Source organism: Silene latifolia, chromosome 11 (genome assembly GCF_048544455.1).
Source record: "Silene latifolia isolate original U9 population chromosome 11, ASM4854445v1, whole genome shotgun sequence".
Lineage (NCBI taxonomy): Eukaryota > Viridiplantae > Streptophyta > Magnoliopsida > Caryophyllales > Caryophyllaceae > Silene > Silene latifolia.
In genome coordinates, this window is record NC_133536.1 from 67,124,912 (window position 1) to 67,193,290 (window position 68,379).

A 68,379-nucleotide genomic window follows, 5' to 3' on the forward strand; every position below is an offset into this window, starting at 1 on the left:
GCATCCGACACCACATAACCATTACTCATAAGCGATAAATATGTACGTATACAAAAATGAACTTTAAACAGCATTACTTGCATGTCACGTTCCCATAACGATACATGTCATCGTCCCGTCACACCTATATCTCACAAAACCTCATTTATAACGCAAGCACGAGTCAAAACATAACTAATAATGCGACCAAAACATGTTACTAACCTTCAATAGCCATGATAAATATCGAAACATCCAATAATAAAAGCATTCAAACAATTTAATTTTCGAAAAGTGCCTGTAACAGTGTCACTCGATCGAGTGGGTTAGGCACTCGATCGAGCGGGCCCTACTCGATCGAGAATCTTAGCTACTCGATCGAGTAGCCCGAAATCAGAATACTCCTTGAGTAGACACACCTGCAGCTACTCGATCGAGTGAAGGGCACTCGGTCGAGTGGCTTCAAGTCAAAATGCTCTAAAATTTCAAACACAAGCTGTATAATCGCATAACTACGAGTCGGGATGATAACCCGACCACCAATCATGTAAAACAAGTTCAAAATAAGCAAGTACGGCCTTATGGCCACCGTTACAATCAAGTTCCAAAAGAAAGTACCAACCGAAACAACTAACATCCATCAGAAACTACAAACATAAAAGAAAGGAACGGAGTATCACTCCTGCTGCTGCTGCTCGTCCACCATATCATCCTCATCTTCGCCACCACCCGAAGTGCCTGCTCCTAACACACCAAGACCCGCATCACCACCGGCTCCAGCATCTGGCCTCACGTACCAAGGGGTCAAACCGCCGTAAGGGTATAACTGAGGTGCTCCCCATGTGGACATATCCACCCCGTAGGCGTGGAAAACCCCGCTGTAGTCCCCGACTCCCTCCACCAAACCGGATGCGGTCCCGAGGTCCCAATGCCCTGAGTATACGCCATCTCATACATGTTCTGGAGCGTCAAGGTAAATGACACTCTCTCGGCCAGGTAGCTCTCACGCGTCTCCGGGGTATCAAGAAAAGGGTAACTAGGAAACGGGTACTGTGGTGGTGCTGCCGGTTGTGGCTGAGTCTCAGCCTCTCTCTCTCTCTCGCACTCGGCGTGGCCCTTTCCCCATTCTAGGTCGATCCTCCTCAGCCCTCATGTTCTCCCCCTTCATCAGCTCAGGCATGACTCGGAGGATCTCCAGGTCGATGAAGTACGTCTGCCTCGCAGGACGTGCACCCTCATCCTCCTCCTCGTCAGAATCGGCAGGTATAACTGCCGCAGGTAAAGACTCTGTCGGTGGGAGGTGCTCAGGATCTGGTATCCTCATCCAACTCATGCCCCCACACCCTCCACGCTAAACTGCCATCCTCCAAGGTTCTCAACCATTTCAGGTCGAGGAAGTAGGCTCTGTCCAAGGTAGGTACCGGGGTGGCTAAAGGGGTGTAGGCCGAAGAAGCCTCAAAGGAAGTTAGCTTCTCAGCTAAACGTGTGGCAATGGCACCACAACTTAGGATCCTAGTGCCAGACAAGGCCATCAAAGCTAGACTGGCACACACTGTGGCGGGAGCACTAAAAGTCACCCTCTCAGTCCGCTCGGGGTTAAGGTAAGCCATCAGAAGCATCAACTCATGTGAGTTCAACTTACTCACATCCAATCTCTCGTAAAGGAGACACAACAAAGCACGAAGAAAGATCTTCAAGGTGACATGTTGCACATCATTGATCAACATATTACTAGCAGTGGGAGCTGATTTCCCGGTGATACAAGGCATAAGACTGCAAACCCTACATTCAGACGGTATGTCACGAAGGGCTCCCTCGACAGGCTTAGCCAAGCCAAGGTGAGAAGCAAACAAGTCCATGGTCAAGGCAAAGCTGGTATTCATGAGGCGGAACTCCACAGTTTGTTCCACCGGCTCGTATTTAAACGAGCTCATGAACTCGAGGGTCATAAAGGCATACGAATGCTTTCGTAGGCGATATAGTCCGGTCAACCCCAAGGTCTCAAAAATGTGTCTGACATCAGTTTCAATACCCAGATCATCCAAAAGGGTCGTGTCAATGCAGCGGGTCGGTCTCATCTTACGAGTCTGTAAGGCCACAAACTTTTTTCTTTGGGTGAAATCCACGAATACCACAGACGGATATTCGGGTACAGCTGGGACAACCGGTCCACTTCCCTCCCCAATTTCGGGCTCAGAGGCCCTACCCCTCTTACTCTGTCTGGTCCCTACTGTTGGTCTCGGCATCTGTTTCAACATACAATTTAAATGTACCACCACATATACACTAAAACATACTAAGCATACATGTTCGATCATAAAAGAATCATCTAAGTACACACTATCACCAACAATCCCAAAATTATAAGCAAAGTTCTCAATTCTTAGAAATCAGACGGTCTCTACAGCTGTAAAATTTGTAACAAATTTGGCATCCTTTTACATTACCAATACTAATTTTGAAGACTTGACATTCAAAATAGCTTTCCCAACAAACAAATTTCACCATAAAATAAAACGAATTTCAGTTTGGGGCACTTTTAAAGCGGAGTTTTAAGACAAATTTTGGGGTGGAAATCACAAAAATTAACTCCATACATGATATATACAACATACATTACTCAATTTTCATCCTTTTACATGCTATAGACAACCAAAAATCAATTCAATTTCTCAAACCCTAAAATTTTCGGTCCATATTACATTCAATTTTAATTCGATTTTTGCATACTTAACAACATTAATCATCAAAGGAAAGCATCTAGATCATATTGCAACAATTAGAAGCAAGTTCTAACACATGTAAATTGATTTCTCAACGTTTTCTATCATCCTATATGATTCTAACTAGTTGAAAACGTCAAAATAGAGTAAGCATTCATACCTTAATCAATTAGGAAGTAAAAAGAACAAATTGAAGCAAGAAAATCACTAGATTGAAGCACCACAAGTAGCAAGGAACAAAGGATTTGAGAGGAAAAAGGAATTAGGGTTTGCGGAAATAAGAGAGGAAATAAGAAAATTGAACAAAGAAAAGGGTTTATGAACCCGTGTATTCCCGGTACTGTAGCACTTACTCGATCGAGTAAGTAAGGTACTCGATCGAGTGGCCTCTACTCGATCGAGTATGAGCTACTCGGTCGATTTTCCGTAGGGAATTCCTACTTCCTCGACGTTATAGCTTCCTAACTAGATCGAATGAGGTCTACTCGGTCTAGTAGGCCCTCGTACTCGGTCAAGCAAGGCTAGGTACACGGCGGGAATACGAGGTTAACTAAGGATCCCTGCAAAACAACAACACGTGTCGATTCCAAACCAAATTCGGAAATCGTCACAGGTTACCATACTCATTCACAACGCACTATTACTACTCAAATATAACGCAACGGTTTCACCCAACCACGATACATATCACTCCATTCTATAGCGAACATCACACAAAACGATTTATCACACTATTAACTCATTCACGCATACATTCAATGCATTATTTCATGTCTAATCCTTCATCTACAACTTCAATAATAAAACTTATACTCATATTACTCTAAGCACTCATCCAACATTAAACTTTCATGTATCATCCGAGTCTACTAGAAATCTAACTATGCCTCAACATAAACAAATTAGTTTACTCAAATTAATCATGTCACAAGCGGAAGCTTTCAACCAATCATATATCACATTCATCCATTATTATTTTGGTACTCATCATCACAAATCCACAACTTATTAACAATTATTATTATTACTACTTATAAGACTTATAAACTCTTATACGAACCACTATTACATACTATTTGAAGCAAACACGACCATCACCACATTCTATACATTATCCCGCACTTCTACTCTTTTCACACACACTTCTATTCATGTACAAACTTTCACGTTTCTCATTATCATCACACATATTAACTTCAACAGAAACTTCATCATAAACAATTCTAGCATAACCATTACGCACATTAGACACATAATTGCCGACTCAACATCCCCATACCCAGTGACTGGCTTAAGCATAATGAGGCCATGATTTTGAAATGAGGGCGCCTACTCACCCAAAATCTAGCATCAGTTGGGGCTCCCAATATATATACACCAGGTTCATTTTATTAAACTCACTACGTTCATTAGGCTCATTTGTTACAGGTTCCAAAATCGTCGCTCTGATACCACTTTGTAACACCCCAATATACCAAGGAGCCTTAACAAGACCTTCCTTAGCATATAGAGGCGTTACCATCTCGGTTGCCCGAGGAAAGCAATCATCAAAAGTCGATAATTTATAGTTACTTTACAAGTGATTAGAGAAAAAGAGAGAAAAATGCACGACTAAGAAATCTGTGCCGCCATTGATTTGAATTAATGGCTAGGAAATCTAGCCAACAAAGACAGCGTGAATTGAATCTAAGAGGGCGTAGTATACCTGCTGCGTCTAAGGAGATGAATGTTACAGTTGAGAATGAAGAAAGTTTAGAAAATAGAAACCCTAATGAGATGTGTTCTGGACCAGATGTTGAAGAAGAAGAAGGAAAAACGAAAAACATTCATGACATTGTAGGCATTCCAGAAATGGTAGTGGAAACTGAAGATGAAGATGAAACAGATGAGGAAATAGAGGCAAGTGAGGATGAGGACGAGATTGTATCTGAAAGCCTTGAACAGGGGAATGAAATACCAGAACATGATACAAAAACAGAGTCAGATGATTTGCTGCAGATACAGATTGAGGACGTTGAGGAGGAAGTTGAATACTGGAAACAGGCTGTTGTTTGCTTTATCCTAGGTGCTAACCCACCATGGGAGATTGTAGAGGGTTTTATAAGAAGGATATGGACAAAGTTCAATATTGACAAAATTTCATTTTTGCCAAATGGAATTTTCTTGGTTAGATTCAAAACCATGGACATGAAGGAGAAGGTGTTAGCATCTGGACATTACTTATTTGACAACAAGCCGATGATTGTAAAATCATGGGAAAAGGATTTGGAAATGAAGAAAGACGATGTGAAGTCAGTCCCAGCATGGATTAGGATCCATAAACTGCCACTTAAATTTTGGGGCAAAAGTTTGCCTAAGATTACCAGTATTGTAGGGAAATATGTTAAGAGTGATGTGGCAACAGAGGAAAGAACTAGACTAGGGTATGCTCGGGTTATGGTGGAATTATTGGTGGATCAAAAACTACCAGCTCAGGTTTCATTCAAGGATGAAACTGGTAGTGTTATTCAGGTGGAAGTAGAGTATGAATGGAGGCCTGTCACGTGCAAAGCATGTAAAGGAATGGGCCACGACATGGAGCAGTCCAGGAAAGGAGAACAAAAGAAGCCTAGCAAGGTACCTGTTAAGCAGGTCTGGAGGCCTGTTACTAAGAAGACTGAGAATGCTATTGTACCTGTTCAGGTGAGACAGGTCTCTCAGGAACCAGTCAGGCATGTGAGAATAGATGGGAAGCTTTTTCCAGGACAACACACTCCTATTAAAAGACTGGTAAGGATGCATTCTAGAGAAGGGATCAATGATGGATACAGTACTGAAAATTTTGGAGCATTCTCATACAAAGAGGTAGTTGCTTCACCAGCTAAGAAGAGTAGTGAGAAAAATGGTAATGCTGTGACTCCTTCTTTGTCTAATGGATAGAATTGGTTTTTCGAACGTAAGGGGAATGAATAGAGTAGGAAAACAAAGAGATATTAATTATTTTTTACAAGCTAATAATATAGGTCTTTTTGGTCTTTTAGAAACTAAGATAAAGAATAAAGCCTTCAATAAGGCAGCTGGTAGTTTTAATAATTGGTGCATTACAACCAATAATGGATATCACTCTGGTGGACGTATTTGGGTGCTCTGGAACCCAACAATTTTTAGAGTACAAATTGTGGAGTATAATGCTCAGTATATACACTTGAAAGTTGATTCTCTGGTGGAGAGGAGGGTTTTCTGGCTAACTATGACTTATGCATTCAATGGTACCTCTGAAAGAACTCCTATGTGGAACAATTTGAACAGACTGGCTAGTCAGATTGCTGGACCTTGGGCAGTTGCAGGTGATTTTAATTGTGTTCTATCTCCTTCTAAGAGAGTAGGTGGGAATACTCCCTCTGGTGAGATAGAGCCGTTCAGAAGATGTGTTGCTGATTGTGGTTTGGTGGACATTGCTGCAATAGGAGCTATATATACGTGGAATAATAAACAGAAACCTGATGAAAGAATTTATAGCAGAATTGACAGGTTTATGGTAAATAAGGCATGGTGTGATAACTTCACTGATCTGTATGCACATTTTATGCCTGAGGGACTTTATGATCATACTCCATGTATTGTAAAGAGCTCTAATCAAGGCCAAAGTAAGAGATCATTCAAGTATTTCAATATGTGGGGAGGGTCAAAAAAGTTTCTACCTTTTGTGAGAGGCATTGGGATACTGATGTGACCGGTACACCAATGTTCAGATTAGTTAAAAATTTGAAGAGGGTGAAACCTGTTTTGAAGAAGCTGAATTTGAAGGGGTTTAGTGACATTGAGGGTGCAACCAATATCCTGCAGAAACAGGTGGAGGAAATGCAAGAGGAGATATCTAGGGACCCTACTAATAAGCAGCTAATTTCAGATGAGTATGAGGCCACACTGAAGTTGCAGGAGTTAACTAAGGCAAATAAGAGCTTCCTGACTCAGAAAGCCAAGCATCAGTGGATTAAAGAGGGGGATACCAATAGTGCCTTCTTTCATGGTATTCTGAAAAAAAGAAGAAATATGAATAAGGTTGTTTTAGTAGAGGATATGCATGGCAGAGAGTGTGATAGTCCAGATCAAATTCAGGAAGCTTTTCTTGAATATTATAAAACTCTTCTAGGCTCCAGTCAGGAAACAAAGAAGGTGCATAAGAGCATTATAGATCAGGGACCTATTTGCAATGCTGAGCACTGGACTATGCTACTGAGACCTGTTACAGGAAGGGAGATAAATGAGGCACTTTTTAGTATCCCTGATATCAAGTCCCCTGGGCCTGATGGGTACACAAGTAAATTCTTCAAAGATGCTTGGGGTGAGGTAGGAGGGGATGTTATCACTGCAGTCCAAGACTTCTTTCAGCATAGGCAACTACTTAAACAGATCAATGCTACTAATTTGACCCTCATTCCTAAATGTGAAAGGCCAAAGAGTGTGTTACAGTTTAGGCCTATAGCCTGCTGTAATGTTGTCTACAAGATCATTTCAAAGCTTTTGTGTGCTAGATTAACTGATGTCTTGCCACAAATTGTTGGGCAGAACCAAGGTGCTTTCATACAAAATAGAAGCATTTAGGAGAACATCCTTATATGCCAGGATTTGATTAGATTGTATGAAAGGCCACATGCTTCCCCAAGGTGTATGTTCAAGATTGATTTACAGAAGGCCTATGATACAGTGGAGTGGACTTTTGTGAGACAACTCCTTGATGCTCTTAACTTCCCTTCTGAGTTCAAGGCCATGATTATTCAGTGCATTACTTCTGCAACCTATTCCTTGTCTGTCAATGGGGAGATGTTTGGCTATTTTCATGGCAAGAGGGGGCTTAGGAAAGGGGATCCTTTGTCCCCCCTGGTATTTACACTATGCATGGAGTATTTGACACGTACATTGCAGTATGCAGCTTCAAAATATGAGTTTAAGTACCATCCACTTTGTAAAAAACAAAAATTGAACTGCTTGATGTTTGCTGATGATGTCCTCCTTTTCAGCAAAGGGGATGATAAATCAATGATGTTGTTATTGCAAGCTTTCTCAACATTCTCTAAGGCATCTGGATTGAAGGTGAGTGCTTCAAAGTCAAGTGCTTTCTTCAGAAATGTTCCAGAGCAGCTTAAGCATGAGATTCTGCAGGTTTCAGGGTTTATTGAAGGGCAAATTCCTTTCAAATATCTTGGCATGCCTATTCAAACCACAAGACTTAAAAAACAGGATTGTGAATGTTTAGTGGACAAAATTTGCACTCGTATTCATGGGTATGGAGCAAGAAAGTTTTCTTATGCTGGCAGGTTGGTAATAGTGAGCAGTGTCCTCAACTCTTTGCACTCTTACTGGGCGTCAATGTTTGTTCTGCCTAAGGGAGTGATTAAGAGGATTGAGGCAGTGTGCAGGAACTTCTTATGGGACAATAGTGCTGATTACAGGAGGATTCCCTTGGTTGGGTGGGATACCATATGCAGATCAAAGGAAGAGGGAGGACTGGGCATTAAAGATCAGGAGAGCTGGAACAAGGCAATGGTTGGGAGACTAGTTGACTGGATATCTGTAAACAGGGATTCCATTTGGGTGCACTGGGTGCACAACAACTACCTTAAAGGGCAGGACTGGATGGTCTATAAACCTAGCATGAATTCAAGTTGGGTGTGGAGAAGAATTTGCAAGATCAAAGAGGAGATGGTGGCAGGTTATAACAATGGCAAATGGAGTGTGCAAACTGATGGGTATACACCTGCTGGAAGCTATGAGTGGTTCAAGGGGAATATGCCTAAGGTTAATTGGTACAAGGTAGTCTGGAATGGGTGGGTAATCCCAAAGCATCAGTTTCTGGGTTAGCTTATAGCACATGATGCACTAAACACAACATCAAAGCTAGTTGGGTTTGGAGTGGACATTGAGAATACTTGCTGTATATGTGCCCTAGCTGAAGAAACCACTGAACACCTCTTCTGTGAGTGTGTTTACAGCAAAAGGGTGGTTAGGGAGGTGAACAAACAGACTAGATGGGACTACCCTGAGAGTGGGGTGCTGAACTGGTGTACGCAGAGAACTGGTTCAGTGCTGCAAAAGGGAATTCAGATTGCTATGATGTTGAGTTTGCTTTATCAGATATGGCACCAAAGAAACAAATGTAGGAATGAGAAAATCCTGTTGTGCCCTGAACGTGTGGCCAAGAATGTTATAGAGGAGATGAGAGCTCGGGTTCGAGGCAGGGAAAGGTTGCAAATGACTTTAGATGATTTGGAATGGCTTAAAAGAATGAGTCTAGCTGAGTGATAGATTGTTTGGTTGTTTTAGCCTAAAAACTACCTATGTATATTTGATATTTTGATATATATTATACTCACATTTCACCAAAAAAAAAAAAAAATACTTTACAAGTGATTAAACCAAAACTACTGATACAAACGATACAACTCATCAACACTATGTAAACTACTCCTGTCATGACTCGTGAAAACTCATCCCGCCAAGACTCCAGCTACCATCCAAGACATCACCTGCTAAGACTGACTGCTCACCATAAGGGATCACGACAGACACAACAGAAACAAACAAGAAACAACCACACAAGGTCAGTAACTGAGGCAAGACACAACATCCACTACCAGCACACTACAAACACAACCAAGCACACACACAAGTCATAACCACTTCATCCAATCACCGTCACCGACTGTCCACTGGACCAGCCCTGCCAGTGGGGGACCGCAGCCGTTCCCACCTAAGCCCCGCTCATCATACTGAGCGATAACCCTGTCCCATTAATGTGCACATCCCCTCCCGTGGCGGGTTCTACGGAGGGTGAAACTAGGGCGTGAAGCCACTCCCGCAAGTGACTCCACTCAGCCGAGGACGCACCTCGAGAACCATAGACAAATAATCACAATCAGCTGCACTACAACATCAACCAACGAAACAGCACAACACCAACCGATTACCATAATCAATCTACCACACTGACATTACAATCAATACAACAACCGTCACACTAAACAACCAACAGAAACTGAGTAGGCGAACCTACTTTTAGCCAACCGCAGCGATTCCTTGTTCAATCACATGACATCAACCAAGCAAGCAAAACCCATATTCAAACAGCATAAAAGCCTATTACTACCACCACAAACCTACAAGGAACAACAATGACAAAGATGATGATGATGATGACATACCTACGCATCGTATATCGGCGTCAAGACCGCTATCCGACTCAAGCAAACTATCCCCAAGACACCAGCATCCTCAAAGGCTCCCATGGAAGGAATTAAGGTGAAGGGAAAGAGGTGAGGCGACATCTAGGTCTGAAGGAAAGAGGCGGAAATGATTTGCGATTCTATCAAAACACGATTATAAACCCTCGATGTAAAGACGTTACTCGATCGAGTAACCAACTTACTCGATCGAGTGACCCCTACTCGATCGAGTACCCAAGCTACTCGATCGAGTAGCCTCTACTAGATCGAGTACCACTCATCCCCAAAGTCTATCATAACCCAAGGCATCTCTTGCACGCATTCCTAAAGGCTATCACATGCCCCAGGGTCGGTCAACGTTGGTCAACGGGTCCCTAAAAGGACGGGTATTACAAGTAGGATCATATCTTCATCTTGACCATAAGCTCTTCATCTTGAGCTTGTTATAGACTTGATCAAGCCTTTTGCTTGAGTGATCATCATACTTGAAACTTGTTACAGTTATTATGACGCTTTAAGAATCTTCAATGTTATAGCTCAAGCTGTTATAACATTACTTGAACGATGCTTCACAAATCTTCAATGTTATAGCTAAGGTTGCTATAACATTACTTGCTTAAATTGTAAACTTTAATCAATCTATTAAAGACTAATCAAACGATTACGAGCAAGAGTATATATATAACTAAGCACACTTGTCATTATCAAAACACAATCATATAACTATATGGTCCAACAAGACTTTTTTTTGCCAGTCGTTTCTGCAGACCTATCTAGACGTAGTTCCTGCATTAAAATACTAATATATACTTCTTAACCTACTTACTAGACCTAGTTCCCGATTTTCTTATTTTATCAAGCCCTAGTTAGACCTAGTTCCTCTTTTTTTAACATCATATATTTTTATTATATCCTTACATCATAATTTTATTTTGATAATAGTTATAAATGTGTGTACGGTTAAAAGTTTTTGAGATAAAAAACACAAAAACGAAATACGATTTTATTAAATAAGATATATTAAAACAACCATTACATCGTAATTTATAAAAACTAATTACGTATTTATAAAAACTAATTACTTATTTTTTTCGGCCCAAACCCGGCCCATGCGAGCTTAAAGCGGGCTTTCAGGCCAATTCGGGCTAAATATTTTTCCTCTTGAAATAAGTTTTGAAATCCCCATTATGAAGTTAGATACTTAGTGTATTTGTTATCAAAAATTTTGTATAGAACTATGTGATTTTTTCGAGTATTGTTAATTAAGAAGTAGTAGCCTAATGTAGTTTTTATGAACCTACTGCTTGAGGTGACTCATACAAACTAAATGCACAATTTTTAGTAGTGTAATAATATATTTTAGTGTGGTGCTCACTATATGTTGTTGTAGTGTTATAATTGATTTGATATTTGTTACTTTTTAGGCTAAAAAACACTGACTTAGCACGCAATGGTAAACAATTTATCGGCACTAGTGTTTTTTTTAGTAAAGAGAAGCGGTATGAGAACCCAAAATAAACTACAAAGCATACCGAAACAAGAATAGACAAAACAACGGAAAACAAACTAACTAAGCGGAAACTAAACTAAATGAGCCGGAACTAGACGAGGCTAGGAGATCCCACCCACATCTTGCTGTAATAAACGGAACAACGCCTCCGGGATGTTGCTATGATCATACACAACCAACTGATGGTCCTGCGCCACACCCAAGTTAGCTAGTCAATCCGCATATGAATTAGCTTCCCGATAAGTATGATGCATTTCAACTTTCCACGGTGTGTCCCGAATAAAAGATTTGCAAATATTCACCAAATGCGAGTGTGCCGATGTAACATTACTTTCAGCCTCCATGAAATCCACAACAGTCGTCGAGTCCGTCTGAACAATGAGTCGCGTCACATTATGTTCCATAGCCATCGACACTAGTGTGATACAAAATCATTAGCTCATTTTTTATCATATAAATACTGGTAAAGGAAAATACTAAGCCTTATCAAACTAATACATGTAAACAAGTTATTGTGGCTTATTTACAATATAACAATTGATTGGTTAATTATTTTAGTAAATGCTTATCAACATTCTTAAATTGTACATATTCGTAAATTTTGCATATGTTCGGGCCGGACCGAGCCAAAATTCGGGCCGTAAAGGTGGCCCAAACCCGACCCTATTATATTGAATCGGGCCATGAACTTTTCGGGCCTAAAATCGAGGCTCAAGCTCGGGGAAAAATCGGGCTGGGCCGGGTCGGGCTAGCGGGCCTGGGCCTTTTTTTTATATAAGGTAATAAAACTAGATTGATCCTTTAAGGTAGGACCAACCTATCTCATCCTTTCGAATGATAGAGCTAAGTTGAAGCCATCGGCTTTTAAACCACCTCGAAAGAGTTGGACATGAGTGTCCAATAGAAGCCATAAAGTTGGCAGCTTTATTGGTTTCACGAGAGCAATGTTTAATTATCACTTCATCAAAGAACTGAAGATCTAATTTTACATCCTTGATAATACTAGAAATTTACCAAGGAATTTGCCAAGTAGTAGGGATTGAGTTGATAACACATAAATTATCACCTTCTACAATTAACTTCGAGATTCCTAAGTATTTAGCTGCTAAAATGCATTCTTTTAACGCGAGAGCTTCAGCAACAAGAATACTAGATTCGCACTTTTTTGCTCCTAGCAAAACGACTTTGCCATTATGATCTCCTATAGCATATCCTAGAACAACTTTATTACCATCTATAGAAAACCATTTTTAGGTTTCTCCCACCAAATTTCTTCTTTACTAATAGTAGTATTTCCAACTGACACGTCTTTATCAGGATTGTTAAGATCTTTATCTCTAATCTTATTCCAAATCTTGATGCTATTATTACATAAAAGGATAAGTTTGCTGATATTAAAATGAACATTATTAAAAATAATGTCATTTCTATGAAACCATGCATTCCACCAAATAAATACAATCTTAATGAAATCGGCTTTTAGAATTAAAATTTTAAGATGATTAAGTTTCCCTATAAAGCCCTGACTTGCAATATTATCGTATATTGCCTAAAAATTGTTAAAGCTAATGATATTCATGTCTTGGATGACTGATGCAATCAAGGAACACTTGAAAAAGAAATGATTTTTATCTTCAATTTGATGATTGCACAAAACACACTGAGGTGGGACAATTATATGATTTCTTAGAAGCCTACTTTTCGTAGGAAGACCATCTACACAAGTTTTCCAAAGAAAAAAAATTTAATTTTGGAGGAACATTTAGTTTCCAAATCCAGTAAAATTCACATTTGTTAATATTTCTATCGAACAAGCCTTATGCTAACCATGTTGCTGTTTTGGTCGAGAAATTTCCATCCACAGAGAACCCCCAAAGAAGGGTATCTGGAATATCATTTTGCGGCAATGGAATATTAACTATCTGGTTAACAATATCATTATTTACTATATCTGATAACTTACTGACATCTCATTGTTTATCAGGGGTTATGAAATCTCTAACCAAAAGATTTAAATCAAGGTTACTATGACCATCTATATTTCTAGTAAGAGGATAAGAAAAAACCCAATTGTCAGTCCAAAATTTGATTTTACTACCATTGCCTACATGTCCCGGATACTCCTGAGTTTACGTCATTGCCAGGAGCAAACTGAATTTGGCTTATGTTAAAAAAGTGAATAATTTTTCAAATAAATATTTCTTAGTTATCACATTGACCCATATATTAATTATATTTTTCATAAGAATTTATGATCAGCTCTATTCAAGACCTACATTACCCAAACCGACCGATAAACTTAGTCTTATGGGCCCTTTGGTTCAAGAAGGTGGAATGGAATGGATTAGAATCTCATACCATAAAGGTATGGATTGAGATCCCCATACCACTCTAAACTTGTTTGATATGTTTATTTTTTACACTATGGGAGAATGAAGTTGAAAACTTGGGTAAAAACTTAGGTATGATATTCTAGGGGATTGGAATGGAGTTAGAATCCATCAGGTATCTAACTCCATTCCAAAACAAGCCAACCAAACACTAGATTTACCCAAATCCATTCCTATCCATTCCAAACCCTCATCAATTAGTGTTATTTGGAATATAATCGGGTGGTGCAACTATTTTTGTGAGCAAATAGAAAATTGGGTGGCAGACAAAAATGAGAATGGGAAAACCCTAAGTTTAATGCTCTCTATTGCCGCACACTATCTCTCTCATTACACACTCATCAACAACCTCACCTCTCACTCGCTCTCACTCATCCGCCGTCGCCGGCGACATTTGACCGCGCCTTCGTATCGCCGTCTCCGCCACCATCAGCTCATGTAACTACTCTCTTTTGATTTCTTCACTACTTTTTGAATTTCCGTTGATTTTAATTTATTCTCGCATCTTCAAATTATTTTCTGTTGTTTTGACTGATTTTGCATCGCCGATTCGATACCAAAATTGTTATGTTAGGTTTTCGCATTCATGATTTCTGTTTATATTGAATGAGGTGATTTGTACTACACGTGATTATATAGTTTAATTCTGTATTTTTGCATCTTGTAGTTATTTTGATGTCCTTGAGGTAATGAAGGAATTACCTATCTTACGTATCCGGTGTTTGCTTGATTCTCGTAATTGCTATTTTGTGTAATTCTGTTTGGTTGTCGATATTTCAGTTATGCTGTTCAGTGGTTAGTTTGCATCCTTTATTATATGTCATGTTGGAGGTATTCGACTTTCAAGCAGTTAGTGTCTCCTTGTGGTTTGGTGATTCGTGTTCTCCATGCATGGAGTTAGTGTTTGTGTTATGACACTCGCTTTAGTGTAGAATTGTGTTTGGCGGACAGTGGACTCCGTTTGTTTATTGTTAAATTTCTCCTTAGGATCCCATTGTTTTTTTCCCAGATAGGTAGGAATGTAGGATCCTGTAGTTGTTAGAATCACATGTAAGATGTATCAATTGTCGGGTGTGGTCAGCGAATCAGTGATAATGCTACTGGATTTCAGGGAATTGTTTTTTTCCCAAGTGGGAATATGAATTGCTGTGCTATTACAGTATATTTAGGTTTTGAAGATGTGATGGTGTTCGTGTTGGAGTGAAGTTTCTTTGAATGAACGATAAGCGAAGCACTAATAATCATGAGGGGGGTTTTCACGAACTTGGTACCTGATGGAGGGTAACATCAAGTAAAATATGTGTCCGGGAATCTTAGCAAGGGGATGGATGGGTTGTCCGAGTGTTGCATTGTCACTGATACCCAAAATATGAGTGATACAACTTTGTTGGTATGTTAAAGCACAACTATGGTTTTGGGATTGTATGATTATACTCCGTACTAGTTAAGAGTAATTCACTCATTGAGGCCGTTTTAATAAATTTGTTTGCAGCGGAGTGGTGAACCTAATAAAGTGTGTGAATACTTGTTAAGAGGCTGCTTTACTAGCTTGGTAGTTTGGAGTAAGTATATTCTGAGAATAGTTGCTTGAAGCAGTGTGAGATAGTTTGAACTTGGAAGGACCTTATCCTGGTTGTATAGGAAATCACAGGACGTTTGCCTTTTTCGGGACACTGGATGTTATTTCTTTGTTATTGTAAATTTTATGAGGCATGCTTTCTGCTGCGTTTTTATTTTTCCTGCTTTCTTCTTAGTAACAGATTGCAAGGAATTTGGCTTGAAATTCTTGGATTGAAAAGAAAATGACCAAGAAGAAAAATTCACTGGTTTTCTTGGACGTTTGTATTGATGGAGATCCTCTTGAAAAGATGGTATTCGAGGTATTTCCACACTCTGAACTGATTCTGGATTCTGTTATCTGTGTAATGCACTAAGACACTAATACTTCCCAACCTCCCGTTTTTTCTTGTTTACAACAACAACATTACCCCAGTGCCTCAATGGCTCCCGCAAATTGCGGGGTAAGAGAGGGGGGGGGGGGTCGGATGTACGCAGCCTTACCCACAAGGAGGCTGTTTCCGAATGACCGAAGATGAAAATTTGCTTGTTTAACTTGTAGAAATCTTCCAAGCATCAATAATTGGTCTCCTGTTTTGCAGCTCTTTTCTGATGTTGTTCCAAGGACCGCGGAGAACTTTCGCGCGTTATGCACTGGTAAATTAGTCCGAGCTGCTCGTTAACCTACTTATGTGTTATCGGTTCTTCCTTCTTGTTTTATTCGTTTTCTTGGGTGTGTGTGTGGGGCAACAGCTTGCTGTCGTCTCAATTTTACTTTGTTAACAAAATGCCAGCCAAACATTTTAAAAAAATGTTGGGAGATGAGAGCCTTATTGTACATGCGTCTTTATTTCTGAACTATCTTTCATCAGTATTAATGAGTTTTTTCTGAGTCATATATGAGATGTAAGCTTTCATTTCCATTTGGATTCAATATTTTATGTACTCTCTTTATTGGTCTACAGTTTTGTTTGCTTCTTTCTGAAGTTGTTTTGCTGGTAGTCCACCAGTCTTACGCTTTATGTTATGCTATTGCAGGCGAAAAGGGTGTTGGCCCAACACTAGGGAAGCCTCTGCACTACAAAGGAACTTTTTTCCATCATATAATGAAGGGTTCCATGGCTCAGGTATGCTCCTATTCTCTAGTTTGTATTTGATGAAGTTTAAATTCTTACCCTAAACTAGTTTTCTGTCTGCATGACTTGGAAATTGTCTTTGCTCCTTCATTTGTCGGTTATCCTTGCTTATGCTGTAGGATACAGGGCTGATGGTCCCACCTGCTTTTCTAAAGATATAGTTCTAAGGTTGTACTTGCTATAGATCATGATTTAGTAAAGATATTCGCTACGTGTATGGCTGTGTTTAGATGTATGGAAATTTGAGTCTTCTGCTAAATACTGATCAATGTTTTCTTTTCTTTTTCTGCAGGGTGGTGATCTACTTAGACAAGAAGGTATACGATATGTCCATCCTCGATATTTCATCATCGAGAGAATGATTGCTGAATTTCTTTTAGGATTGATCTAATAAAATTGTTGTTACGATATTGTAACTTGTTACCAGTAGCAATATTATGATGTGCGAGACTTGAGATTCACCACTTTATTTTTTGGTGCTTCCTTTGTTAGGAATTCGATGATTGTTAATATTGGTTCATTGTCTGTGTATGTTGTGACCTACCTTGGTAACCTGGGATCCATTAGTCTTGTTTGAGACCGTTGTATGCATACAACTAAGTCATTAACTGATTTGTCTTATGCGGAGTGTAATATGCAATTTGTCCATGAGATGCATTTACGGTCTTATAGACTCCCTTATTTTCATTGATTCGTCCACTTTTTCTTTCTGGTCCATTTCTATGATTCTTCCACGTTCTCTTTTGGTCAAAAACTTCTCTCTCATACAAGTGTCCCCCTTTTCTCCTTGCTACTTTTTCTTATTGTTTATTATTTTCCTTAGTCCTTACGTAATGTGCCATTTTGGAAGTGGAAGAAATAACAAAAGGAGTAAGTTTTTGTCGTATAACAGTCAGGATCTATAGATTTGGTTCTCTTTGTTGGCTGGTTAGGCCTACTTGTGATTCATTTTTAATATCTTCTTGCATGTCTTCTTTGTCCTCTCTCATGTTTAGGTAATGAAATTCATTGGCATGCATTTTAGTGGGGAAAATAGGATTATGGTTTGAAAAACTTATTAATTGCTATTTTATTTGTTTCTTGTGGTTACTGAAGGCACATCTCTGGTTTGGTTATCTACCTTGCCATAGATCTCCATATTACTGTGTGTAATAGTGTTCCTTTTTTAAATGTTCTGCAGGCACAGCTGGCGAAAGTATATATGCCGATAAATTTCCTGGTAAGATTGTATGCCCTTCTTATGAATCTTTGATTAATAGCATTTGAAGAAAGAATCTTGTTGGCGTTTGTGGTGGTTATTAATTTTTTATCTGTTCTTCTTGTGACCTGATTGAATCTGATTGGTAAATACTTTGAATCTGATTGGTGAAAACAGTGACTTTGTGTCTGCATTAGGGTGGCCAGTTTGTTACTTTTTGTTGAACTTGGTAAGCGAATTACTATAACCATTGATTCAACGGTCTATATTATGCATATGGGGAGGGGGGTCTTTTTTGTTTCAACTTACTCCATTATTGTATTGTTTGTTCTTTTGGCGTTCTCTGTAAAAGATACTGAATGAATGTGTTGGACATGTTAGATTTTTGCCTGGTGTGATGCTGCATTGCAAGGCCTGAGGATAGAGGTGGGTATGGGAGAACCTCTTTCCTTTTACAATTTCATATCGTTGATTTCAGTATTCAATGTTGGCCTTTCAATCAAATAAATCAAACGAGTCAATGATTCATTTTTAACCCTAGAGGGCTTTTTCGTTACCAGAGAAGATCCCCTCTATCCCGGATTTCCATTAGATTTCAACCGCAGATGAAGCATGTTGGGTTATTAGCAAAGTTACCCTATCTGTTAATCAAAGAGATTAGATTTAGGATTAGCTATTCATCTTGATTGCTGACCATACACAAGAATTTGCTTGTTGGTTACATGTGCATTTACCATGGTAGCATGCTTGTACATAGGTAAGATTGTTGCTGAAGATAATCCTTCCTGTCATGGATATTTGCTTGTGTAGCTGATTGTATATGTTAATGTTGGGAGTTGTAGATGTTGTGGTGCTTTCTTGTTGTTTCATGTTTGCATTTTTCATCATTTGCCTTGTTCTTCTTCCAGATGAGTCGCCAAAGCTTAAGCATGATGAACCTGGTCTTTTATCTATGTCGATTGCTGATCGTGATACTCGTGGATCTATTTTCAGTCTTTTGTTCAAGGCTAATCACAATCTTGACAGGTACTTTCCACCTCTTTTCTCTCTGATTTAGTTTACTCTGAATATAGCATGGTTATTGCTTCTTTCAGCAGAATGCTAGAGGATGTAGTATTACGGTTTGAGACTCCTGTGATTTGATGGTAGTTTGGTCTACTGTGTTCGATGAGGGATGGTTAAACTGGGTAGATGTATTGTGAAACTTATCCAGAATGTTGTGCCTCATTTTTTTTTGTGCTGACAGGAAAAATGTAGTCTTCGGGAAGCTTGTGTATGGATTCGAGGTACTGAAGAAAATAGAAAATGTGGGTGATGAAGATGGCAAACCAGCTGTCACAGTTAAAATTGTTAACTGCGGTGAATTTAGTGAGAGCGGTAATGAATATGCTTAATAACCTTTGTTTGTTGGTATTGATATTTATGAAAAGAAGTTACCTTATTGCCAAGGGTGCTTGTTTCGTTATCCATCTACTTCTTGGAAAGTTAAAATTCTACTTGTGAATAGAAGTTGCCTAATGCCTTGTTTGGATATCAAAAATGGAGGGATAGGGAGGGGAGGGGGAAAGGGGGGAGGGAAGGGAAGGGGAGGTGGAATGGTGGATGGGAGTTTTCCCTCCAAATCTTTCCTATGTTTGAGGGAAAACATTTTCCATTTTGTCTCCCCTCCAAATTCCTCTATCCCCATTTTGCTATCCAAACAATGGAAATTGCCCCCTTCAAATCCCTCCCCTCCCTTTCTTTCCAAATCCTTCTATCCTCCAAACAAGGCCTTATGTTAATGATTCATTTTATACATAGGAAGTATGATGTCTTACGGATATCCTTGTTAGAAGAAGTCACTTGCCGAGCCCATACGTAATTGAAAATTCCTTGCGAATTTAAACTTATGTTTGTCAACCAAATTTACTTCGGGCAATTCTTATCAATTTTCAATTATTGGGAATGATACTTTAACAAGAATTTCAACTTCCTTTTCAACCTAAGTCACTTTGTGCAATTCCCATGACTTTCCAATTCTTGGGAATGAATGAATGATACGTTCACAAGACTTTCAATTTCCTTTAGTTATTAAATAGATGACACTATTACTTTATCATCATTCTTTTCTGATGTTAGGTTATGTACTAACAATTTAGTTTTAAAAGGGCGAGTGGCACAAAAACAATGAGGACGCTACAATACACACGAGTACACTCTATTTGCAGTCAATTTTGTATTTTCAAAATAATTATTTTCAGCCTCATCCCTTTCTTGGATTTTAGAGAAGTCAAACTTCTAGATAACTAAAAGCTTAGAAATATGAGGCAAAGGGAAAGGCAGAAGAAAAGAACTAGAATTTTTTTTGCAAATTGCTTATTCCTATACCTTGGCGGTGGCACCTTAATGCACAACTATTAATTTCTGGCTTGTGACTTGGTGAGCTGTGCCATGCTTTCGTAAACTAAGACAGACAAATTAGTTTGAGTGTTGATTTCTTTCTTTGGTTATCCTGAATTCTGCTCGTTATGCAGATAAGAAGAAACTCAGAAAAAAGTTGGGAAAGCAAGCAAGCTCGGGTGCTTATGGCCAGGAAGCTAGACGCAAAGGGAAACATAAGAAATCATCTAGGGACAAGAGAAAGAAAAGAAGAAAATATTCTTCATCTGAGTCTGAGAGTTCCTCTGATAGTGAACTGGATAGTACAGAGTCTGATTCGGATTCTGATTCTGATAGTGATGCATCCTCATCAGACCTCAGTTCATCTAGTGACGATAGGCGTAAGAAGAGAAAGAGATCGCGGAGGGACAAACACGGACGTAGGAAGCGCAAAGATAAACGTGACAAAAAACGCAAAAGGCATGACAAGCGGTCAAGGCGCAAGTCAAAAAGGTGAGTATATACTAGTAGTTGGATTTATTATTTATAGTGTCATGATAGAACTTCAGTTGAACATTGTTTTTTGCGTTGCATCACTATTTTTGCATCTAGTTTTAGAGTTTATGGGTCTTTAGCTGCATACTTGGTATATTTCCCATTGCGCGAAAGTTTTTCCTCACTACCCGTTCTCTCTCCTTTCTTTCAGTTCTTTTGCGATGCTTGCTAAACTATTTATGTCACTTACATGTTGATATTTTGAGAAAGAAAAAATGGTTCAATGTCGTAACATAACTTCAAAGTTCAAATCATAGACTGAAAATATGACATTTTATTGCGGTCTAAGAATGTCCTCTTTTGAATAGCATAAAATTTTTTCCATTATATTACATACAGTATATTATAGAAACCTGAACTACTGAAAGTATCTTATACTTTATATTTTCTACATCCTTTTCGTGTTACCTTCATATATACTTTATAATGTGCTTAAATGTTGTTAGTTCTCACTCAACTTGATTTCACGTAATTCTATGCTTTACTGTTTTTCTGAATATTGCTGGCATAGATCAATAATGTAAATAAATATTGATGGATATTTTGCGTCCTTTTTATGAAGGGCTTTGGGCAGTCTTAGTGATACTGATAGTGAGAGCGAGACTGAGAGCAGCTCTGACGATGAAATCAAAGCTAGAGAGCCCAATCAGAAACAAGATCTGCAGAAACCAGGTATGGTCGATTCTGTTGCATGTTTTTAAGTTGTCTTACACTGAGGTATGCTGTTTCTGGTTGAACATAATATCTAGTAGTGCGTCAAATGATTGTACTGAGAAAAAAAGGAACATATATACTGACCTCATATTTGCCGCTGTGTGCTTGGTTTGCTTAGATGGCTATTATTTTCCGGGTTACTGTAAATAAGTTTAAATTTGTAACTCTATTTGAATTTGGTACTAGACTACTGTCCTTAACGCTAATTTCTATTTTCAATCATTATTGAATTAGATCCTTTAGGAATCTAGGAGACAATTCATATGTTCTCCACAATCGATTTGGCACACTTGTTGCTATATGATGAACTGGTTGACTCTCATTTAGCATTTTGGCGATAAAAGACTGGGTTACTGTGCATATCTTGAGCTTCTCATTTAGCCGTGAAATAATACGCAAATCTGTGGTATTACTTGGTTTGTTGAATCTGTTGTTAGTTGTTTCAAGATTCTTTAGAGATCTGGGAGATGATTTGTTTTATGTAGTATTGATATGGGACATTAATGCTAGTTGCTAGAGGAAGTTGATTCTCACCGAGCAATTAGACCTTTAGGTTTAGAGAACTTGGGGCTGTGTGTGCATTACTGTATGCCTATGTTACGTCAAACAGTTGACTGTTGTTGTGTTGTATGTCAACATGTCGCTCCTTAAGACACAACCCTCTGGCATTTCATGTTTGGCTAAAATGTGAGAATTTTCACAATATTAGCCTTATTTAACTTTTAGATACTCACCTGCACGACACTTGCAACTGAGTTTAGTTAACGTAGCTATGGCTTCTATCTTTAAATGCGGGTTCAGGTCAATATTGAGGCATTGTTTTTTGTTTCTTTTTGTTTATTGCGTGCGTACCTCGCATCCTGTCGATAGTTGGATATAAGATCATGGTTTTTATGATACTTCTCTTAATCGCAGACTTGCCGCTTTTAATTACGTTTGCCCGAGTTTTGTAGTTGGATATAAAATCCTACCCTGGAAATTTAGCTTGAAGAGCTTGTCCTGTAGTTTCATTTAAAGGCTAATGTAGAAATCTAGCTGTTTCTGCATTATAGTACACACTTTTTCTCATGTATTTCAGTTACTGGTTTGGTATTAGGTTTGACAATTGTATCTTCATAGTTTAAGCCTTTAAGACTCACCTTTGTTGCTGATGTTCTTGAGACTCGCGTCAAATTTGTCCACTTGGCACTCATGTGCATATTATGAAACTTGACATTATGTAGGTCTGTAAAGTATTCTAATCACAGTGGTGTCAACAAGCTATCAATGCATTTTAAGCACCTTTCTGATCAAACTGTTCATTTTTTAAAATATGAAACTTAAATGTATGTCTCTGCTTTAATATTGCTAAGGCTGGTCCTTATCCAGGAGAGTTTACTTGGGTGCTGGCCCCTGTTGGGGCGTCAGCTTAGTGTATGATTACTTTCTTTTGCTCTGGTGTAAAAGCATGTTGGCCTTTTCTGTTCGTCAATTTGGATTAATTATTGCACTCTATTGTGTATTTGTGGACAAGATATAAGTCAGTATTTATTTGGCACCAAACTCAGTATTAGATTCTTCTATCAATAAAGCTATAACTCTTGATATCTCATAATTTTTGCAAAGCTCTTGTTTTGTGAGGGTGATGTTATTTCTGCATGGTTGTACTTTCTGAATATTTATTCCCTGATAATTTGAGCTTCTGCAGCTGGAAACCACTCTCTGTTGCTAGAGAATGTGGCCGCAGTCGACAATCTTGAAAGAATTGAAGGTTCTGAGAAATTTGACGAGTATATATTTCCCAAGGAAAATGGAGAACAGCGAGTTAATGGCCGCGACAGAGATACAAGATCTGGCAGAAGTGAAGACAGACAACCTGATGTGCTAGAGGACCACCCTGACAAATCTAGGTCTACATTCATTCTTCTCAAATATTTAAGATTATGTTCAACACCTTTTTTTTGTATTGAGAATTTATTGATGGTCAGGAGCAGAAGTGCAAGTCCTAAAAGGGCCATGAGTAAGAGTATGAGTATTAGTCCGAGGAATAGGAGCAGGAGCAGGAGTGCAACTCCACACAGGGATTCCAGCAGAAGCCCCAGTGCCAGTATGAGTCCCCCTCAAGCTCTACCAAGAGGTCGTCCTATAAGCAGAAGTCCAGTGAGTGGCAGCAGAAGCCCAGTTAGGAGCCTGAGCAGGAGCCCAGTTAAGAGCGCTGCTAGGAGTCCGAGCAGGAGTCCAAGCAGGAGCCCTGCTAAGAGTCCAAGCGCGAGCCCACCAAGGAGCCGTTCTCGAAGGAAGGCTAGTGTAAGCCCAATTCAGTCCCCACCTCGAAGAAGTCCCAGAAAAAGCAGTCCAAGCCCAGTCCGATCTTCTCGTAGAAGTATGAGTCCCGTAAGATCTTCACATAGAAGCATAAGCCGAAGCTCGGGACGGGCACCTTCTAGAAGAGCTGCTAGCCGTAGTCCTATTAGGTCACCCAGAAGGAGTTACAGGCGTCGTAGCTATTCTAGAAGTCCTCCTCGTCGGAGGAGTGTGTCCAGAAGTGCTTCCCCGGATGGGTCTCCAAAGCGTATCCGAAGGGGCAGAGGATTTAGTGACAGATACTCTTTTGCTCGTAAATACCGGACCCCCACACCTGATCGTTATCGTTATGCTGGTCGTGACAGGTACTCCTGCTTGTCATTTTTTGGACTTGGCAGTATATATTGTTGTCAAGTATCAAATACAGTTGCGTATTTTTTTTTGCACTTACAGAGATTCATGTTAAATTTTAAGTCAAGTTTGCTCTCATTTACAGATTCTCAAGTCACAGGCGTTACTCTGATCGTTCCCCACCACGACGCTACAGGAGTCCTAGAAAATCTCCACCAAGGTATAAAGAGAGACAAGTTTTTACATGCCTAACAAATACTAATTCAGATTCACAACTTTCAATTTCTGGTTTCTTACCCGCGACTAAGTGCGCTTAGGGGTGTAATTGAGCCGAGCTCGAGCTTACCTATGATAGAGCATGGCTCATATTGTAAAAATCGAGTTCGAGCCCGAACCCGTGCTCTTGAAATCAAGGCTCGGGATCGGCTCATATAATATTTTACGAGCCCGAACCCGAGCCCGAGCTTTGTTTGCGTACCATTTTTTCGAGCATTATTTTAATTATAACGTAATTTTTGATTTAAAAATTCAAATTCAAACGAGAATATTATCTTTTTGTTGGCTTATAATAACAATTATTATGTAATTTTATCTTATAAACTAATATTTCAAACGAGCTCCCGAGCCGAGCCTTAGTGTGCTCGAGCTCGGCTCGGTTTGAGCTCAGCTTAGTTCGAGCCCGAGCTCGAGCTCAGTTTGACAGATCTCGAGCCGAGCTTTGACCGAGCCGATCCCGAGAGCTTGTCGAGCAGGCTCAGTTCATTTACAGCCGTAAGTGCGCTAATTTGAACCAAAAAAAAAACTTCCAGTTTCTGGTGGATTTCATGCGATGGCCAATAAATGTATGGTTCTGTTCGAGGGTTCTTGTTAGCCGACCCCAAATCTTTCAATTGGTCTTCAGAGAGACGGTTGAATGTTAATGCCAATTACACTACTAAAAATTAAAGCATCGCCCCATTTATTATTCTACATGGGCCAGTGTCATGGTAACATTATCTTGAGGGTGCGCCTTCTGAGAATTTGGGGAATCATTTTAGGAATAAATTTCATTTTTATTGTTGATGTGATGATAATTCTCTGGCTTGTTGCAGATACAGGAGCAGGAGAAGCAGAACAAGGAGTCCGAGTGTGTCACGAAGTCCGCCCTACCGCCGCCGCCGTTATAGCCGCAGCCCTGTCCGTAGTCGTTCTCCAGTGGACCCGCCTAGATACCGTGCATCTCCTCGGGCTGATAAGCGTGTTTCATCTTCTAGTCAGAGCCGAAGCAGGAGTCCGAGTCCAGCAGCATCTGGATCATCTAAGGGTTCACCACCTCCAAAAAAAGCAACCATGTCTCGGTCAAGGTCATCATCGGTCAGCTCACCTGGTAAAAAAGGTCTCGTCTCATATGGAGATGGTTCTCCTGAGGCCAGTCCTAGCTAGACCTTTTAGTCATGCCACCCCACATGTGTTGGTTTCGTGATAATATTATCATGATACGGTCTCAACGAGAATTTGTGTTTATGCGTTTTGCTGTCATAAAAAATGATGGTATGCACTTTTCAGGAGGGATACCTTTGTTATCTGAGAGACTACATTTGGGGCAAACCGATTCGTGGAAGGTGGTTTGTGAGTGTTATCTGGAATCGTAGATTATCAACTCTTATTTTTCTTGTTGGTTTGGACTTCCGTTGACATGTTATTTATTATAGCTATTTTCCAAACAATGCAGGTCATTGTCGTATGTTTAAATAATCTTGTGTTTCATGCTGTAATACTGTAGGCTTTCTTTTGGTTTGATTCCTCTTTGGAACGTCCTAGCACCGGCATGTCCTGAAATCATTCATTGGGAGAGTTAATTTCGAACTGAATTTTTCCGCAAGATTTTTAGTGGAACAAAATTTTTAATGCATTTTTAACAACACTATGAAAATCCGGACATTAGGGATTGTGATTCTCTTGCAAGTATATGGAGAATATATACCTCATACATTATAACTCACCAAACTTCTGTTTGCCTTTTAACTCGATTTGCTAATATCATGTAGCCCTTTCAACTCATCCACGTCTTTCTTTAAACCATGCTAGTTTAGTCGCTCAATTCACTTGATGATATTAGAAACCGAATGTCTAAGCATAGTTGTTAGATAGTATGGGTTCTAGTTAGAGCTGGCAAGTCTGACCCGACCCGAACAAACCCGACCCGGACCCGAAAATATTGTGACCCGAAACCGACCCGACCTGACCCGATGACGACTTGTAACCCGACACGACCCGATTATCAGTGACCCGAACCCGATCCGACATTGACCCGACCCGATACTGACCCGATTAAATTGATGACCCGACAATTATTAAGCTTAATTTTGATCAAAATGAAAGTGATTTTGTGTTTATATTGATATGTTTGACTTAGTAATGGATTAATTAAACCAAATAATAGGTTAAAAACTAAATTTAATGGTAAAAAATTATAGTAATGCGATTAAGTTACCGGACCCGATAATGACCCGACCCAAACCCGACCCGACCCGATACATCATTTGACCCGAAATAACCCGACCCGATAACGACCCGAACCCGACCCGACTCGACCCGAAATGATATGCTGACCCGATATGACCCGAACCCGATATAACCCGACCCGAAGTGACCCGACCCAAACCCGACCTGTCTGACCCGATTGCCACCTCTAGTTCTAGTAGGTCGTCTGAGAAACGGTCTCAATAAACTTATTGAGAGACCAATTATAAATTGACAGAAAAATGACACAAAAAGTAATAGAACGGCTACATATGTTATAAAATGAGGTTCTAATAAAAATGATTATAATATATGATAAAATAGTTACAATTATTATGAAAACATGTAAGAATTAGAATATACATTTTGAGTCACAATCAATAGTAAAAGGGTTTGAAAGATACATAAAAAGTACACGATAAACCGGTCTCTCAATAACTTAATGAGAGACTGTCTCTCCAAAGTTTTGTGCATCTATTATTGTACACGCCAAAAAAAATGTGTTGGACCATGTTTGACAATTAGCTTACGTAGTTTTAATTGTAGATAATATTAGCAAGTGCGACGGCAGATTTTAATAACATGTTTGAGTAACAAATCTCAGTAACATAATTATCATTAATTGTTCGGTAAATAGCAAATTATGCATGAGATTTATTTTTTAGATTAGTAAAGGCATTAGTGAATTTACACTACGGAGCAACATATTAACTCCATATTTGCCAAAGACATAAAATGAGAACTAATTGACCAATTTACCATTTAACTCTAAATATGCTGATATTTGCATAATAAGTTGTTTATCAAATACTCGATCCATTTCACTTAAGTTCAAACTCGAGATCTCTGACTAAACTAAAAAGTCATATTCCATCTCTATCAAGTGTACATAGTCAATTTATACTTTCATTTTTTTCCATCCGGGTTCTTCATACTTTGTTTTGTTAAGCAAGGAACCTATTCATGGTGTCCAAGAGTTGGTTAAGACACGTGGTAATGAGGTTAATATAGTTTAAACCTAGTTTAACCGTACCAGCGGTCCATATGATTCAAGCTACATTACATGATATGTTTAGTTTCTAGTTAATTAATTTAGAGATTCTCTACTTTTTAAGCACTTTAAGGTAGTGCTATACTTTATGATCACCTGATTAGGGAAAATTAAATCGGGACTTTTCTGTTTGACTTTTGGTTCTTGCTTCTAATTAGAAGGACGGGTACTAAAAGAGTTGACTTGTTTAAAGTATATTACTCTAAACTAATCCCAGTTTAGAATTTAGATACTACAACTTCCATCAACTTGTTTTGAATTTGTGAGCATCTCTTTGACTACTCATCCCTATTACTTTCACAATATTGCATGACGGATAAAGAGTGCTGCCTACACTTGTCTTATTATTAGTAATCGAGTTTATCTTTTCCCAGGGATTTACGCAGTACACGTACAAAAATAGCAGTTCCGAGTTCCCTCTTCATTCAAAGATTTAGAATAGACCGTGCAAATTAAAATGATCTTGGAGACAAATTTGTTTGATTCAAACGGCATAAAATGACTCTGTACCAAAATGCCAAAATCCAAATTTGTTCTACATACGTAGATTAAATGCAAATTGTACTCGCCTTAAACAACAGCCAAGTAATGTCGGAAACCTAAGGTGAGGTCAACACCATGACCATGACAATTAACGGCTGAACCGAAAGCTCCAGTTTATAGACCATATAGTACATTAATTGAGTTTTGCTTTAAATATTATGAGTCTTAGTGTAATGTTTTTGAGCACTCACTTTAAACATCAAACTAAAATTATACAATATTACTCAAAAATTATACATATAAATTCAAGTATGCTCAGAAAAAAATCCATATATGCTCAAAAACTAAAAGAATATGAGGTAATACATCAGACGCGTAATCTTTTTTCTCCTGAAAACTCTACAACAGTCTCAACAAATATGAAGCGCAAATAAACAATATTAGTTGAAGTGCACAAAAAGGTTGATTTTCTTTTGTATTCATATTATCATATTCACTAAGTAATTTTGGAACCCCGGCCATGTTTCCGAGATTTGGAGGAACGAAAATTCTTTTGTTTGGTTAGCAAAATGGAGAGTAAAGTAAACTATAAGGACCTCAATTTTGGATAAAACTAGTTATGAGGATCCAAAATATTAATACAAAGGCTTAAGGACCTCATATTCATAATTCTGTCAAATATAACTGGTAAGCAATAATACTAGGTGTCGTAATACTAGAATTAACTATCAAATTAACAATTTATAACCTAAACTTTGACTCTACTAACTTTAACTTAAAACAATAGCAAAGTGGAAGTAAAGGGTCGTACCCAAGAGAAGGGGATAAGACTAAAGCTTGAATTGTAAACTAATGGCTACTAAGCGGGTCTCTACTACTAATTAAGATGCTAATGACACTTTAAACTAAATCAAAAGGGCACTAATCACAAACAATGGGTATTAACAAAGGTCAACAAGTAGAAAACATGGATGGAAAAAGATTGGTTTTGAGAAACAAACATGGAAATAAGAGTAGAACTTGAATATCTTCCTATTGAGACAATTCTACAAACAACTAGTATGCAAGATTCAATGTAAGGGGGAGTACTTGATGTAATTCTCTCTTAGTAACCCAACAATGGTAAAGCTTGACTCTTTTTACTCTCTCACAATTATCTACCCACTACTATCACCTCAAGATGTTGATACATGTAAATTAAACCATCTACACATACCCTTCAAGCTTAAGCAACAAATCATTAAACCATGAAAAGAGACTAAGCATGAGCATTAAGAATTTACCAAAAGATGAAGCTAGGATCAATTCCTCATGAGATTAAACCATACAAATGAGCAAAAGACAAGAACTTTCCTATTTGTTGTAAGAATCCTTTAAACCAAATCAACTAACAACAAATTTGCTTCAACAATCCCAACTAAATTAAACCATTTCATTAGGATTTGCACTAGTCAAGTAAATAACATGCAAGGATGGTCAACCCAAACATTCAATTACTCAACAAAAGAAATTAAGCACAAGGAAAGAACTTTAGATAAATAAAGAGAGGTTTAAGAGTCTTACAATTACCAAAGTTGGATACTTTGATCAAATTACATCAAGTAAGGGAAGAACTAGCCTTCCATAGTTTGCTTACAACCCAAAAACAAAGAAAGATTACAACTTGAATGCCAAATAAATTGTTCTTGCTTACTACAATTTTCTAGAGATTATTCAATGCTTAGGTGATAAATAGGTCTTCAAACATGAGGGGTATATATATGGGTGCACTCCTTTCTAGGTTAAAAACCTCAAAGCAAGCCCAAAAACACGGAATGTTTCCTTAAGCCCGTGTTTAAAACCAAAAATGCGCAGCACCTCGACGTAGGCGCAGTCGCGCAACTCGCGCAGTCGCGCACTTTCACTGCGCAGGCTGCGCACCATCTCGGGAGTTCAGCTTCAAAAACTTCAACTTTGCTTCCTTCTTTACTTTCCAAGTTTCACTCCTACTTCTTCAAGCTGGCTTCTAGGCTACATGGGAGCTCCTTGTGCTTGTCTTAACCTTTGAAGGGTGCCCTATGCCTCTCGGGTTCCGTTCATGAGGATCAATCGTCCAACCGAGGTGAATTACATAAGTTCAACCACATCAACCCCTATGCCAAGTGTTAGGAAAATCATACTAAAAGACCCATATTAAAAGACACGAGGGTGATAAAATCACCCTCTTAGACCGACACAAAACAATGCTATCAAACTCCCCCACACTTAGACTTTTGCTAGTCCCGAGCAAAACCCGGAACAAGCAACCGTAAAGTCTACAAGAGGGTGTGGGAGGGAATGATCTCTCTTCCCTTTCCTCTTCCTTCTTATACCTCCCTCAAAACACAACCACCGATTAAAAAGAAAAGACATGACTCAAAGTTTTTGCACACACTCTTCACTCACTCACCCTCCTTATTTCTCCCTCAAACAAGACACGACACACCACCAACTCCGACTCATCAATCAATTCCACCCTTCTTATATCACCAAGGTAGTAATGGTCACTCTTGCCTTATCCCAAGGCAATAGCAAAGTGACCTCTCGTCCTCCTAACAATCACAACTCACCACTACTTATGACACCCCCTTATCACTCCATAAAAATGCAAGATCATGCTACTTGGTTGGCCAAACACCCTTAAGAATCAACAACTCAAGTAGCCAATCGGAAAAACCACCAATTTGAAGCAAATTTTGTGATACAAAAAGAAATTAAGTCCTAATCTAGCCTCCTTCCAAGATCCTCCTTATCACTCCCTTCTTATCCCTCCATCTTTTTGGTGTTACAATTTTCAATTTTTCAATTTTTTTTTTTTTTTTTTTTTTTTTTTTTTTTTTGGTGACAATCCCTCATTTTGCCTAAGGTGCCCTTTCGGGTTTTCACCTTAGCTTTTTCCTTACCTCTCATTGGTGGCTCGCAACTCGATTCTTCATTTTGCCCGGAATGCCCTTTCGGGTTTTCATTCCGTCCTCGGCCACCTTTCCCTATCTTGCCTAGGTGCCCACCCTTGTGGGTTTTCACCTAGCCGGGATTGTCAATTTTTTTTTTTTTTTTTTTTTTTTTTTTTTTTTTTTTTTAACACACATTCAATGGAAAGAAATGTACATATATTACAATTTCAATCATCTTACTCCCCCACACTTAGATTCCACATTGTCCTCAATGTGGAGGAGTACCCTCATCCTCTCAAGGTTGGTAGTTGGAGGGACCCGAGCCTTCCCCTTGCTCATTTGTCCCTTGATCTCTTCTTCTTCTTCCTCTTGCTTGCTTCACTCTCTTGGCCCTCTCATAGGCCTCCTCAACTTGAGGCTCGGAGATGGTTGGTTGGTAGGTGGGGTCATTTGGATGGAGGGTCATGCCGAAAAGGCCCCGGATAAGCCCAAAAGAATCCTCATGAGCTTGAGCATCTTCATAAGAGTCTTCAACATATTGGTGGTGCCGCTCATTTTGCACCGCGAATTGTTGAGATGCTTGTTCTCTCCATTCATTTTGGGCCTTCCACATGGCTTGTTGCTCTTCCATGTACTTGGCTTGTTGTTGTTGCCAAGCATAAGCCTCATCTTGCCTCTTAGCCATGTCTTGGAGCATCTTCATTTGGGCTCTTTCGGCCTCCGCACTCAACTTTTGATGCTCCATACTAGCAACCCTCCATTGATCCAAACTCTCAAGCCGTGGCGTTTGTTGTTGTTGCCACGCATAAGAGCTATCAACTCTCCCACTAATTGCCTCCAAAGTTCCCCGGGTCTCCGTGAAGTAATTAAACATTTGTTGTTGCCACGGGGCGATTGGTGGAGTAGAGCTTGTTCCCGCCTCAAACATTGGTGTGTCGTGTATGGGCGGGTCACGCTCTATGTTCCGAATCTCCCTCTCTTCGTCACTATCAACGTGGACAACCGGGGGTGGTTCGACCCTTCTCCTTTGTTCCCTCCTTTGTGCCTCCCTTTGTTCCGGCGTGTCGGGCGGGCAAAAGAAATGAATGGCACGGGTGCCATGAGGAATCGGGCCGTTCTTTGGTAGAACCATGTAGGGAGTTTTTCCCTCTCCCAACCAATTGCATTTAAAATTTTGTTTATCAAGGACTTGGATCATATGTGTCTCCTCAAGTCCATGAGCATTATAAAAATGATTTCCCCAAACGGGGAGTTGATCATCCGACGTCGAGCCCACATATTTCTCCACAAAAAGGGTGATGAGACCCCCACTATTGATATTTCCTCTCCTCCTCTTCTTATGTTTTAAGCAAGAATCAACAAAAAGCCGAGCCCAATCCGGCACACCACTCCCTTCCGGGAGCATAGCCCAAATGCACTCCCTCACCGCATCGCTCACTTTCGTTGGCTCCCCCATGAGAAGAACCAACAAGCCAAACACCTTGTCAATATACGGATTGCGGGGTTGGTTATGGCGGAAAGTTTGTCATTATGATCTTGGGCATCCCTTCCCGTGAGGTGACACCACACCTCATTAAGCTTGCCCTTGGGTGGGTTGACCGGGGAGGGCGGTTTGGTGATTCTTAAAATCTCTCTTACCTCATCAAAAGAAATTGAATGCCACACTTTATGAAGACGGAAATTTACTCTCTCATTCGCCCCCTCCCCCGTTTTAGAGATGGTGGACAAGAATTCATAAGTAAAAGAGCGGTATGTGTCGTCATGAAGGTCCATGTATAGCTCTAATCCTACCCGACTCAAAAGTTGAAAAGTGAGTTCCTCTAATCCTAGTTCTTGAAGAGTGTCACGGTGGAGGAATTTGGTGATGGGGATGGGGTTTTCTTTTTCAAGTTTGGCAAAGATTTTCTTTTGTTCCGCACTAAGACCCTCATTCCCGTTAAACACCTTGGGGTTACTTCCCTCCCCTTGAGCTTTCCTCTTACCGAAAACCATGATTCCTAGCAAGCAAGAGTACCAAAAAGACCAACAAAAACACTCAAAACAGTTTTGCTCTCGTTGAGGCAATTCAACAAACACCTTCAAGGCACAAATTCAAGAAGGTGGGATTAAGTGATGTTTGTTGAATACCTCTCTCCTTTCTCAGAAAACAAGTTTATCCCAGCAATCAAAGACAACAATCAATCAAAAATATCCAAAAATTCAATGTAAAAACACCAAATCCCGGATGGAAGCAAGGTAAGTAAAGAAAAAGATGGGAAAAGTTGTTATACCTCCCCGAATCCACTTAAAATGCTAGTTGATTGAAGTATAATGCTAAAAACCCTTCCAAGAATGCTTCAATTACCCAGAAATCTCTTGAAACGAACTTGTCACCACAATTTGCAAGGTTAGGGTTTGGGATAAAATTGGGGAAAATCAGAAATTTGAAAGGTAAAGTGAGTATTTGAGTTGTTGGGTTGGGTTGAGAGGTGATTGTGATGAAAGGAAGGAGTTTGTTGAAGGATTGATGGTGGATTTTGATGAAGGTGATGAAGTTTGAGTTGGGAATATGGGAGTTGAAGGTATAAGGTGTCGAAAAATATGAAGGATAATGTGTTTGTGGTTTGTAAAAAGCCCCTTTGAAATCCCGTGGTTTGCTTCCTGCGCAGGCTGCGCTTTTCGACTGCGCAGGCTGCGCCAAATTGCGCAGGCTGCGCACTTCCACTGCGCAGGCTGCGCCCTGGCTCGGGATGTCGAGTAAAAAGCTTGCTATCAACTTTTTCTTGGTGGGGATTTTTGGCCTTCCTTTCGTGCTTTTCCTTCATTTGACTCGTATAGATGGTGTCCCGAGTCATTTCACCTCCCGATACGACTTGGGCACGCTTCCCAAGGAGCCTCATCCTACTACCTTCAAACACTTCAACAAACTTTCAAAAGATTCCATAATGTATGCTTCTAAAATGCGTTAAGAGTAAATAAATTGACAAGAAAACAGTAAATCCTATGCTACAAAAGGGGGAATATTTACAAAAGTTGTCGTTTGTTTAACGTCGATGGCTCGACAAAGTCAATGATGGAAGATCAATCTTTGTAAATTGGATCTTCTAAAAGAAGATCCTCTTCGCCTTGTAGCTCGATTCCTTTGTAGTAATGCTTCAATCTTTGCCCATTCACCTTTATCACTTTCCCCGAGGTCGGGTCGTCCACCTCCACCGCTCCGTGGGGAAAAACCTTCTTGACTTTGTAAGGTCCAAACCACTTTGACCTTAGCTTGCCGGGAAAATTCTTGAGTCGACTTTGAAAAACCAACACATCTTCTCCCTCTTTGAAAACTCTTCTTGTGACCATCTTGTCATGCCATGACCGAGCCTTTTCCTTGTAGATGCTAGCATTGTCATAGGCATTGTGCCTAAGCTCTTCCAATTCTTGTATTTGAAGCTTTCGGTGCAATCCCGCCTCATCGACATTTTGATTGAAAGCTTTGATCGCCCAATAGGCTTTGTGCTCCACTTCTACGGGAAGGTGGCATCCCTTCCCATAAATTAGCCTATACGGGGACATTAGTTTACAATTCAAGCTTTAGTCTTATCCCCTTCTCTTGGGTACGACCCTTTACTTCCACTTTGCTATTGTTTTAAGTTAAAGTTAGTAGAGTCAAAGTTTAGGTTATAAATTGTTAATTTGATAGTTAATTCTAGTATTACGACACCTAGTATTATTGCTTACCAAATTTTGGCGCCGTTGCCGGGGAAGGGCAACATAGCTAGAACTTGAATTTGTGAATTTATGTTTAGTTGTTTTATTACTCCTCTTGTTGTTAGAAGTAATAGGAAGTTCTAATTTGTTTGCTTAGTGCGAAGGTATATGTTTGGTTCCCCACAACACGGTGAATCAACTCCCGTGGAAGAAGACGCTTTTGGGGCCTATTCTTGGCTATTCACTAACCCTTGGTACCGAAGGGCCCAAAGAGAGCATATAGTGGAAGAACCACCCTTAGAAGCCCCTAGTGAAGAAGACCCTATTGACGTGGAGCCAATTGAAGTGGAATACCCTTCAATGGCGAATGATACTAGAACTATTAGGGAGCTCCGGGCAAGAAATTATGACACTCAACCTCTTTGCATTGCCTACCCACCCATGGGGGCTAATGCCAACTTTGAGTTGAAGGGCTATTTCATTCACAACCTCCCAAAGTTTCATGGACATGCGGGGGATGACCCAAATCGCCATCTTTCCGAATTCCATATGATGTGTGAGGGTGCAATTCCAAATGGTGTCACGGAAGATCAATTTAAGTTGAGAGCTTTCCCATTTTCACTTCAAGATGCGGCAAAAGATTGGTTGTTTTACCTTCAACCGGGTACAATCCGTACTTGGAAGGACATGAAGGCGGCTTTTCTTGAGAAATACTACCCCGACTCAAGACATAACCATGCAAAGAAAGCCATCACTTCTCCGGAGCAAGATGCAAGTGAGAGCTTATATGAGTATTGGGAGAGATTCAAGAAGCTAGTTGCTCAATGTCCTTACCATGGCCTTAGTGGTGATGACCTTTTGGTCAACTTTTGTGATGGTCTTACACAACAATACCAAATCATGGTTAATTCCGCTACGGGTGGTGGAGTTGACAACTATTCCGTAGCGGAGGCAAATGAAATCATAGAAAGGTTGGCCGCTAGCACAAGGAACTATGGAAGAAGCCGAGGGTCAAAGAATATTAACTCCATTGAGACATCCTCTCCTTCCTCCCACAAGCTTGAGAAAACCGTGGATGATCTCACAAAAATGGTTGCTCAACTAGTGGGGAACAATCAAGGAGGAGCACAAGGATCTAATGTGGAGTGTAATTTTTGTCAAGGGCCACACCCAATGGAAACTTATCCCATCATGGAAGAGCAAGGACTAAGCAAGGAGAATGTGAGTGCCATGATGCACGGTCAATACAACTCTAGGAACCCCAATGGGGGAGGGTATTATAAGTATGATCCGAGTGGCAATACTTACAACATTGGGTCAAGGGACAATCCAAACCTTAGTTGGGGAGGAGATACCTCCAAGAGCTTCCAAAATGGTCAATTCAACCACTTGAAGAACTCCAACTCTCAAGGACAAAACTCCAATTACCAAAGAAACAACAATCATCAACAATCCAAGGGAGGATCCTTCCAATTTGGAAACCAAGGACACCAAGGAAATTTCCAAGGTAACCCCAAGAACTTCCAACAAGGAGGGGGCTCTTCCTCCCAAGGAAATGAAGATTTGTCCACAAATGAGATGTTTAAGATAATCATGAAAGGACAAGCCGAAAATACCAAGAGGTTTGACAAAATGGATGCGGACAAAATTTCAAGTGATGCTAGGGTGAAGAACCTTGAAATCCAACTTGGCCAACTTGCACAAGAAATGGCCAAGAACAATCAAAGGAACTCTAACTCAATTCCATCTACAACATTTCCACCAAAGGAAAATGCAAGCTCCATGACTTTGAGAAAGGGGAGAACCCTAGAATCTCCCCCGAAGAAGAAGAGGAAGGCCAAATCACATGAGAGGGTCATTGACATTGAGGAACAAATTGAAGAAGAGCTAGTGGTTGAGAAAGAGAAAGAGACACCCTCTAAAACTAATGGAGAAGAGGAGAAGAGTCCCTTGAGGAATGACAAAGAAAAGAGTGAAAGCAACAAAACCAAGGATCATGTTGAGGAGATCGAGAAAGAATATGTTGTGGAGGTACCTTTTCCTAGTGCTCTCACACATTCTAAAAGTGTCGCAAGAGATGAGGATCTCTACGAAACTTTTAGGAAGTGTGAAGTAAATATCCCTTTGCTAAATCTTTTGAAAAGTGTACCTAGGTATGCAAAGTTTCTCAAGGAGCTTTGCACACCTAGGAGAAGCCCAAGGAAGGGAACCCAAAGAGTACGGGTAAGTGAACATGTCTCCGCAATTTTTAAAAAATCACTTCCCAAAAAGTGTGGCGACCCGGGAATGTTCACCATACCATGCTCTATTGGGGACAAAAGTTTCACCCATGCTATGTTAGACCTTGGTGCATCAATCAATGTTATGCCATATGCCCTCTATGAGACTTTGGGACTTCCACCATTGAACAAAACCGATGTAGTGATCCAACTTGCGGATCGCTCAAACATATACCCAAAGGGGATGGTGGAGGATGTGTTGGTAGATGTAGATCACTTAACCTTCCCGGCCGACTTCTATGTTCTTGACATGGAAGCCGACTCGAGGGCCACTCCAATCCTTTTGGGGAGGCCTTTTATGAAGACCTCTAAAACCAAGATTGATGTGTCTAATGGGAACCTCACTATGGAATTTGATGGAAGGCAACTCACATACAACATCTATGATGCTATGAAACAACCTAGCGATTCACATTCATGTTATTTCTTAGACATCATTGAACCGATTACCTCTCAAGTTTATATGTTGTGTCATAGGGACCCACTTGAGGTGGCCCTCACTAACAATGTCGAGAAGGAAGGGTTGCGGCTTTTGTTGTCTCATGATGTGCAGAAAAGTGTTGAAGCATTGGAAAAGGAAGAACCCTTAGAAGAATCTAGGATGGAGGAAGAAATGGGAGAAATTGAGGAGGACATCCCGAAACAGGGCGCAGCCTGCGCATCTCAGCGCAGCCTGCGCATAATGGCGCAGCCTGCGCATAATAGCGCAGCCTGCGCAGCACACCGGCGCAGCCTGCGCAGTTCTCAGCTCCACCCAAGATTGTTTTTCCTCCTCCTCTTATGATTATCAAGCTAAATTTCTTCCTCTAGAGGCTTTCCTTGAAAGACCACTTCCCTCAATCATTAAGCCACCCACCCCCGATCTAAAACCACTCCCCGACCACTTGAAGTACGTGTTTCTTGGGGAAAACAACACTCTACCTCTCATCATTTCAAACCGCCTTGAGAGTGATCAAGAGAGGAGATTGGTGGATGTCTTGCATAAATACAAAGAAGCATTTGGATGGAGCATCGCGGATATAAAGGGAATAAGTCCAAGCACTTGCATGCACAAAATTCGATTGGAAAAAGATGCAAAACCCGTCCGGCAACCACAACGGAGGCTCAATCCACCCATGATGGAAGTTGTCAAGGAAGAAATTATCAAACTTCTCCAAATGGGTATTATCTTTCCCATTAGTGACTCCCAATGGGTAAGTCCTACTCAAGTTGTGCCAAAAAAAGGAGGGGTGACGGTAATCAAAAACACTCAAGGGGCATTGATCCCCACCCGTTTGCAAACGGGATGGAGGGTGTGTATTGATTATCGCCGCCTCAACCAAGTCACTTGGAAGGACCATTTCCCCTACCCTTTCTAGATCAAATGCTAGAGAGGTTAGGTGGAAAAGAGTACTATTATTTTTTGGATGGATATTCCGGGTATTTTCAAATCCCCATTCACCCGGAGGATCAATCCAAAACAACCTTTACTTGCCCATTCGGTACTTATGCTTACCGCCGCATGCCTTTTGGATTGTGCAATGCCCCCGACACTTTCCAACGATGCATGATGAGCATTTTCTCGGACTATGTGGAGCGCATTTTGGAAGTCTTCATGGATGACTTCACCATCCATGGGGACTCATTTGACTCGTGTCTAGACCACCTCGCTATGGTCCTATCACGGTGCATAGACTCTCACCTTGTTTTAAACTCTGAAAAGTGTCACTTATTGGTGAGTAGCGGAATCGTGTTAGGGCACATAGTGTCGAAAAGAGGGATTGAGGTGGATACGGCAAAGGTGGATGTGATTAAAACCTTGCCGTATCCATCTAATACTCGAGACGTGAGGTCGTTCTTGGGACACGCGGGTTTTTATCGAAGGTTTATTAAAGATTTCTCCAAAATAGCTAACCCCTTGTGCAAACTTTTGCACAAGGATGTGGAGTTCGTGTTTGATGATCATTGTAGGGAAGCATTTGACTTGTTGAAGGAGAGACTTGTATCGGCCCCAATCATTCAAGCACCCAAGTGGGATCGACCTTTTGAGATAATGACCGATGCAAGCGATTTTGCCATTGGAGCCGTGTTGGGACAAAAAGATGACAAAGCTTCATATGTGATCCAATATGCTTCATCTCTCTTGAATGATGCTCAACGAAACTACACCGTCACCGAGAAGGAATTCTTGGCGGTGGTATATGCTCTAGAGAAGTTCCGCTCATACTTACTAGGAGTCAAGGTGATTGTCTATACCGATCACAAATCCATCACTCAACTTGTGAGCAAGAAGGACACCAAACCAAGATTAATGAGGTGGGTTCTCCTACTTAGTGAGTTTGACATAGAGATAAGAGAGAAAAAGGGATTGGCAAATGTGGTGGCCGACCACCTAAGTCGACTACAACTTAATGATCAACAAATGCAACAAATGGGGGTAGTGGATGGGAGTTTGCCTCATGAATCTCTTTATAGTTTGAGGATGACGGAGCCATGGTATGCCAACTTGGTAAACTACATAGTCACCAAGAAGTTTCCCACCTCCCTTTCATCTAGCCAAAGGAACAAGATCAAGTCCGATTCTAGGTTCTATATATGGGATGAGCCATATTTGTGGAAAATGTGCCAAGACCAAGTCATCCGCCGTTGTGTGCCGGATGTAGAGATCCCATCCATCCTAAAGCATTGCCATGAGTACGCTTGTGGGGGTCACTTTGGGCCGCATAGAACGGCACGTAAAATCCTTGAGTGCGGTTTCTATTGGCCAAAGTTATTTAAAGATGCTCATATTTTCGTTACTACTTGTGATAGGTGCCAACGTTTTGGCAACATATCACGTAGGAACGAAATGCCCCAACAACCGATGCTCTACTTGGAAATTTTTGATGTTTGGGGAATAGACTTCATGGGGCCATTCCCTAACTCCTATGGATACATCTACATCCTATTGGCGGTCGACTACGTGTCTAAGTGGGTAGAAGCCATCCCCACAAAATGTGATGATGCAAAGACGGTGCAAGCATTTGTCAAAAGCAATATATTTTCAAGATTCGGCTTCCCAAAAGCCATTGTGAGTGATAGGGGGACTCATTTTTGTAACAAGGTGATCTCAACCTTGCTTCAAAAATATGGTGTGCTTCACAAAGTTTCTACGGCATATCACCCCCAAACAAATAGCCAAGCGGAAGTCTCTAACCGGGAGGTTAAACACATCTTGGAAAGAACGGTCAATCCCGACCGAAAGGATTGGAGCAAGAGGCTTGAAGATACTCTTTGGGCTTATAGAACGGTCTATAAGACCCCAATCGACATGTCCCCGGCAACGGCGCCAAAATTTGGTAAGCAATAATACTAGGTGTCGTAATACTAGAATTAACTATCAAATTAACAATTTATAACCTAAACTTTGACTCTACTAACTTTAACTTAAAACAATAGCAAAGTGGAAGTAAAGGGTCGTACCCAAGAGAAGGGGATAAGACTAAAGCTTGAATTGTAAACTAATGGCTACTAAGCGGGTCTCTACTACTAATTAAGATGCTAATGACACTTTAAACTAAATCAAAAGGGCACTAATCACAAACAATGGGTATTAACAAAGGTCAACAAGTAGAAAACATGGATGGAAAAAGATTGGTTTTAAGAAACAAACATGGAAATAAGAGTAGAACTTGAATATCTTCCTATTGAGACAATTCTACAAACAACTAGTATGCAAGATTCAATGTAAGGGGGAGTACTTGATGTAATTCTCTCTTAGTAACCCAACAATGGTAAAGCTTGACTCTTTTTACTCTCTCACAATTATCTACCCACTACTATCACCTCAAGATGTTGATACATGTAAATTAAACCATCTACACATACCCTTCAAGCTTAAGCAACAAATCATTAAACCATGAAAAGAGACTAAGCATGAGCATTAAGAATTTACCAAAAGATGAAGCTAGGATCAATTCCTCATGAGATTAAACCATACAAATGAGCAAAAGACAAGAACTTTCCTATTTGTTGTAAGAATCCTTTAAACCAAATCAACTAACAACAAATTTGCTTCAACAATCCCAACTAAATTAAACCATTTCATTAGGATTTGCACTAGTCAAGTAAATAACATGCAAGGATGGCCAACCCAAACATTCAATTACTCAACAAAAGAAATTAAGCACAAGGAAAGAACTTTAGATAAATAAAGAGAGGTTTAAGAGTCTTACAATTACCAAAGTTGGATACTTTGATCAAATTACATCAAGTAAGGGAAGAACTAGCCTTCCATAGTTTGCTTACAACCCAAAAACAAAGAAAGATTACAACTTGAATGCCAAATAAATTGTTCTTGCTTACTACAATTTTCTAGAGATTATTCAATGCTTAGGTGATAAATAGGTCTTCAAACATGAGGGGTATATATATGGGTGCACTCCTTTCTAGGTTAAAAACCTCAAAGCAAGCCCAAAAACACGGAATGTTTCCTTAAGCCCGTGTTTAAAACCAAAAATGCGCAGCACCTCGACGTAGGCGCAGGGTCGCGCAACTGCGCGCAGTCACAAGACTTTCACTGCAAGCAGTGCGCACCATCTCGGGAGTTCAGCTTCAAAAACTTCAACTTTGCTTCCTTCTTTACTTTCCAAGTTTCACTCCTACTTCTTCAAGCTGGCTTCTAGGCTACATGGGAGCTCCTTGTGCTTGTCTTAACCTTTGAAGGGTGCCCTATGCCTCTCGGGTTCCGTTCATGAGGATCAATCGTCCAACCGAGGTGAATTACATAAGTTCAACCACATCAACCCCTATGCCAAGTGTTAGGAAAAGCATACTAAAATACCCATATTAAAAGACACGAGGGTGATAAAATCACCCTCTTAGACCGACACAAAACAATGCTATCAATAACGGAGTTGGTTAGCACTGTGATTTTTTTTTTGCATGGTTGTCTACTTGTCTTTGTCTTTTGTGTTATTTTGTATATTCTTCGTTGATCTTTATATTTATTTAAGCTTATACTATATAGTATTTGTATATATTTTACTACTTCATTCATTTTCGAGAAATGCAACATATTCCGTTTTAGCGTATTAGTTATAATTACACCATGTCATTTTAAATACGGAGTATGTATTTTGTTAGTATAATCGTCTTACTTTATTGGTGAAACCCACCGCCTTAATCCTTATTCAAAAAAATAAGCAATCTTATCTTAATAAATACATAAACATTTCATGCATCCACATTGATCCACGTCACCTTATGCAGTTTTCTTTTTCTTTTTTGTTTTTTTCCCATAAAATAAATAGTGGGCCCTATTTGCCAGTTGGTTGAATTAATTTCTTTTTCATTACAGATTTATCGTGTTTATAATCGGATAAGTTATACGCACAAAAAAAAAAATAATCTGATATAATGATTCTTATTTCTTTAATTTTAAAATTTTAGAACATTAAGAACATTAAGTAAATAATATAATATAAAATATCAATACAATGTTCCCAAAAATTGAACAAATTAAAATTGATAGAATAAGGCTTAAAAATTGATAGCTATAAAAAATTACGGAGTAGTTACATAAATCTTAAATAATTTTTTAAGCATACAATTACCAGATTTACTTATTTTCTAATTCTAAAAAAAAATTACCATTTGATTCTCATGAAGTATAACTATTACTAAAAAAAATAACGTGATATTTTTTTATGAATAATGAAAAATAATAATAAAAAAATCTTAAAAAATTACTTTAAACGCAAGAAGGAAAAATAATGAATTCATCACTACCGCTAAAAAAATAAAACTAAAAGAAATAGAGTATAAAATATTCATGTATTTTGGTTAACATTTTTTAAATGTTAATCATTATATCAATGTTTTTAAAAATATACCCGTGCAATTTTGCACGGGTTGAAAACTAGTTCTAAATAATCAAAGATAATAGCATGAATACATGGTACTACATTTAGGGCTTTAATTAGGAGTGTCCAAAACCGAATCCTCTTTATTAAAAGAACAACCACAGAGCTGAGGTGTCGCTCTGTGGTTGAAAGTCAACCATTTAAAAGGGCTTTTTTCATTCCTATTTTTTAGTAACCACGTACATACAAGGAATTAATTAAGACCATCTGATTTTTTAATTGCTCAATATGAATAGTCATAATAGTACAAACCTAAAAAAATTAACAGTAAAATATTATTAATAGTACAACTATTATTAATATGGAAAAATATAAAAAGACAAATGATTTTAAAAAATAAAGAAAAGAGAACGGAATAAAACTGGAAAAAAATTGCTTCAAAAAAAATCAAGGATGAATCATTCACTTGATGTACAAACGTGAAGATCTTGATAATATAAACGAAGTATAATATTTGAAATAAGGTTAAATACTATTTAATTTGACCAATTATTGCAAAAAAAGGAGAATTATTGAAATTTTAAAAATGGCGATAAAAAGGACACATCTTTTTTCTAAAAAAAAAAACTCAGTCAGGGAGACATTAAATGTTGATAAATACAACAAATATATTTAGGAAGTATCTTCACTATCAAATTAGTCAATTAAAATTTTTAAAAACAATAAACAGAAAAACAATCACTAATCACCTTGATTATTAATAATCTCCTTAAATATATACTGGTGGGTTATTAGGTAATTAATAATTTAATTGGAATAATTATTAATTTTTGGAATATAGTGGAGAAGGGAGGAAGAGAGAAACTGATGAAAATATTGAAACATCGGTATACACAGAGTATTGGAGTTATAGTCTTATACTTCCTCCGTTCTAAAATAATTGACGTTTTCAATTTACGAGGTGAGCCTTTGAATTCAATTTATACAAAAATATATTGGTCGGAAAATTATAAAAATTACACCATAAAATTCTTTACGAATAGAGCTTTAATATGAGTATACATTTCAACATATTTAGTCATATATTTTGAGAGCTATTGAAGAGAGAAGTGAGTGTCTCGAAAAGTGAGAATGACAATTAAAAAAAAACAGAGGGAGTAGATGATAGTGAGCGGCGGAAGGCAAGGAGTGAGGGAATATGCGGGTTTATAATTTTATGAGGGTTTGATTACATATTTATCACAAAAATTATATTTATTTAACACAAATGTTTATTTATGACGATTACTATCCGTCTTAAATTTAAGACGGATCAAATATCTACCAAATTAAATGGGAAATTGCCTAAAAAATGCTAAAAGTTTTTTCTTTATTATCATCATGTGGTAGTATTTAACCCGTTTTATGCTTAGGACGGATAGTTTTCGTTTTAAGCAAAATTTACTCTTTATCTATGTTGTGAATAAAGTTTTTAATGGTTGGTATTTTTAGCCAAGTGCAATTTTTTTAGCATTTCGGTATTTATTGAGTTAGACGGTGTTACATATATATTAAAAATTTCTTTTATTGATAACAGTAAATGAATAATTTATCACTGAAAAAACCCGTTTTATTGTGTCAAACAGTCTTATTAGAGAATTTGTGCACTAACGTATGGCCAAATGTTTATGAAGTTCTTTGAAACCCGTTTCTCAAAGTAATTTTGACCTAATTTACTAATGACTACGTATTATTTTTTTATAGGCTATTACTCTATAAAATTTTGGGTTGGTGATAGTAATTTTAATCGTTTGCTTAGATAGGGTGAGTATGACGATTACTTATATGATTAATATTTTACACATATTGGTACGATAACGCGTCTTATATTTTTATAAAAAAATTGAAGTATATAACATTATCATTTACTTTTAATTATTATATATTTATATGATAATATCACGATTTTTATTATTTAAAAATTGAATTAAATCATTTTAATCATGCACGAGTCACAATTTTCATTGTGTTCAATTTGACTAAGTAACAATTTGTACTAAACGTGCACGGGTCAAATTTTTCAGTTTATTGGTCATGGTTCTACAAACGTGCACGCGTTTGAGTAACTGAAAACAGGTTTAAAAATTTACATGGGTATACAACTATTTATCCCCGTGCAATTTTACTAATATTGTGTTATTTTTCATCCGATTTTTTTTTTGTTTCATATCAATTGTATGGAATCACTCAGTAACAAGACAAAATAGAAATCTGAGTTTAGCTAGCAAGAGGACATGTTGTACGAAAACAACTACTCACCTATTCATTATAATTTGCCATTTACGCTAAATGCAAATGAAATTTATAATCAAATATCTAAAAAATATTATTTACAACTCAATTTGATCTATAATTATTTGAACATCTACATAGTATAAAAGCTGAGTTTTTGTAAGCTTTCTGATTGGCCGAGAGATTTAAGGAAAACATGCATTTGTTTTGTTAGTGGTGGACCCCATTTGAAAAAAAAAATTAATTAATTTCAATTCTTTTCTTTTGCACGTTTTACAAAACATTATACCAAGGTTGCATTATTATATTAATAAAATTGTCATTTTAAATTTACTTTATGCGCCCCCGCAATTTAAATTTTAAGAAATTACGTTACAATACTCAATAAAAAATCCACTTTTAATTCTGTATAAATTTAAGCCAACAAATAAAATTAACTTGCAAAAGGAAAATCGATTTTTGAATAGAAATAATATAATGTGATTTCAGGATACTTTCAGATTATGTACTGTATAATTATATATTTTACAATTTTTTAAGTAATTTTACTCTTTAATTTGTCCAGAGTAATGTATTTTTTTATATCTAACTTCGTGTATTTATAAACGTGATGTTTACTCTTTTCACGTTTCTTAGTAAAATTCATTATTAAAAATACCCGTGCATTTTTTGCACGGGATTAAACCTAGTAAAGTTGAAAGTAGAGAGATTTTACTTGATGTTAAAACTTTTATTTATAAAGATAATTAATTTTAAAGGAGACAATTAATTAATGTAAATAATTAGCTAAAATGTTACAATAATTCTTAGGATAACAAAATCATAAATAGCATACCCGTGCAATTTGCACGGGTTTAAGACTAGTCATATTTATTAAAAGAACAACCACAGAGCCTACGTGTCGCTCTGTGGTTGAAAGTCAACAAGTCAAAGCCTATATTTAGTTTCCTGATTTTTAGGTCCACGTTCAATATTAGAATTAATTACAAAGTATGGAGTACTTGCTCTCTTTTCACTGTACAATTGTTCCATTAATACATCAACTTCAATAACATAATGACTTATATAAACATATGACTTATATATAATAAATATACAAATATTATATTAATAAAATACATCACATTAAAAATTAAATATTGGTAAAATTGTGGACTATTTTGCCTCGGACAACTGATGATATGGAATATTAATCATCTAAATTCACTTAATACATTAAAATCCATAAAATTAATGACTACGTTATTTATAATATCTCTATTAAGACGGAAAATAAAACGCAAAACTATTTTAAAAAAAGCAAAAGAACATCCCGAAAACGAAAAAATTAATGTCGTATTGAATTACAGTAAGAGGCGGTTATTATACTATTTACTATCAATATTAATTAACAATAAAAATATCAACAGTAGAGGACGATTAGTAGTTACAAATTACAAAAATCGTAGAATTAAAAAGAGACGGAATTTTAAATATATTATATATATAAAAAAAATGAATTCAAACCGGAAAATAAAAATAAATTGCTTCGAAACGGATTGGAGGATGATATTTATCACTAAATCGATCACTAAATATACAAATTTGAAGGTCTTCACGCTCAACTCATCAACCCAATTTCTATGGATTGTCAATTTGTCACACATGCTATAATTCCCCAATACTTCATTAAATATATTTTGGAGTACCTTGACTATCAACTTAATCAGCTTAATTATTACTCCGTAATATATATTGTGGGTTATTTGATTTGGGGTAATTGATAGTTTAATAGAAATAATTCAGGTTTTCGAATAAGTAAAAATAAAGGAAGGTGCATAGGAGGGTGGAAGAAGATAAAAGGATAACAACGGAAACGAGGGTTTCTAAGCATATTGTTCTTTATTATGGGCTAAATTGTTCTATATAGTTGAATTTTTATGGACTAGGGAGTTACGAGTCTTACGACCCAATTTACCAATCAGCAATTCTCCCTTGTGACGGGTATATCCGTCATAAGCGTGCGAAAGATCTAAGTACTACCTATGTGGGTAAATAAGACAAAACAGATTGTTACTCTGTATGCACTTTGTTATTGTCTTATCTATCCCACATGGGTATACTTAACCCGTCGCAAGCTTGTGATGAATATGCCCTTCACAAATAAGAATTTGTATTTACCAATTATTGTATGTAGATATTTTATGGGTCACTTCAATTTTTTTTTTGGAGAAATAGTAATTTTGTCAATTATTTTAATTGTCGCTTTAGGTAGGGTGAATATGAATATTTACATACAATTTTTTATACATATTTTTATTAATAAAGTGTCTTATATTTTAATAAAAGTGTCAATGTATATAACATATCGGTTACTTATTGTATATTATATATTATATGATAACATCACGGGTTTGAATATTTGACGATTTGTCTAAATCACTTTAAATGTGTATGGGTCAATTATCATTTTTATCGCATTTCAATAATTAACAATACTCCCTCATTTATCACAGTTAATGTATTATACAACTAGTTGTATATACAACTTATTCATTCTAGTTGAGCTTTGTTACAAAGTTGTCGAGCTTGATTCACAAAATTATCGAGTTATGATACAAAATTATTGAGCTTAACAGAATAATTATTAAACTCAATAACTTCGTAAAATAGCTCAATAACTTGTAAAATAACTCAACAGCTTTGTGTAAGAGCTCAACAACTTTGAGGCGGTTGTATAATGTTATTAAACAACTGGTTGTAGGATAGTTTTTGTGCATTTATCATATTCTTTACATTTGCTTTTGATATGAATTTTTATGACATTACATGCATGCGACTTTCAAAGATACTTACGTTGAATTAATCAAACACAAACTTGGAAAATAAAACATAAAGAATTGGTTAAATATACCAAAAAAAGGGAAAATGTAAACAATATGATACATGACATTTTGAGAGTATGTATTCAATGAAAAACGAGTTAAAATTATCATTTTAAACGTACACTGGTCCAAATTATCATTTTGTGCGTGCATGAGTATACAAACGTGCACAAGTTAGATAAAAAATAGGCTCAACAATTTTCACGGGTTTGCAATTATTTTGTGGCAATTTTACTAGCTAACTAGTTTTACACCCGTGCACAAAATGCACGGGCTGGATTGCTTTTAAAATTCTTATCTTAAAATATAATCCCTAAGATGATACACATACACATAGTGTACAAAAAATTTGTACACAAACCAATGGTGGCTTGACACGTGGCAAACCGTGGTAAACTAGGTTAGATTAGTTTAGGGTTAGGTTAGTCATTTTACATATATAGTTAATTAGTTAACTATACTTAGTTAACATTATTTATGGTTATTTTTGTTATATTTGATTTAGTTTTCTAAATTTCCAATTTAGTTTTCAAAATTTAGTTTTCAAAATTTTCGTAAACATTATGTAGATTTATTCACCATTTTTTATGGTTGTATAATTTTTCGAAAAACCCCTAATTATTGGAACCCTAATTTTTATCCGAATAATCAATTCGTAATTGAATTCGATAGATAAAATTGATTAATATTCCATATACAATAATCAATCCCTAATTCAATTCGTGAATTTTTTGAACTTGAATGCGATTTGATGAACCCTAATTCGTCAATAGGTGCATAAATTTAGCCCTAATTCGAGTAATCAAATGATTATGAACCGTAATTAAATAGGTGAAATTGATCTAGTATGTAATTCGATATTTGTTATCATTAATGATTGATGAACCCTAATTCGTGCAATTTGGGGGAAAAAAAGTGGAAAATAGAATACAAAAACCAAAAAATGTTGTTAATATGAATCGAACACGAGATGCATTGTGCATTAGAAGGGTGTTTAACCATTTAAGCAAGGGTATCAGTACATCTAATAATCAATTTAATTTTATTATATAGTGTTAAATAATCTTAATTCATAAAATAGTCAAACTTTCCTATTATATTGCCCTAAATTTCGCCTTTTATTGTTTCCTTTTATTGTTTTATTTTCATATTAGATTTTTTTGGTAACTAAATGATTTTAAGAATCTTTTATTTGATACAATTAAATTTATTTATTTAAATTGATTCTTAAATCATACGGGTATAATTTTTAATACCGTATTCTAAATCATATCTTTTTGTTGAGATTTTTTTGGTATAATTATTTTTATTTTCTTGTACATCAACGTTGAAGTGTTAACAGAAAAACAAAGAGATATTTTTTTTTAAGAAAAAAACAAGCATTAGTTATTGAAGATGGATTTTGATCTTAATTTGCCAGGGGAAGACGATGAGCTTGATCTTAATGTGCCTTTGCCTTGGGAAGACGATCTTGACAATATCAGTTTAGAAGATGTTCATAATAACGTGGTAGTTCAACAGGACGGTGATGATCAAGAGGACGTTGTTAATAACGTGGAAGTTCAACTGGACGAGGATGATCAAGAGGAGGTTGTTAGCTTTGACAACTTTAGCTTAGATGATTTGTTATATGATGACGGTGTTAATGGTGAACCTGTCAACATTGGAGGTGACGACAACCATGAGGATGACGTCAACGATGAGGGTGACGACAACCATGAGGATGACGTCAATGACAACGATGATACTGTCGTCGAAAATGAGGTAGATGACTTGCATGAACCTCCTGTTGTTGAAGGGGGGTATGTGTAGAAGGTCGCTAAGTTCCTAAAAAGCGGATACACCGACAATGTTGAACTTGATCCTCCGACACAAGGAATGCATTTTGTAAATGGTGATGAGCTTGGTGCATATTCTTACCAATATGCCTATAATCAAGGCTTTCAATTTTATATTAGGACTAGCAAACTATTGGATTACTATTCAGGAAAAGGGGTAAAGTGATATGGTGTGGGAAAGAGCGAGCCTCGTTTCTACATGTATAAACGAGTCAGATTATGTTGCACAAGGGCGGCTAAACCAAGGAAAAAGAACATTGACGTTTCCTCATTTAAGCCATGTGAATGTGTCGTAGAAGCCACTTTACTAGATGATTTCATGGTCATCAAGCATGCTAGATTGGATCACAATCATGATGATCTCAATCCTGCAAATAGTCGACATATGGTAGGATACAGGGTATGGGATGAATATTTTAAGAGACGAGCCTTGATGAATGATGAAGCTGGTATCCCAATTGCTAAAAACTTTAACACCTTGGTCAGAGAAGTTGGTGGTCACGCGAATTTAACAGTCATTGAGCGTGATTTGAGGAACATGCTCAATCAAGAACGACGACGCAGTAGAATTCAAGATGATGCTAATGCTCTTGAAGAAAGATTTATTAAGTTGAAAGAAATCGATCCCGATTTTTACTATGCAATCCAGACGGATTCAAAAAGGATGTTGGTTAATGTATTTTGGGCCGATGGACGTTGCAGGGCTATGGCAAAGGTATTTGGTGATGCGATTTCTTATGACGCTACGTTCCTTTGTAACAGGTAACATTATTATCTTAAATAATCAAATTTTAGTCATTCATGAGAACCCTATCGTGCTACGGTTTTTTCTTATTGAATTGGAGTTTTTTTTTTAAAAAAAAATCAAGTTCATTATGTATTTATCAATAATGTAAAATGGAATTAATTTAGTATGATTTGAGTCGAAGTATTATGGTTTAAATCGATCCTTGATTGCTGTTTTGGTAGGAGAACCGTATTTAGGTTAAAATACGATTTCAATTTACATTAAAATGCTTATACTTATGTTTAAATTGCAGGTACAAAATGCCGTTTACTCCGTTTGTTGGTGTAAATCATCACGGTAGTACTGTTTTACTTGCATCCGCTTTGATTTCACACGAGGACGCCGCAAGCTTTACTTGGGTGTTTAGGAGATGGTTAGACTGTATGGGTAGAGCTCCTTCAGTTATAATCACCGATCAGTGTAGGGAGATTGGTTTGGCTGTGAAGACCGTATTTCCTAATACGCCACACCGTTTGTGTCTTTGGCACATAATGCGAAATGGTTTTAAGAATTTGGGGAGCTTTGCTAGGTTCCGTGAAATTCAGGCTGACCTAAGAGATGTAGTTTATGAGAGTAAGGACATTGATGATTTTGAGGCATCTTGGCAAATTTTTGTCGATAAATATGGGATACGACGGCATAGATGGATCAAGGAGATGTATGAAAAAAAGGAGTCATGGGTTCCGTTGTATTGGAGGCACATGTTTTGCGCAGATATGTCATCCACACAAAGAAGTGAGCAGACGAACAGATTCTTCAAGAATTATGTTAATCCGCAAACAACTTTGTTCGCATTCCTAGGCAACTACGAAAATGCCCTACGAGTCAAGGTAGAGGAGGAAGAACGATTAAACTTTGCTTGCACCAATAAACCGTCTTTGTACGATAAGAGTGTAATCGTTGAGGAAGTCTTCCAAAGAGCTTATACTAATAAGATGTTCGCGAAAGTTAAAAAAGAGGTGTACGCCCTTATACACATTAATGCTTCTAATGAAATGAATATCGGGCAATTCTTTTCTTTTGTTGTAACCGAGGAGGTGTAACATCCATTTTGGGCTCCACGGGATAAGAACTATAATGTCACAATCAACACGGGTACAGGTGAGTATAATTGTAGTTGTCAACGTTTTGAATTCCGAGGAATTTTATGTTGGCATATTATCCGTGCTATGTTGCTGAAGAAAGTGCAGTTAATTCCTGATAAGTACATTTTGACTCGGTTTCGAAAGGATTTGGTTAGAGGTTATGAGCATCTTCAGGTTGGCTACCACACACCCGGAGAGTCGGAACGCCTTAAGCGTTCACTTGGGGTGACATTGAGGAACGACTACATATTCAGGCTAGCATTACAATCCGATGATGCTTTCGCCATATATGATAGAGATACATCAAAGATGGTGAAAGAAATGGAAGCAACGGTTGGCATTCAGACCCTCAACGACATGGGTGCAGGTTGCGAAGTTAATCGGTTGTGGGGGAAAAGGAGACTACAACGGAAGGAAGACAATCAACGTTATGATGCGTGTCTAAAATATGATGTTTCACACTGTATTCTACACGCATTTCAGAGCTCAATTGTGCTATATATGCCCATATTTCTCTATTTTCCTCTACTTTCGTGCTTTTGTACTTTATTGCAGAAATGTGAAGAATTCGACGGGAAATCAAGCCAAATCCGCCCCCGAGTAATCTGCATTGCAAATGACGTAAAGGAATTGCTTAAGGAACGAGCTTGGTGCGCAATCCAAGGCCCGAAAGACAAGTCCACGAGTTAAAAGAAGTCAAGTAGCAGCTTAGCCGGTCGATCGACCGACCAACCTAGTCGATCGATCGACCAAGGCTCGGTTTCGAGGCTACTTTTCTTTGAGGAGCGATCGATCGACCAAAGCATCTTTAGTCGATCGACGATTTCGATTCAGGCACGAGATTTAGAAAGCCCGTGAAGTTTAGGTTTTAGAAAGAAGTTGTTGCGTTGATTGCTATATAACGTAACACCAGCATCTAGTTTTGAGATCGAATAATATATCAGAGAATACATTAAGTCTCACATCACAATAATTTAGCTTATTTCCGAGTTAGGGTTTTGGGTTATCAACTTTAGCATTGGAAATTCTGCCATTGTTCTTAATCTTACTTCTTGAATCTCGGTATTTCTTCTACCTTAGTATTGAGTTTATTGTTTTGCTTTTATTGTTAGTATAGAATTGATAGTTAGTGTTCCCAAGCCAATTATCGTTTCATCATTATTGCTATTTGTTTTAAGTATGAATTCCGTAATTGTCATGAGTTTGATTGTTGTTTTTACCTTCATCATGAGTAGCTAAACCTCTAGTGCTAGGATGTAGGCGATTTATGGCATAGGCGGCACTAGATTAGACACGGCTCGAACCAGCGTGTCGATCGATCGACTGACCTTGTAGGTCGATCGACTGACCTTGTAAGGTTATCCCTCGTTTTAATTGTCTTTAATCTTGTATTTAACAAATCCGAATGCATGCGACCAGTTAGATACCTATTTTGTGACTGACCCATTAGATCGAAAGATAGGGAAAGTTATTTGACCATCAATTAATTCGACTAAACTGTGCTAAGATCGAAAGATAGGTATAGTTTAGACCATTAGTCACTTTTCAGGACGAAAGTTAGTATTAGTGACATTAGGGACCTATAGCGAGATCGAGAGATGCTATTTGTTAGGAGTGGACCGAGAGGACCTCTTATTTCCCGCCTTACCTGTGTTTAATTCAGACCGACTTAGTTTGCTGCCGCCGAAGCTATAATGACCCGATCATCCTAGTACCTTTCTTTTATCTGTTTAAATCATATCTTTAGTTTATTTTCTTCTTATTGTTATTAGTTATAGACCAATTCAAATCAACCCCCATAATAGTTACCTCAGACTGAACATTAACCAACTAAAGTTTACAACTGCCTCCTTGTGGATCGACCCTGTTACCACTAGCCTAGGTTAGTCTTAATAGGAGTATATAAATTTTATCTTTGGTACTCACAACGACGGGTATCAAATTTTGGCGCCGTTGCCGGGGAGGCAATAGTCCTAATTTTAGTTGTTTTTATTTTCAGTCTTTCTAAGTTTAAGGGACTTTTGTTCCTTAAACTTTTCTTATATTCTTGTTGTAGTTTCATCTTATGCGCGCAGTCACGGGGTGGAGAATTATTACCATTTGACTCGAGATAGAGAAATCTTTGCGCGGGTTGAGACGAGCACGAAGGATATTGTCGACGAGAGGAAGAGCCGAGTACTCTGTCAAGCTATCTTGAGCACGATCTGTTTGAGGAAGAGCAACAGTCTTCACCCACCTCTTGCCAAAAGCAGTTATTTTCCCGAAATTCCAGTCATGGCCGAGGAGGTAAGTATAGCTAGTTTTTCCGAGCCAACACCGACAACCTATACAAGGGGTTCGAATTACGGGAGATGCGGAAAATTCGAACCAAAGCCCGCCTACATCACTATGGTTGAGAGAAATCGGTTTGGGGGAGCGCAAACGAAGATGCGGCTAAGCACATGGAGACTTTCATAGACTCTCGCTGCTCCATTTCCCCACCAAACGGCGTGACCCGAGACCGATCAAGGAGACAATGTTCATCTTCTCCCTTCGCGATTTGCAAGGGAATGGTATAGAGATCTGGACCGAGCCGCTCAGGAGATCACCGATTGGAATACATTGGCATTAGCGTTCTACAAGAAGTACTTCTCTGCTTCAAGAACGATCGCTATTAGAGCCCAAATCACGGGTTTTAAACAAGGGCCGGATGAAAATTTCCACGAGGCATGGGTCCGATTCAAGAAATTGGTGCGAACCATACCGCACCATGGGTTTGCTAAGTGGAGTTTGTGCAATCATTTCTACAATGGGTTGTACGATGATCAGAGGGCCATTTTGGATGTGCGCCAATGGAAGATTCGCTGAAAATTTGGGAGCAACCAAGGGGTGGAAGATCATTGACGATCTAGCTACCCACAAGGCCGAGTATGGGAATTCGAGAGGGAACCGGAGGAGAGCTGCTGAATCTTCCTCTGTTGTTGCACTTGAGGATCTCACCGCGAGATTTGACAAGTATGAGCTAGGAGGAGCCTCTAAGGGTGGGATATACCAAGTCAATCTTTGTGTCGACGGTCCCTTCGTCTCGTGAAAGGTGTGGAGTTGAGGGCCATGTCTCGAAAAATTGCCCTAGCCCCTTTGAATCTTGTCTTTGCCTTTCAACACTATAGGCGGACAAACACCTACTACGAGCCACCGCATCCGAACTTGAGTTGGAGGAGCCAAAATGTCCAAAATCCAACCCAACACCCGCAAAGAAGCAACAACCATATGTGCCGCCTCATCAAAAGCAAAAAGCAATACCGAAGCCTCCTTATGTGCCGCAAAGAAAGCAACAAACGCAAAATTCTGAGTTTTCGAGCTTAAGAATCTGTTGCTAAAGGAGTCCCAAGCAAGAGAGGCCGGGATGAAGCTACTTGAGAGCCAAATTGCTCAAGCGGCTAGTAAAAGCAACACTCGAGCTCCCGGACACTTACCCACTCAACCCGAACAAAAGGAGACCCTAAATGCCATCACCTTGAGGAGCGGGTCCACCCTTGATGGTCCTGCCATGGTTGAGGATCTTTGTCGAGAAAGATGAGCCGAAACAAGCCAAGAGAAAGCTTCAACGAACAATTCAAAGAAAAAGACGTCACAGAAAATCGTCGATCGATCGATATAACTAGTCGATCGATCGAATTACGGGTTCCAGGAGCTTCGAATCAGTGCATACCGGTCGATCGATCGAGGAGGTTGGTCGATCGACCAATATCGCTGCTGATATTGAGGAATCTCGTCCTTTAATGCCAAATAACTTACGAGATCACTTGTTTCGGGGCACCACAGTCCCGAAGATTTTAGGGGCAGACCCGAGTGCTGATGGGTCAGTCCCGGCTCCGAAGTTCGATCCAATGACGGTTAATGGGTCTCATTTGAGACGGTCTGAGGAGGGATCTAGCTTCAACAAAGAGAAAGTGACGGACTTTCAGCCTAAGTCCAAGGATCTGCAGACACGCGACTTAGAAGAGAGGGCTAAGGTGCTCCTTACAGCCCCATATCCGGAGAGACTCGTGCCGACCAAAGAACAGGTATCTTTCAATAAGTTTGAGAAAGTTATCCGTAGTTTGAATGTGCAAGTCCCCTTCCTTGAGCTAGTTAATCAAGTACCCGCCTATACTAAATTTATGAAGCAACTGTTGTCAAAAAAGCGGTCACTTGAAACAGTGCATACTGTCGCACTCACCAAGGAGTCTTGTTCTTATCTGTCTCACACTGCGCCCCTTAAGTTAGAGGACCCGGGCAGCTTTTCTGTCCCTTGCAAAATAGGTACCTTCTCAATTGAGAGGGCATTGTGTGACTTAGGGGCCAGTATAAGTGTCATGCCCTTGAGTTTAGCTAGGAAACTCAAGTTGACCCGGTTTGCTATCATAGAGATGACAGTTCAGATGGCTGACCGATCTGCGGTCGAGCCCATAGGAGTCCTAGAGGACATACCCGTCCAGATAGGGAAGTTTTTCTTCCCTGTTGACTTTGTTGTCCTTGATATGCCTGAGGATGACCATATTCCCATCATCTTGGGTAGGCCATTTTCGCACACCGCTTTGGTGCGATTATTGACGTCGGTTTAGGAACCTTGACCTTCAAGGTTGGGAAACACTCTATCATTTTTGCCCAACTCGCTAAAAAGAAGGACGCCATGTGGCGGTTACTTGTAATACGGTCTCGAAAAGAGATCGTACTTTGTGCTTCCCGAATCGCTTTGTCCCTATTACTCTCTCTTTGTATTAACCCCTCCGCCCCAGATTGGGAGCAAGAAGGAGGAAGAATCTGTTATTTTAGATAATGCAGGAGCTGGTTTAGGGAAGGGAGAGCCGTTGGATATTCCATCTGCGACAAAGCCTATCGTTCAAAGAGGAGGTCTTGGATGCCTAAGCTATGGGACTGATGAGGAAGTGGAAGATGAGCCAGCCAAGGTGAGATGGGCTGATCTTGATTCCGACGATTCCGAGGGAGCCCTTGATTGGGGAGATGACGAAGCTGATCAGCTGAGTTCTCCGGCTGTCAAAGCTAAGAAGGGTGCAACTGATAATATGAGCACCATTGAGGCTACCTCTAGTAGCCAGAAGCCAACGAAGTGGGCCATACCGTGGTCCTTTTTGATCAACTATTAGTTGATCAAGTTCGTTATAAACTTCATTTTATTGCTTTCGAACTATTTTCTACTGCTTTTGTGTGCGCGAAAACTTCGCTTTTATTTCGTTTGCTTAGGATTTTCAAGTGTTTTAGACTTCGTTCTGGGTTTTGCGCAATTTTGGGCGCGTACTTTTGTGTATTTGCAGGTATTTAGAGCTTATTAGCTCAAATCATTGAGCGATTACGAAGAAATAAGACACTGCAGCAGTGTTTTCAGTCGATCGACTGGCACCATTGGTCGATCGACTGAATTGCAGGTTTACAGGAGCTACTGTTCTCGCCACCTGGTCGATCGACTTCCTCTTTAAGTCGATCGACCACTGCTGCTGCTATGTTCGTTCACGACCTCTCCCCTGCTGTGTTTGGTCGATATGCGGATCTAAGGGGGTTTTATACTCTACTTTATTTTCCGTCGAATTATCTATTTCTTCTTTTGTCTCATTAGTGCACAATTTCTACGCTTCAAAATTGTTTTCTTCGGTCTTATGCGTGGTGTTTTCTGTCTTTCAGGCACTCTTGTTGGTAGCACTGCTGGCTACTGAAACCTCCTAGCTCACGCTGGTTTGGGGAGGTTTCCCTTTTGCTGCGCTTAAAGTCTTGTGAGTTCCCAAGTCTTTACCTTATGTCATTGTGTTTTTATTTCCTTTTTCTCGCAAATTCCCATTTCTCTTTGCTTTCATCATATGATTTTGCACAATGGGGACATTGTGCGATTTGGTTTGGGGAAGGGTTTTGCGTCGCACTTCATTCATTTGTTTGCATTCACGTTTAAATTTCAGTTTGCATCGTTTATTTCGTTTTCACCATATATCAAAAAATTCAATAAAACATTGAAAAATTTCAAAAATTTCCATAAAATGCACGTTTATTTTAGCATATAGGTCGAGTCGGAACGGTAGTATTTCAAGGATGATTTTGCAATTGCACCTGTTTTGCCTGAGCCTTGCTAGATTAACATGTTATTAGTAGAATCGTAAATGCATATCTACGAGTTTTCGTTACATTTCTTGCTTAACTTGAGACTTGACTTTGAAAATTGGCAACCTACGTCATATTTCTGAGTTTTTAGAGCCTATAACTGGTGACATTCATGACCAGTTCATTTAGGAATGTGAGTAGTACTCCTTATGAGACATGTTTCCTTAATTTGCATGGATATGAATTTGATCTACTTAATACCTGCATGTATTCGGTTTGTGGTTTGTTGACACATGTGGTAGAGGTTTCCTTTTCTCATTTTACCCATAAGCTTCACTATGCCAAAAATATCCTTTTTGTCCTATTTACTACATCCTACACATAGCCTGTCCCTTGTCAAGCTAGTAGTCTGTGTTTTTGGGATTGTTACTCGTTTTGGTAGCCATTGCTCTGTTGAGACGATAGTTGGGAAATGAAATGAAAGAAAAAGGAAAGAAAGAAACAAAAAGAAAAGAAAAAAAAAAAAGATTCGAAAAAGAAAAGAGGTTCTGTACTGTTCAAATGGGTCGATCGACTGCTCCATTTGGTCGATCGACTGTGATTCGAGAAAAAAGTCAATTCGCATAATTTAATCCTTATCTTTTGGCGATTTTTGCTCCCATGTTTCGTTTATATCCTATGGGGAGTTTTATTGATTTGATAGTTTGGAGATTGTGAGTTTTGTGCTTGTTATAGCACCGTTTCGTTTGTTTATGAGAAAGGAGTTGGATGTTGTCCTTTGGTTCCGTTTTGGTACTAGCTTGATCACCTGTACCTCCACTCTACCATAAAATGTTTTGCCTCTTCTTACCCATAACTCACATATCCCATATATACCTCGGCATGTGTCATTGGTCATCTGTTTGGTTGGAATGCATATGTACGGTCGTAGAGATCATTTTCATATTTGTTGCTGGCATGTCTTCATAGGTCGCAGTTAGGTGAGAGTCTTTACAAAATTAATTCTTTCTATCTTACAAATATATCACCTGTGCTTAATTGAGTGATTTGAGCGACCCGCGAGAGTCCAATTTGATAAGTCTCTACAGTCAACGGTTCAGCAGCCTTTTAACGACTTTATAATTCGTTTGCATGATTCACATTACTAATTGATTGATGGTTGTGCATTAAATTGGTTTAGGCCCTACAGTTTGCATTTCGCTCTGAGATTGAACTCGTTCCATTAGGTCATTAGATCGAGTCTAGTTCTTGCTTGGGGACAAGCAAGGTTTGGTTTGGGGAGATTTGATGCGTGTCTAAAATATGATGTTTCACACTGTATTCTACACGCATTTCAGAGCTCAATTGTGCTATATATGCCCATATTTCTCTATTTTCCTCTACTTTCGTGCTTTTGTACTTTATTGCAGAAATGTGAAGAATTCGACGGGAAATCAAGCCAAATCCGCCCCCGAGTAATCTGCATTGCAAATGACGTAAAGGAATTGCTTAAGGAACGAGCTTGGTGCGCAATCCAAGGCCCGAAAGACAAGTCCACGAGTTAAAAGAAGTCAAGTAGCAGCTTAGCCAGTCGACCGACCAACCTAGTCAGTCGATCGACCAAGGCTCGGTTTCCCGAGGCTCTTTATTCTTGAGGAGCGATCGATCGACCAAAGCATCTTTAGTCGATCGACCAGATTTCGATTCCAGACGAGATTTAGAAAGCCCGTGAAGTTTAGGTTTTAGAAAGAAGTTGTTGTGTTGATTGCTATATAACGTAACACCAGCATCTAGTTTTGAGATCGAATAATATATCAGAGAATACATTAAGTCTCACATCACAATAATTTAGCTTATTTCCGAGTTAGGGTTTTGGGTTATCAACTTTAGCATTGGAAATTCTGCCATTGTTCTTAATCTTACTTCTTGAATCTCGGTATTTCTTCTACCTTAGTATTGAGTTTATTGTTTTGCTTTTATTGTTAGTATAGAATTGATAGTTAGTGTTCCCAAGCCAATTATCGTTTCATCATTATTGCTATTTGTTTTAAGTATGAATTCCGTAATTGTCATGAGTTTGATTGTTGTTTTTACCTTCATCATGAGTAGCTAAACCTCTAGTGCTAGGATGTAGGCGATTTATGGCATAGGCGGCACTAGATTAGACACGGCCTGAACCCGCGTGTCAGTCGATCGACTGACCTTGTAGGTCGATCGACTGACCTTGTAAGGTTATCCCTCGTTTTAATTGTCTTTAATCTTGTATTTAACAAATCCGAATGCATGCGACCAGTTAGATACCTATTTTGTGACTGACCCATTAGATCGAAAGATAGGGAAAGTTATTTGACCATCAATTAATTCGACTAAACTGTGCTAAGATCGAAAGATAGGTATAGTTTAGACCATTAGTCACTTTTCAGGACGAAAGTTAGTATTAGTGACATTAGGGACCTATAGCGAGATCGAGAGATGCTATTTGTTAGGAGTGGACCGAGAGGACCTCTTATTTCCCGCCTTACCATGTGTTTAATTAGACCGACTTAGTTTGTTGCCCTTGAAGCTATAATGACCCGATCATCCTAGTACCTTTCTTTTATCTGTTTAAATCATATCTTTAGTTTATTTTCTTCTTATTGTTATTAGTTATAGACCAATTCAAATCAACCCCGATAATAGTTACCTCAGACTGAACATTAACCAACTAAAGTTTACAACTGCCTCCTTGTGGATCGACCCTGTTACCACTAGCCTAGGTTAGTCTTAATAGGAGTATATAAATTTTATCTTTGGTACTCACAACGACGGGTATCACGTTACATGGTCAGAAATGCGACTCCACGTAGAGAAGGCAGCTTGCAAGACCCCGTTGATAAGAGAGGAACGGGTAGAGCTCCTAGGCCTAGACAAATTACAGTTAGGAGGGCTTTAAACGTCGACGAGGCAGGTCCTTCACAACCTACGCCGAGAAGGAGGAGGACTTTAAACATCGACGAGGCAGGTCCTTCACAACCTACGCTGAGAAGGAGGACGGCTTTAAACATCGACGAGGCAGGTCCGTCACAACCTACGCCGAGAAGGAGGAGGGTTACTAGAAGCACAGCTCGTAACACGCAGTAGATGAATCTTTACTTAAGTTTTGAGACGATTTTATTTCAATTGTTTTTTGTCAATTTTATTGAATTGAATTGGTTTTTTCAAATTGTAGACAATGTTAATTTAGTCCTATTTTCAATTTATTCGAATTGATCAATTTTATGTTAGTTTAGTCGAATTAAGGTTGTTTATTAATCAGTTTTGTCGAAATGTTCTAAAGTTTCTCCAATTTGTCTATGAGTAAGTCTAATTGCATAATAGTTAGTCCGATTTTTTAGTCCGTCATAGTTCAATGAAATTTGTAAACTTAATGAGTATTAGTCCAATTGAAATCGTATCCTTATAAACATTAGTCGATATTGACGAATTGAAAAGTTAATTGAATACATTTACTTAGTGAAACGTAAACATATGCATACTGATTTATAGTTGATATTGTCGAATTGAAAAGTTAATTGAATACATTTACTTAGTGAAACGTAAACATATGTATACTGATTTATAGTCGATATTGTCGAATTGAAAAGTTTGTGCTACAATTTAGTGAAACGTAAACATATGCATTCTGGTTGAATTGAGATCACAAAACAATACGACTTAAATTTATGGGCATAATCCCGCTTCTTGTAACAAAAAAAAAAAAATTAAAAACAATACTGTACGCCTTCCAAGTTATCACAATCCGATTAGATTACCATTGGAATATCATCCGATTACAGGTGATCCCAAAACCATACGACTTACAACCGACATAATTATACAATCCATTTACATACTACAACCATCAGACTTGACTAGACGATTACAACTGACATATTTTACAATAGGAGAGGAAAATCAAACATCGAAATAGTACGCTAATAACCCGATCACATATTTCACAATATGATTAACTAGTTAATATACATTAATATATAAGATGACCCATTAGAAAATCAAGACGACAAATTAAGGGCAATATTTAGCCCCTTCACCGTATTTTTCCTCGGCTTTTTTCTGCTCCGCTTCAACGCTTTTCCTGCTCTGAGCCCATCCATACGCCCACAACTTACAAGTACGGGTCATATGTATTCTCTGCCACGAACCACTCCTAGGAAATATGTACATGGACATGAGGTCCATCCATGCGGCAACCTTAAAGGGGGATGAACTTTCATCCGTACCTTCAATGATTGGTGCTTCGGTCATATCTCTAATAACACCGGGTATTGGATAAACTCTTCTAGGCGGTCGTTGCATCCATCGCCAATCGGGGTTACGTTCATCTTCCATAGGTTTTTTTTTTCAAAGAAAGAGGGGAAGTTGAAGTGGTAGAAGATAGAGATTATGGATGAAGATTAATAATTGATGAAGGGTAAGTTGGGTTTAATGAATGAGAGGTTACATTCATTTATAGGCAATAATGACTGTGTTTGAATAGATTAGATGGATTTGAAAACGGGTTGTGTATGATTGTCTAGTGACTTCTAATGGCGTGTTAGTAAACGGGTTTGCAAACGGGTTAAAATTAAAAACGGGTTAAAAACCGTGTTTGAATAGGGTGATTTTAATGAGTTTTTGTCAAAGTTAATCAAATTAAACGGGTCCAATTCTGTCCAACTTAGTAAAATTGGTAAAACTTAGTCGAAATTTGTCAAACGTCGTCAAATTGATGGCTACTTTCAGTCCTTAATATAAACGAGTTCTATGTTAGTTTTAGTCCTTAATATAAACGAGTTTTACGTTAATAACCTTATACGAATTTTATGTTAATTTCAGTCATCAATTTGATCGAGTTACGCGAATTGGTAAAATTTAGTCGAATTGGTAAAACCTGTTTTTCGAGTTAATTGAATTGGCAAATTGGTAAATGTTAGACTATTTTGCATGCAAAATGACTTTATCCAACTCCTTACTCAACCTTTTGACATATGACAACACCAAAAAATTCATGATGACTTACCATTGATTAAGGAAATCATGATTACTTTCATTGTGTTACGGTTTTTATTATTTTCGTAAACTCGAATCACATTACGAATGAACCAATTACGCAATAAACTAAATTAAACGAATTTGATTTCTTAAAAACTGGATAGCAACCCTAATTTAGAATATCAATATTTCATCTAAGGAAATCAGAATAATTACCATTAAACGGAAATTGAAGACAGATTAAAATGATTACAATAACGATGATAAAATCGGTATACATACAGAAAATCATCAAGCCGACTGCCATGATCAAAATTACAACTATTTACGGTGATAAAAGCGATTATAAGACGGAAATTAAAGAAGCAAGCAATTGAAGAAATTATAAGATCATCTGATTATAATAAGTAATTAATATTAACTAGATGACTTACCATCTGATTACATTAATCAGATTACAACATCTAGTAAAAACTAATGCGATTACAACTATCCGATTACATCTACTGAAAACGGGGTACATGCAACCCATAAACAAAAAACAACAGACTAACATCATCAAACTAATCTTCATCAAACCCGCATGAACCATCTTCATCATCAAAAAACTAACATCATCAAACCCAACCCGATCAACCAAACCAAATACGATATTTATACATAAAACGTCATTAACTTTACATGCATCTACTTAAAATTAAAAACACAATTATGGACAATATTTACCACCGCCTTCTTTTGCCTTTTTGTCCACCGTCTTCTTGCATTCTGCCCAACCATACGCCCATGCCTTGCAACAACGAGTCATTGCTATTTTCTGCCAAGATCCACACCTAGGTATGATGTAGAATGACATTATGTCATTGCATGAACCAACCAGAAACGCGGATGAACTTTCGTCAGTTCCTTCAATTATAGGCGGTTTATCGAGTTTTGTTATTGCATGGGGGATTGGGTATTCATTCTTGAGTTGAGCAAAGATGGACCAATCAAGGCCTCCGTCTTCAACTTGAACCATGTTTAAGTTTGATAATTTAGGGTTAGAGATTAGGGTTTTATGTGGTTTTTTTTTTAATTTTAAAAGTGGCGGTTTAAGGGAGGAAGAGGAAGAAGGAAAGAAGATGATGAAATGGAGGAAGATGAAGGGTCGGCAGTTTTTATGGCTTATATAGGGACTTTTTTTTAATAAAATTATAATTGTAAACAAGGAGGTATTTTAAGATTTTAGGTTTTCCTTTTTTTGTAGTATAAATAGAAGATTTTTTTATTATTTTTTATAGTAATAATAAATATATACTAACATAGTATATTACTTTTTAAATATGTCGATATTGTCGCTAGTAAGCTATAATCGGAAAAGGTTAGTTCCTATTTCATAAAATGTCGATAGTAAGCTACAGTCGGAAGTAGTTAGTACATAATTACATAAAATGTCGATAGTAAGCTATAATCGGAACAAGTTAGTTCCTAATTTAAGTAAAATGTCGATAGTGAGCTATAATGGAACTAGTTAGTACATAATTACATAAAATGTCGATAGTAAGCTATAATCGGAACAAGTTAGTTCCTAATTTACGTAAAATGTCGATAATGAGCCATAATGGAACTAGTTAGTACATAATTACATAAAATATCGAAAGTAAGCTATAATCGGAACAAGTTAGTTCCTAATTTACGTAAAATGTCGATAGTGAGCTATAATGGAACTAGTTAGTACATCCCATAATTACATAGAATGTCGATAGTGAGCTATAATGGAACTAGTTAGTACATAATTACATAAAATGTCGATAGTAAGCTATAATCGGAACAAGTTAGTTCCTAATTTACGTAAATTGTCGATAGTGAGCTATAATGGAACTAGTTAATACATAATTACATAAAATGTCGATAGTAAGCTATAATTGGAACAAGTTAGTTCCTAATTTACATAATTACATAAAATGAATTATTAAGTAATTCCATACAATCAAACTTAGAAACCCTAAACCCTATATTGTAAACCTAAACCCTATATTCTAAACCCTAAACCCTATAATGTAAACCCAAACCCTATATTCTAAACCCTAAACCCTATATTCTATACCCTAAACCCTATATTCTATACCAAAACAAGTATATTCAGTTTTGCGCCAATTGTGTGAAATTCAAAATTTTTCCCAAACTTAATTTAAATTATTCAATTTTGCACCAATGGTGTTAAATTTAGTCAAACTAATCAATTTTGCGCCAATGGTTTTAAATTTGGAAAATTTTAAAAAAATCAAATAAATGAGTCTATGAAGAATCGAACACGGATTAGCCTATGCTATGCGTTACTATTACAAACCAGTTGAGCAATGGGTATCAGCACGATTACAAATCAATTAAATTGAAATATAAACTAAATCGAATTTAAGTTTATTTTCTTAGTAACATATATTTTCCGTTTTCAATTTGATTCACGCAATATTCTATCTTCGAATCATTACTCTTAAATTTACATTTCAAATTTTATTCATAATCAACTACGATATTTCATATCTTTTCCGTTTTTAATTTTATTGTATATAATATATTCATTTTAAGATTTTACAAATTATACCAAGATATTTTGGCCGAAATATAGGGATACGATTAGGAAACTATATTTTCTGCCAAAATTTAGGGCATCAAATTAGGAAACTTTACTTAAGTTTCAAAAATCATATTATTTTGGGAGATCATATTTTTAGAAATTAATTCCATTTATTTCCATTCACATTATACGCCAATGCAAACAATAAATCACTTCTTATGCATCGCGGGTTCGAATCCTACTAACCACTATTTTTTTTTTACCAAGTGTATCCGTTTAGGGCTTCTTATGCATCGTGGGTTCAAATCATACAAAAACCACATTTTTTTCCACCATGTCCATCAGTTTAGGGTTTACCATTTCAACTTAGTTTACGACTTATTTCAAGTCGTTTAATTGCTTTTGAACCATAATTCGTTTAATTCGATTCAATGTTCACACATATTCTTAATTCAAACAAATAAAAGGATATTGATGAAATGACTATCAAATTTATTTCAATTAAAACTTCTATAGCATAAATTGAATGAAATTCAAGATTACAAAACTGAACTTGCAAAACGTGTGAAATGACAAAAATTAATAACCAAAAACTATAAAGAAACTAAAACTGGAGGCGTCTAATAGCGCGTGGCGGCATTCGATATAGATCCCTAGACCTCCATCCAAAATAGATAGGAGGAGGAGGTGTAGGTTGATCTCCATTATTGCCAAACTCATCCCGAACCACTATTGCAGCGTCCGCAACGGGCATGGGTAGATACTCCAAGTCACCTACTTGACGCCATTTAAGATGGTCATCGGGTATAATTAGAGCAATTTTTGCATTAAACTCCTCTTCATATATGTACTCGATATTTTGGCAAGGGACACTATAAAGAGCTTTTTCAAATTGCTTTTGTGGAACAATTTCCATCATTGCTTGAATGAACCGTCTTGTTTCCAAAACATCTTGTGCGCGACCTTTCCTCTCATTTGCAAGTCGATGCTCCAACACACGATTTCGTAGCATAAGTTTTGCAACTTTTTCATCTCGCTTATCCATTTGTAATTTAGGGTTAGTTTGATAAGCTTTTAGAATTTTTGTGTATTATGGAGAGTTGTGTACGAGTTAAAATGAGCAAAGGGATGAACTTAAATACAATTCCAACTCAAAATTCCCTCTATTTTTTCCCTCCAAAATTTCCCTCATAAAAAAACCCACAAATGATACCCACGTTTAAGAAAAAACAAATCTTTAAGAATAAATTTACAATCCATTAAAAATAAAAAATATAAGATTACACAATATAATAAGATTATTTCAAAATAAATTTAAATAACTAAATGGTATAGAAAATATTCCTTAAATAATTTATTTACAAAAATAAAGAATATGCATATAAATCAAAATGGCCGAAATTTAGGGCACCCAAATAGGAAACAATAATGACCGAATATTAAGGCAATATATTCAGAAAGTTTGACTATTTTATATATTGAGATTATTTCACACTATAAAATGCAATTAAATTGTATAGTTGACGTGATGATACCGCTTGCTTAACTGGTTGCGAGTTTCCTTGCAAAAACTAACTTAGCCCATTCTCATCAACGCGGGTTCGAACCTCAACACAACATCTTTTGTTTTTGTTTTTTTTAGCCTGAATTTTCCGACTAATTCCAAACCAATGAAATTCACACTAAAATTAAATTAGGTTTCATCATTCTTAATAGAGCGATTTCAATTAGGGTTCATCATTAATTGAAGAAACAATTTTTTTGTTTAATTGAATTTTGGATTAGGGCTACATTCGAATTACTTATCTTAGGACGAAAACAATGAACAATTTCGATAAAATTGAAAAATCGATCAATTAATTTTATTAATATAATTAAATTAGGGAGGAAATGTTATACGAAATTCATTGTTTTGATCCCTAATTCAATTTTTGGATGAACCCTAATTTAGTCAGATGTGTAATTGAATTAGGGTTTCGTTAATTTGATGCAAAAAGTTGTTTGATGGAAAAATTAATTATTTTGTAAACATTAATGAGATTGAATAATAAATAATTTAATTTTTATGTAATTGCCTAAATATAAATGGAAACAAAATAAATGAAATAGGAAAAAAAAACTAACCATATATTAGTCAACTACATATGCAAAATGACCAACCTAACCGTAAATCCATCTAAACTAATTTACCATGGTTTGCCACGTGTCATGCCGCTATTGGATGGTGTACAAAAAATTTGTACACCTAGTGTATCTGTAGCCTTTTCGCCTTCTATTCTAAAGAAGTGTCCCTCTTTCCCATTCATCTATTCACAATAATATCCATTTTCCTTATTTGGTAAACTTTTATACTTATTTTAGTCACCCCAATCTATAACAATACCACCACTTCACCCCACAACAATACTTATTTTAATCATCTAATTCCAGAACAATACTTATTTTAATCACCTCACCCACAATAATATCCCACAATACCTTCTCTCTCTCCAATTACCTCACCCCATCACAATACTTTAGCTTATTTAATTTGGGTGTTTTTAATTCTCGTGTCACCCTTAAATAGAGACAATTATTCAAAATAGGAGGGAGTATTAATTAATACGAAATATAATTGTTTAATTAAACGTGATAGTCTCAACTAATATAAAAATTTGAATATTAGTTATGGTGTGAAATTAGTAAACAATATCTTAGATGAAATTGTCTGAGACGTAAAAAATGCATCGTTTTAAAGTGCGTCGGGTGATATTGATAGTATGCACCTGTGTTTCGTATTAGATTGTTTTAAATTCGGTGGTGCTAAACGTCTAGTTACAATAAAGTGATAAATTGTTTCTATGTTATTAGGATTTAGCTAATGAAAGTTTGACATAATTAACACGAATATTGATATTAAAAATACTTGACATTAAATACTTATGTTTGTAGTAATATTTTTAACACTAATTATTCTCACTAATTATTCTATAAGACTACTCTTAATTGTTAATACTAAAATGGGGGAGTAACTACGTATTTATATGAGACATATGCCTGCCCAATTTAAACTCCGCCCAAAAGTATTAGCCTATTATTTCCGGCCGGTTTTATGGAAATAATGAAAAATAGCCCATTTATTTAGTGTATAGATGCCCATCGCCTAATACATTTACAGTTATGAGTAACCCTAATTCACTCACCCTCACATTCTACTACTCAGCCTACTCTTTTACTTTTCTCACACGTCCGCCGCCTCT

At 37.8% G+C, this 68,379-nt stretch overlaps 1 protein-coding gene across 8 annotated transcripts; it reads left to right on the plus strand.

The window, feature by feature from the left end:
- Window positions 1–14,024: 14,024 nt before the first annotated feature.
- Window positions 14,025–25,687, plus strand: LOC141611718 (uncharacterized). 8 transcript variants are annotated; one of them, XM_074430320.1, is made up of 14 exons: window positions 14,025–14,242; window positions 15,559–15,684; window positions 15,964–16,018; window positions 16,400–16,488; window positions 16,790–16,814; window positions 17,678–17,716; window positions 18,604–18,721; window positions 18,942–19,072; window positions 20,209–20,566; window positions 21,171–21,280; window positions 23,010–23,211; window positions 23,296–23,970; window positions 24,102–24,176; window positions 25,048–25,687. In XM_074430320.1, the coding sequence occupies exons 2-14, from the start codon at window positions 15,607–15,609 to the stop codon at window positions 25,376–25,378; spliced, it is 2,286 nt and encodes a 761-aa protein (XP_074286421.1). In that variant the 5' UTR covers window positions 14,025–14,242; window positions 15,559–15,606; the 3' UTR covers window positions 25,379–25,687. The 8 variants fall into 8 exon arrangements, with proteins under 8 accessions (XP_074286421.1, XP_074286417.1, XP_074286419.1 ...); XM_074430316.1 differs by having other exon boundaries at window positions 14,038–14,242; window positions 23,290–23,970; XM_074430318.1 differs by having other exon boundaries at window positions 14,046–14,242; window positions 15,297–15,684; window positions 23,290–23,970.
- The last annotated feature ends 42,692 nt before the right edge of the window (window positions 25,688–68,379 follow it).

Bases quoted from the DNA above. Each gene is read 5' to 3' on its own strand.
- LOC141611718 (XM_074430316.1), top strand. From the start codon at position 15,607: ATGACCAAGAAGAAAAATTCACTGGTTTTCTTGGACGTTTGTATTGAT. The intron at 23,212-23,289 runs GTCTACATTCAT...ATTGATGGTCAG, and splicing joins GACCACCCTGACAAATCTAG to GAGCAGAAGTGCAAGTCCTA. The intron at 24,177-25,047 runs GTATAAAGAGAG...GGCTTGTTGCAG, and splicing joins CCTAGAAAATCTCCACCAAG to ATACAGGAGCAGGAGAAGCA.